Source organism: Camelina sativa, chromosome 5, assembly GCF_030686135.1.
Source record: "Camelina sativa cultivar CO46 ecotype springtype chromosome 5, ASM3068613v1".
In the NCBI taxonomy this organism is placed as follows: domain Eukaryota; kingdom Viridiplantae; phylum Streptophyta; class Magnoliopsida; order Brassicales; family Brassicaceae; genus Camelina; species Camelina sativa.
Window position 1 is genome coordinate 19,980,857 of NC_141884.1, and position 71,289 is coordinate 20,052,145.

The following is a 71,289-nucleotide window of genomic DNA, read 5'->3' on the forward strand; positions in this document are numbered from 1 at the left end:
ACCAAACTGTTACAATCATTACTCCCTCCAGGAATATTGTTCTCTGCTTGGTATTTAGCAATAGCAGCTGGACCATTACGATCAAACCTGACCTTATCTTTCCACCATTCCCTCAGATTATCAGAAGCACCCGTCACAGGCTTACCCTTCTCAGGGATGATGCCATAAACAAAGCCTTGAGCTTTACAAACTTCCATCATCTTCAACATATACTTCAAGATCCCATCTTGCGCTCTAGACATTTTCTTCCTCCTAGCTTGCTCTTGTGACTGCCTCTGCTTCGAACCGTCGACACCGTCTTTACACTTGCTTTGTTGCTCCTTGAGACGTTTCAAACGCATCTTGTCTCTCCACATCCTCTTCTCTAGCTCATCCACATCCATCTCATCATCGGTATAGTCTACATCTTCAACCATTGGCTCTTGTTCAGCTTGTGGCAATGGACAAACATCGAGAGGTGTGGATGAGGGAAAGAAATCCATGTTTCCATACATACCCATCTCGTTGAACATCATCATGTCTCTTCCAACACAATCAAGACCAGACCCAGTCAAGTTCTTTAACCTGAAAAAAAAAAAAAAACTTCATATTCAATCACCACAAGCTACACACAAAACAAACACACCAGATCATATCAAATTAGAAGATTAAGAGTCAAAGAAATAAAATAAAATAAAACTCTTAACTTTATGAAGAATCATCAAACCAAAGTGAAGAGACTAAAAAGTGATGTTCTCATCACAATACACAGATCATCAAACAACTTAAACCAAACGATCTAGAAAAAGAAGAAGACCAATCAAAGGGGAGCAAGAACTTGGTAAAAATACAAAAGCCATCTCATCAACACAACAAAATAAAATAGAAATAAAACAAGAAGAGAAGCAAAGAGACAAAGGAGTGTTGCCTGAAAGAGTTTGCAGATAAAGAACACCTCCAAAAAGTGGTATCTCTCTCTTGTTTCCAGAACGTTATAATAATAAACAGATAAGGAAGTCTTAATTTTGATCAATCCCCACAATTTCAAGGAAGATGAAGAAGAAGAAAAGTCAATTAAAGATCACATGGGGGGGAGAAAGAGACATTTATTACTGTGTGTGTTTTCTGGGTTTTTGTAGATGAAGAAGAAAGAGAGAGAAGATGCTTTGGTGGTGAACTGGTGATGGGAGGGAGTATAAATAATTATTTTAATTAAAGTCGCACCGTTTCATTTTTTTTGCTCCAAATATTTAATTTAATTTTTTTTTAAATGAGCATTGATTGACGCTGACGCTGAGGATCAAAGTGACTTCATCGTCGGTCCGGTGCACAACATTACACAACACAAGACGCGGTAGCCGGTAGGGTGATTTACAGTTTTTTTTTGGGAACCAAACCGGACCAGACCGGCCATGGAATTACTCATTTAGCCGAATCCAAATTAAAGTCAGGTCATTAGATTTAAGTTGAACCGTTTAAAAATTGGTCAAAAGCAGATAAAAATCTTTGATGACCTGGATTAATATCAAAACCCGGTTCATAAAATTCGAACGATAATTTAAAGAGTATTTTTCAAAATATCATTTTTTTTTCCAAAAATATCATACTTAAGTTTTTTTGTTTCTTAAAATACCACAAAACTTCAGGAGGATGGATATTGTGGAATCATTTGGGCGAAGCTATTGTGTGGAGAGCGACAGAACTATCTCTTTCTAATTCAGCTTTGGAGACAGAGACAAAAGCATTGTTATCAAGCATACAACTGCTATGGATCCGAAGATATGGTTCTAGTTCGATGGTCTTCGAAGGTGATTGTGAAAATCTGATAAACTTAGTCAATGGCTGTCTCCATAATGCTTCGCTCACAAATCTACTCCGAGATATACAACTATGGTTTTTGAAATTTCAACATGCTTCTTGTACTTTCACAAATAGGAAAAATAATGTAGCTGCTCATTCTCTTACAAAACTAGGCTGTCAAAATATGGATTATTATGTGGAGTCTGTAATAAAGCCAAATTGGCTAGTCGAATCTCTTTGTATTAACTCTGGTTAATTTAATATAATTTTCTTTGCGTAAAAAAAAAGATTTTCTCAAAATATCATATTTTAGTTTTTTTCCCCAAAAATAGCATACTTAAGTTTTGTTTCTTGAAATACCTCAAAAGTTTCTTTTTCCAAAAATACTACAAACACAAAAATATTAAATTTTAAAGATAAATTTATTTTTTTAGATTTGGGTTGATAATTTTAAATTTAGGGTATAGTTTTTAAGGGTAGAATTTAGTGTTAAGAATTTAGGGTTTAGTTTTTAATATCAAGACTTTAGTTTAATTTTGTGGTATTTTTAGAAAAACTCATTTTAATGGTATTTTTGAGAAAAAAAATATTTTAGTGTTATTTATGCGAATTTCCCTAATTTAATCAACTAAATATTTATGAGTCAAGATTTATAAATCAGTTGTCAACAAAAAAAGATTTAGATCACAATCCAAAGTCATTTAAAAAATATGAAAAATGGCTACAATAGAGCCTTAAGATTAGTTTAACATGAAATTTATATCAACAATATTTTTTCTATCAATACATTGTGAAAATATGAAAATTCTTATACTACAAAATTGAAATATTATTAATAAACATATTTTTTATTTATTTTAAAATAAAAAACGAATTTTAATATTTATTCATTTTTTAGTTCCATTTGTTCGTCATCAACTTTGAGGAGGAACAATTTTGTTCTATTGTTCTTTATTTTTTGGAGAATGTAGAGGAATGTGTAGGAAAAACTACTACTATCAAACGGTAAAAATTTTGTAGAATAGAGAGGAATATCACATTCCTCCTCATTCTTTTCCTAAATTTTGGTTACCATTTGAAGCCTAAGAATTTTAAATAATTTTTTAATTTTTTAAAAAATCTTTCAATAACCAAGAAATTTTTTTTGATCTAATTTGATTTGATATACTAGGAATTAACCCGCAGTATACCGCGGGACAATATTTTTAATTTTAAAAAATTAAAATTTATATTATATTTATTTATTATTTTATTATTTTATTATTAATTTTAAAAACAGAAAATTTTCAGGTATTTGATATAAGTATTCAAAGTTAGGATTTTTGTAGTGTTTTAAGGTTTTAACCCGTGTATTATATGTATAGTTTAGTAGTAAATTTATCTCTTGGTACACATCTAAAAGTGTTTAAAAAAATAATAATAACTCCTTATATGGGAATAATGCCAACCCGTCTCACCAAAATCAAAATAAGTTTTTGCGTAAAAAATAATAATCAAAATAAGTTTTTTATCAAGTTTAATTATGTTAATTGTTTTACCAAATTAGCATATTTTTATAGTTTATAATTTTTCCATGTCAATATATATAGTTTATGATAATTAATAGAATTTTTTTTTTTGGTACTTCCTCAAAAATAAAAAATAAACCAAATTACATGGAGGGTTTTCAACATATTTAATGTGATATTTTATAATTGGATTTCTGGTTTAGGAAATTTATTAATGTTAATATAATTATGGAGATTATAAACTTTTGTTATGGAAAATCTGTTGTATATCATTTAAATTTGAGAGATTCTAGCATCCATAAAAATAGTTTTGGAGATTTAATGGGTTAAAACTTTAATGGATAGAGTTATTTTTGGAAAAATCGGAATGTATAGATGTTGATAAGATTTTATGGCAATAAATGTAACTAATGTTGGTCAATTTAAGAAATTTTAGTATTTGAGTTTCTCTGCAATGTTATTTATGGAATTATTTTAGGGGTTAATGTTGTAAAAAAAAAATTAAATAAGTAAAAGTTAAAAGGCATAAACCAAAATGTGCTTAAAAAATGTTAATATAGATGTGTGGTTAAATACCATAGTTTTTGTTTCCATATTGATTTTGCTATCATTTTTTTAGTTGAAATAAAATATAAAATATTAAGGAAACAAAATCTGAAGTAATAGTATTTTTGGAAATTTTTTAGGGAACTTTGTAAATAAGTACAAATAAAAGGGTAGAACCCAAAATGTACTTAAAAAATGTATATATAGATTATCAAATAGTTTGAAAGTATAGGCTAACAGTAAAATTAAAATAATCTTAAAAAAAAAGAAAAATAAGTAGGGTTAAAGTTGATTATGGTTATGGTTATCTTGTTTTAGATGATCGTGGTTGTAAGGTTCTTGAAATAATAATGATACGCACTTGCTGCATTCTTTTTTACTATCTTGTTATTCCTTATATGGTATAGTTAGGCTTTCAATTATGGTCGTCCTCATCTGTGTTGGGGAGCAAATTTTATGTGTGCGTACATGGGGCTTAGTGTCGTACTTAGGCTAGTTGTACTTTTAGAAGATTTTGCTTATGGCTATGCATTTTTATGGCTACCCTTGGTCTTATTTTTTTAAAGTGATTTTTGGGTTTTGAGGTGGGGCAAAGGGATATGTCTCTTCTTTCAAGGGATGGAGAAGGTTGTTTTGAGTGGTGATATATTGTTAATTCTAACATTTGTTAAATGCAAGTATTGAGTTGGAATTGTCAAGGCTTTGATAACAAGGCTACCATTAACCATCTTAGGGATTTATGGAATAAAAATTAGCCAGATTTTTTGTACCTTATGGAAACGAAGCAATCTGTTACTTTTTTTTTTGGAAAAATTTATATGCCATTTTGGCTACAAAGATTTACACACAGTGAAACCTGTTGGTTGTAGTGGAGTGTTGGCCCTTTTCTATAATAAAGAGGATTTTAATGTTTTAATTTTATTTGAGTCAAACAGACGCATTAATGTTGAAGCGGTTTACAAAGATCGTATGATTCATTTGACATTCGTATACGGTGATCCGGTTCCTAAGAATCATGATCTGGTTTGGGAACGGTTATTAAGAATTGAGTCCTCTATGTCGACCCCTTGGTTTGTTATCGATGATTTTAATGAATTGATGGAAAACCATGAGAAACGAGGAGGAAAACTCCGCATGCATCCTCTTTTCTTTCCTTCAACATGATGATTCAGGATTGTGGTTTTTTGGAATTTTTCTATCTTGGGGACTGTTTGTCCTAGCGAGGCTGGCGTGATAAAAAGCCGATACGATGTCGGTTAGACAGGGCTCTAGGTTCAATATTTGGTTCATTATAAAACAAAAAATTTGTGTCAAAGAAGAAATAGTTTGGTAGTTATCTAAGAAAAGAGACGAATATATAGATTCAAAAAGACATCAAATAATATTATAAACAATATAATGTAAAAGACACATATTAGAACAAAAAAATTGTGATGAACAAATGCCACCAAAATATGGTGAAAAGACACAACTTTAAATTAATAGATGCAACTTTGTAAAAATACATAACTGTAGAAGATATTTTTCTAAATATTAAAAACTAAATAAAAATATTTTACGAAAATTTACGATGAAAAACCACAACTATAAAATGTACTTTTCAGATTGTTATTATTATATACTTTTAATTCTAATAGGATTTTTGATACTACTTTTTGTTTTAATATTGTTTTCATTTGCAAGAATAACTTGTTATAATTTGATTGTGCGTATAACATTTTAACGTTGGAGATTATAAAACTAACACAAAAAATAAATAAAAAACAAAAAAAAGTGTCAATAATTTTTTATAAAAAAAAAAAAACAAAAAAGAAAAGGATAAGATAGTTGGCTGGTCGACGCTGATATATTTTCATCTAGGAAGCACGAAGCTTTATGGGAGGTTCAGTTCCCTCAGGATCGGAAGCTCTCGGAATATTGCTTTCGTGGCGCTTCCAAAAAATCCACTTTGAAAACTCTTTGGAAGCTTACGATTCGGTTTTGGAAGCTTACGATCCTGGTTTGGAAGCTTGCGTTTCCATTTTAAAAATTATATATTTAAAATAGATAACTAACACAAAAAATAAAGAAAAGACAAAAAAAAGTGTCAAGAATTTTTTTATAAAAAAAAAACAAAAATGAAAAGGATAAGATAGTTGGTTGGTCGACGCCGATATGTTTTCATCTAGGAAGCACGAAGCTTTATGGGAGGTTCAGCTCCCTCGGAATCGGAAGCTCTCATAATCTTGCTTTCGTGGCGCTTCCAAAAAATCCACTTTGAAAACTCGTTGGAAACTTACGATTATGTTTTGGAAGCTTACGATCCTGTTTTGGAAGCTTGCGTTTCCATTTTTAAAATTATTTATTTAAAGTAAATAAATAACATAAATTATGTTTGATAGTTATTGTTATACATAAACTGAAACAAAATTTGCAACCACCCAATATTATTACAATTATGTTTTGTTTGCAAACGAGGTGGTTATATTTTTTTATTATATTTTTAACTAATTTTTTAATAATATTCATAATTATTATTCTCTACAGGAATTTATGAAAACAGAAAGATATTTTTTTGAAATGATTTCGTATTTGAATTTATTTTTATGTCGTTTTCTATAATAGCTTGTGTACTATTCAATCGCTTGTTACTAATCATAACTATTATTTAAATACTCACTTTAATTCAACCATGTTTTTCTTTCTATCTTTTTTAACCGTCTTCACTACAACAGCTAAAACAAAATTAACCGTCTTGTTTAATTGATGTTACCAATCAAAGCTGTTTATTATTTATAACATAAACCTCTACGTCATTATTTATAGCAAAAACATCATAGAAATTACTTGTGAAATTAGAAATCGTATCCTTAACGTTTTGATTTTCTTTGGTTTTGAACATAGGCAAATCTGTAAAATCAAGCACCTCCTGATCTTCTATGCTTCAAATGTCTCTTTAAATAAAGTATCATGTTAGTTATGGTTCCAAGTGCATCTATCCTTTAGCCATCTAGCTAGCTTGCCAATGTGTAGAATGGTCTCCTTTTTCAGTTTTCTTCTTTCCAGTTTAGTCTCGTCCTCCAGCTGGGTAGCTTATGTAAGTTCCAATTGTCAACTCTAACTATATATGTCAACACAAACGAACTAACAATATTATATAATTTCTCAAGGTGTAAGTAGTATAGTTTATACAATGTATAATCTCATCAAGAATAAAGAAACAACTCCTTTGTTATCCTTTTATATCCTTAATCACAAATTAACAAACATCTCCAAATATAGTTTTTATTTAATTGAATCCACCTAATCTCCATTCACCAGTTTAGATACATTTTTAATTGCGCCTGAAAGAGAATCTCAAAATTAAAATAGAAACCTTTCTAGGCCAATAATTAAAATAGAAACCTTTCTAGGCCAATAATTAAAATGGATTCCAGTGAGGATCAACCATAAAATAAGCAGTTACATGGTTTAGAGACTTTAGAATGATACGATTTTTATATCGTGCTTAATAGTATAGCAGTTACACAGTTGTTAAACCCACACTTATGTAAACAAGTACGTGTCAATTAATGCGCAATTCAATATTAGGATACAGAAGGTTTGTCTACCACTAAACACAATTCAATTAAAAATTCAAAATAACCTAGCGGGACACAAAATTGAGTCAATTAATAAAAGTCATACTAACGAACGGTCGAGATCGTAAGAGTAGGTCTAGTTACTATGGAACCGCGTAGTAGAGGAACGTAACTGAAGGCGAAGAATCCTCAATTTATGCTACTGTCACTGAACAATTTATTTTCCCTTTCAGCTCGGAGCAAAATTTTTAAAGAGTTAAAAAGCAAAAAAGAGAGAGAAATTGAAAGAAAAGGAAAAAAAAAGATCTTCTCTTGTTTCGGCTAGGGTTTCCGTCTTTGTTTCTTTCACCGATACACTCAAAGGTACTGATGATTTTAGGGTTTCTTTTTCTTGTTTGTTTTGGTTTGATTCTACTGTAGGGGTTTATGTTTTTGGGTTTCTTAGGAATGTGGCTTCTTTAATCTCTGGGTTTGTGCCTTTTTGTGTGGTTTCTGTGTTTTTTTAATCGAAAAAAACCTAACTTTGGGAGTTTTGTTTTACAAACCCACTAAAAAGTTGGGTTTTTTTTAACTCTCAGAGGTTGAATACTTCGCATGCAGTGTTCTTGTGGGGTTTTTCGTTGAATTTAGAGTTCTAAAGTCTTACAAAGTTTGGATTTTTCTTGCTTCTTCTCTTTGGTTCTCTGGGTTTTTTGTTCTAAAGTTGAGATTTTTGTTCTGAAGGTGAGATTTTTGTTGAGGTTTTGTTTCAAAGACGTCACCTTTAGGGGGTTTTTGTTCTAAATGTGAGATTTTTGTTGAGGTTTTGTTTCAAAGATTTCACCTTTTGGGGGTTTTGTTATGAGTAAAGCTATGAACTTTCACATGGCTGACGCTATCTTCGTTAGTATGTATGATAAAAGCTGACGTTTTTCGTGTTAGACATGTCTGCTTACACTTGCATGTGTCTTTTGACAACAAAAATTGGGGCTTTTTGGTTTTAGTCGAAGATTTTACTTCTCTTTGGGTTTTTATAGACTAAAGTTGCAAACTTTCACAAATCTAGCCACTTTTGCTTGTGTATTTGCTTGGTTTTTTGACAAGATAAGCTTGTGTGTTGAAATTTTTGCTTGGATTGTGTATTTTGCTCAAAAATGTTGAGATCTAAACCTTTTCTTTTGTGTTGTTTCTTTGTTCAGGAGATGGATTCAACAAATGGTAACGGAGCTGATCTTGAATCAGCAAATGGAGCAAACGGGAGTGGTGTTACTGATGCATTACCCCCTCCGCCACCAGTTATACCTCCTAATGTGGAACCAGTTCGTGTTAAAACCGAACTTGCTGAGAAGAAGAACTTGCGAGTACCTATGGCTCGTAAAGGCTTTGGAACAAGGGGCCAAAAGATTCCATTGTTGACTAACCATTTCAGAGTCGACGTGGCTAATCTTCAGGGCCATTTCTTCCACTACAGTGTAAGTTTTAAAACTGTTAAGTACATTTTTAGTTAATGGGATTATTTAGTATAAACATAAATAAGGGCAAAATAACAAGTAAATTGAACCTATTAAACTAGAAGGATAGATTGTTTCCATCACTACAGTGTGTATGTTCTTTATTACTGTTATGTTTGCTTATTCTGTTACTTGGTTCTGAATGATGTCAGACTAATGGGATTATTTGTGGGTTTGTACAGGTGGCTCTATTCTATGATGATGGTCGTCCTGTTGAAGCAAAGGGTGTTGGAAGAAAAATCCTTGACAAGGTGCATGAGACGTACCATTCTGATCTAGATGGTAAAGAGTTTGCTTATGACGGTGAGAAGACGCTGTTTACATATGGAGCTTTGCCTAGTAACAAGATGGATTTTTCTGTGGTCCTTGAGGAAGTATCTGTTGCAAGGTAAAACATCATCTGACTATAGTCATCACATTGGTTATGTGCTTTAGTTTTGGCTCTTATTGAGGATTTTATGAGCAGGACTAACGGAAATGGAAGCCCCAATGGGAATGAAAGTCCTAGTGATGGTGATAGGAAAAGACTGCGTAGGCCTAACCGGTCCAAAAACTTTAAAGTGGAAATCAGCTATGCGGCCAAAATTCCTCTACAAGCTCTTGCTAATGCAATGCGTGGGCAAGAATCAGAAAACTCCCAGGAGGCAATACGGGTTCTTGATATCATATTGAGGCAACATGCTGCTAGACAGTAAGTGACAAGTGTTTAGATTCTTTTTAATTTCATATATTTTTTGTCTTTCTAATTAGTAATAACTTTGGTATAATCTGCAGAGGTTGCTTGCTTGTTCGACAGTCTTTCTTCCATAATGATCCAAATAACTGTGAACCAGTTGGTGGTAACATCTTAGGATGTAGAGGATTTCACTCCAGCTTCAGAACAACTCAGGGTGGCATGTCACTCAACATGGGTACATAATTTCACTTGTACTTGATGTTGGTGTTTGATTCTGTCTTTTGTAGCAATGATTCAGTGTCTAATATTTATGTTTTGTTTTTATGCCAGATGTTACAACCACCATGATTATCAAGCCTGGCCCAGTGGTCGATTTCCTAATTGCTAATCAAAATGCGAGGGATCCATATTCGGTTGACTGGTCTAAGGTAATTGACTTATTATAATATGTGGCAACTTCATGGTCTAAACATATTGCTACCTTTTTGCTTAGCTTGAAACATTTTAACATGTTGTTTTCAACAGGCTAAAAGAACGCTTAAGAATCTAAGGATTAAGGTCAGCCCCTCAAACCAAGAATTCAGGATCACCGGCTTGAGTGAAAAAAACTGCAGTGAACAGACGTAAGATATTCACTAATTTGACTTTGTAGTAAGATGCATTTGTTTCTGTTTTTCATTCTGACATTGAGATCCCTTTCAAAGATAAATGGTTCTCTGAAGTTTGCTAGTTTACATTGTCTAGTTTTGAACTGAAGAAACGGAACCCAGATGGAAATGGAGAGTTTGAGACTACTGAAGTGACAGTTGCTGACTACTTCCGCGAGACAAGGCATATTGAGTTGCAATATTCTGCGGATCTGCCGTGCATCAATGTTGGGAAGCCAAAGCGACCGACTTACATTCCTCTTGAGGTTTGCCTCTTTTACTTATCAACCTTCTCATGATATTAATTGTTTTTGGAATTCATGCTAACTATAGTTATATGGTGGAATTTTTGCAGCTCTGCGCTTTGATTCCACTTCAGAGGTACACAAAAGCACTCAACACATTTCAAAGATCTGCCCTTGTTGAGAAGTCCAGACAGAAACCCCAAGAGAGGATGGCCGTTCTGTCCAAAGTAAAGTATCCTGACTGCTTCATATCTGTTTTGTTTTGTCAGTGAATTGGAACTTATATACTTTTGGTTTCATGATTTCAGGCTCTGAAAGTTAGCAACTATGATGCTGAACCTCTTCTGCGTTCCTGTGGCATTTCGATCAGCTCCAACTTTACTCAGGTGGAGGGTCGTGTTCTTCCAGCTCCCAAGGTATGGTACAATTGATTACTGTTGACTTGATAAATTGTTATCAATCTTTTTCATACAGTTAATTTTCTCTACTTTTCTTGGACTGACAGCTGAAAATGGGATGTGGATCTGAAACCTTTCCCAGGAATGGGCGGTGGAATTTTAATAACAAGGTGCTGTTTCTCTCTGCCTTTCTTTGTGTGTTTTTACCTGTTCAGATAGTCTGATTACCTATGTTGTGCAGCAATTTGTGGAGCCCACCAAAATTGAACGATGGGTTGTTGTCAATTTCTCTGCACGCTGTAATGTACGTCAAGTTGTTGACGATCTGATCAAAATTGGAGGATCAAAAGGCATTGTAAGTAGTAATTTCTCTTCTGTTTTATGTATTCTTGATCATCATCAACATTCAACATTATCGATGGTAACTGCTTCTTTCTGTATTTTGTTTTAGGATATTGCTCATCCCTTTCAAGTCTTTGAGGAGGGTAATCAATTTCGCCGTGCTCCTCCTCTTAATCGTGTTGAGAACATGTTTAAGGACATCCAGTCGAAACTCCCTGGTGTCCCACAATTCATACTATGTGTGCTCCCCGAGAAAAAGAACTGTGATCTCTATGGTTAGTATCTCTTAAATCCAGTCTTTAAATATCTTTTTTGTTTTGTATAATCTAAGTTTCCTTGGATAAAAACTTTGAATTCCTCATCAGGCCCATGGAAGAAGAAAAACTTAACTGAGTTTGGCATTGTTACTCAATGCATGGCTCCCACGCGGCAACCTAATGATCAGTATCTTACAAACTTACTTTTGAAGATTAATGCAAAGGTAATATGTCTCTTTTTGTTTTTTTCTCTTTCCGAAATGGTTTATTTGCTTCTTGTGTGCAATCTCTGATAACATATAACTACAGCTTGGAGGCCTAAACTCAATGTTAAGCGTAGAGCGAACACCTGCGTTCACTGTGATTTCCAAGGTTCCAACCATTATCCTTGGGATGGATGTTTCACATGGATCTCCTGGACAGTCTGATGTCCCGTCCATTGCTGCTGTAATATTTTTACTCTCAACTGTGTTTTATTTATCGTTTGCTTTTGTATTCGCCTATTTTTTCAAGACTGATCTTTAATTCTTTTTTGTAATGGTTTACTTAGGTGGTGAGTTCGAGGGAGTGGCCACTAGTCTCGAAGTATAGAGCATCTGTTCGGACTCAGCCTTCTAAGGCTGAGATGATTGAGTCCCTTGTCAAGATAAACGGAACTGCAGACGATGGCATTATCAAGTGCGCACTTATACTGATGTGGCTTATGTTGAGTCTTGCATGAATTCTTATTCAAGTATTTATGTAACTTTGTTTGTTGATTGCAGGGAGTTGCTGGTCGATTTCTACACCAGCTCGAATAAGAGAAAGCCAGAGCATATCATAATATTCAGGTAATTTCTTTGTTACATATGAGCTTTTGTCTCTTCATTTTCCCCGTTCTTTATTTTCTCATAGCGGTTCTTTTGATGCTTCTAGGGATGGTGTGAGTGAATCTCAGTTCAGTCAGGTTCTCAATATCGAACTTGATCAGATCATTCAGGTAGTTGAAATAGTCAAAAGATAAAAGTTTCGTACTGTAATTTTCTTGCAATCTTTTAGTACTTAATTGCATCTCTGTTGGTACTTCATTTCATCTCTCTTTCCTCAGGCTTGCAAGTTCCTGGAGGAGAATTGGAACCCTAAATTCCTCTTGATGGTGGCTCAAAAGAATCATCATACCAAATTCTTCCAGTCTTCGAATCCTGACAATGTTCCTCCAGGTGATCGATAAAACTTTAATTATAACCTTTTTTTTGACTCGTTGATGATCTCAATCTCATGGTGATTTTGGTTGTTCCTGACTCGTTGTTGATCTCAATCTCATGGTGATTTTGGTTATTCCGCAGGAACAATCATTGACAACAAAATATGCCACCCAAAGAACAATGATTTCTACCTCTGTGCACACGCTGGAATGATTGTAAGTATCATATATATATCAACTCTCAAAGCTTCATTTGTTGATTGCTACTAGTGTTGGTCGATTTAACACTCTTTATGTTTTGAATTAGGGAACTACTCGTCCAACGCACTACCATGTCCTGTATGATGAGATTGGATTTTCACCTGATGAACTTCAGGAACTTGTCCACTCGCTCTCCTATGTGTATGTAGTCTCACTCAATCTTCATTTCTTATTTTGTGGTAACTTTGATAGTGATAATCACAGAAATGATCTGATTTCTTTCTTTGGCAAAATTCCAGGTACCAAAGAAGCACCACTGCCATTTCTGTTGGTAAATTACCATATACAACTTGTTTCTTTAGTCCATTGCTTTAATGTCTCCATTTGTTCTTTGAAAAACTGACATTTTACATTTTTGTGCAGTTGCTCCGATCTGCTATGCTCACTTGGCAGCTGCTCAGCTTGGGACGTTCATGAAGTTTGAGGATCAGTCTGAGACATCATCAAGCCATGGTGGCATCACAGCTCCAGGACCAATTTCTGTTGCACAGCTCCCAAAACTCAAAGACAATGTCGCCAACTCCATGTTCTTCTGTTAAATGACCAGGCCTACTTGGCTCAGTAAGTAAGTAGTAGTTAATCGACTTTTATCGTAGGATCTTTCGGTTTAAGCGTTAAAGGCATCAAAAAGGCATCAAACGCTAAGGCTTGGTATGTTTTTTGTTACTATTATCGCCAGCCTTGTTTGCCTGCTGGGGTTTGAATGTTTTTACCCCTTTTAACTATTCGGTGGTTGTCTGAAAAAAACTTAATTGTAGTGAATATCTAAGTTCAGGAAGTGACCCTTTTGTCTAGATAGCTCTTGCAAAACAAACGACGTAACCTAGTTAAAAGCAAAGCCTTTTGTAGTGATCTTACAATAAAAATGAAACCTGAAGGTCCAAAAACAAACAACAAAACCTACTCATAGCTGAGTTTTGGCAAGTTTTTGTAGTGAATCTTATAGATGTGAAATGGACCCTTGTTATTAGTTCCAAACACTGAGTATATAAAGTTGTGGCTTATTGAAGTGAAAAGTTTTGAAGTGTCGGGAAAACGACACATTTGTTTCAATTGTTCATATATTAAACCAAACCCAACAAAGAAACGACATATGCATATTCAAAGTAAAGCTTTGAAGACGAAAATGAGAATGACTGCGGTGAAAGCGTGTAAAGGTATGAGAGTCAAGGCGGTTGAGGTGCGAGTGAGAGTAGCTGATGGTGGTGGCTGAGGGAGTACGTTGATGGCAAGCTTCATACCTTTAAGGCAATAACCTCTACCACAAATGAAATAGTAAGGCTTTGGTTCTAAGAGTTGAAAGACATCTCTTCCTCCACGGGTAATATTGAATATAAAATCTGTGTCGACACATTGATCGTAGCTGCTCTTGTTAACTTGGAGAATGCTATGACGCGTTCGATTGAATCCGAAATCTAACAGTTTTAGAAAACATGTTTTAGTTGAAAGGGATGAACAATAAACAAGAAAGTGACAAAGAAAGAATAGATAAAGAAATTTTACTGACAAAGCCAATCGCCGGAGTAGAAACGTTGGTGGTTGGCCCAATCAGAGTAGTTAACGTCGGAGTTCCAACTGTATCTTCCACCGCCTACTCTGTGAAGACTTGATTCCACTTCTACTATGATAAATATCACCACTGTAACATATATTAATGCCCATAATTGTTTCCCCATCTTCTTTTTTTTTTTTTTTTTTTTTTTTATTTATTGTTTTTTGTTATTCAATCTATTGTTTACTTTGTTTTCTTGAAGATATATTTATAGCGGCTGAGCATAAAATTTTGCATGAACAATAATGCTTCAACTTCATTGTATATGCATGAGATTTTTTCGAACCACTTTTTTGCTTCTTATTTTTCTATCTTTCTATAACGCTTATTTATTTTTATTTTTTAAATCCTTTAACTTACTGGCCCGTTTAAAGAAACTATTCCATTCTGTCCCTCAAAACTGGAGCTTTTTCTAATAATGAACTATGGAATGATAAATATTGTAGAGAAAGTAAAGGATTACTTGCATAGAAGGGAAATTATCAAAAAGCAATGGATTCTATTCCTATCTTTGGATAGTAATGCCATGTTAAATTAAAATATACCGCTAGATGTATTTTATGTTAATAAGGGAATTTACTAATTAAATATGTATATGGAACAAAATGTAGTTGTGAAGTGTTTTGCATGAACTCTAAACCTTCACTTCATGTATATATGCATGATGAACCTTTTTCACACATCTCTTTTTCCTTTTCTATTGTGTCTTACCTATGATTTCTATTTTGTCCTATATAAATTCGAGTGAAAATATTATTGAGAAAAGGGAATCATTTAGTTGCATTATATTTGACGAGAATACTTAATTAGCAACCGATATAATAATATACACGATGGAAAAAAAAAATCTTTTCGATTTTGGTTGTTGCCATGTTAAATTCAAATTGGTAAAAGTGTTAAATGTTTTTTTTGAAAAAGTTAATTACTACGAAGTAACACAAAGTGTTTCAATTCAGTTAGTATTGTATTTGTAATCAAAGTTAACTTGATTAAATAATCCTAAGATATATTATGCAGACTTTGCATTGATTAACTTGATAATGCAAACAAAAATGTTCATGCAAAGTGAAAAGACACGGATGAGAGAGTCAACGAGAAGAATGACCAATGAGTACGTATTTTTGATCTTTGAACAGAACATTGATAGACAAAGAACATTAATACAAGCTTTAGAAGTGGTGCATGGACCGAATTCTCCTAGATCGCCTACGTACTGTCTATTCCCTCATGCTTGCGAGGTACTCATTGCCCAAGGCCCCAAGCTCAAGCTCGCTCCGAAAACTCTACTACAATTTTACTTTGGATATGCTTTGTTTCTATAATGATTACAATATTGTTATATTGCCTTACTCTCCATCAAGGGGAAACGTCACGTATAATAAGGCTAGCACATTTTTTTTGTTCTTAATAATAAGTAATATAAAACGAAAAAAAAAGCTTTAAAAAGACTTTTAAGCTTAGGATAATTCATTTAAATGTATTTTTAGTTCATTTAATTATATTTATCATCTCACAAAAATTTGATCATATATATATGCCCACATTGTGATGGATAGGAACTGCCTACGCCTAAATCAACTTAGAAATTAGGATCCAAAAAGTATTAATGAATGGGAAAAATGCCAAAAAAATCAACTTAGTTTTGGATTGGAATAAAAATATACCAAATAATAAAAATGTGTCATTTAAAACCTAAAAAAATTAGTGTTGTTATTTTCATACCCACGATTTTTCAACAAAATCAAAATTTCAATTTTACCCCGGTTATCTAATTAATTATTAATTTTTAATATATTTTTTTTGATTTTCTGTTAACCATATTTTCTGCTTGTGGAAATTAACCCTGGTTATCTTCTTTCTCTCTTCTTCCTCCTCCGCTTTCTAATATCCTCGTCGCAAACTAAAGTATCACAAACTAAAGTATGAAACTTTTTATTATTATTAAACTACCATAAAGATTGGTAATGGCGTTAGAAATAGCCAAAGCAGGACAAACTCCTTCACCAGAACCAGACATGTCTTCACCAAGCAACAACTTCGCCATTCTCTCTTTCAACAACTCAATTTCTACACAAACCAAAACAAAAACATGTTCAGATTTCAATTCTTTACCGAGAGAGATTAAGTCAAGATTTTCACAAACCTGAAGTCTCTGTTCCAACTCTCTTAAACCCAAAATCATCGATTTTAGTCGGAGTCTTCTTCTTCATTTTACCAGAACTCTTCCTCCAAGAACCTTGCCCTAACGGCCATCCAAGGATCTGTGATTTCGTCGGAGGAGATGACGGAGATGAAACAGATCTCCCGGAGCTCGATCCAGCACCGCAACTTGAGCTGCTAAGACTTGAATCAGTAGCAATGGACAATCAAACCAACGATTCGTTTACTCTCACCAAATCTTCTCGACCCGCCTTCAAACCCAATACAGCTATTATTATTCTCCATTTTCGCCACACACTCGCAAAGAAAAAGATTGATTTTTTTTAGATACCCAGAAAAGAGGAAGCAGAGGAGATCATAGAGAAGAAGAAGAAGAAGAATTAGTAGTTATTGTGGTCCATGAATTCGAGAAAAATTCTTATTGTTTGTGGTTCGAGCATTAACCAGCTCCTCGGTATCACAGGAGCATCTCAAGAAACTGTCATTTTCCTCTTCTTCTCGCCATCTTTTTAAAATTTGGGTTTTGAAATTGATGTTATTGATAATTAATTTATCATATTATGCATAATGATGTGTAATTTGGCATAGTTTAGGTCTTTGGAGAAAAAAGCTTAAAAATATCCCATCTATCTTTTATTTGGAAGTTTAATACCTCGTCTTTTTTGGTTGGAAGAAAAATACTTCATTTAATTAAAATGTGTGATTTAATACTCAAATTAATCAATTTTGTTAGTTTCATACTTACGATTTTTTGACAAAAATAAAATTCCGTTTTTACCCTTACTATATCAATTAATAATTAATTTTAAATGACTTGGTATTAATTTATGGACAATTCTTGGATTCATCCCCACTTAATTAGGGAAACAAATTATTAATTAAAGAAACAAAATCTGTATATCATTCAATTTTAAAGTTATTAATTCTAAACATTATATTATAGTTTTTAATTATAATATGTAAATCTAAATTACTTTTTTATAAATCCAAACCGACATATAATTTTGTTTAATTATGTAATTTAAACCCTAATCATTTTTTATAAACCCAAATTAAAATACAATTTTGTTTAATTGTAAAATCTAAACCCTAACCACTCTTTTATAAACCCAAACCGACATATATTTTTTTTTATATTTTAAAATCTAAACCCTAACCACTCTTTTATAAACCCAAACCGACATATAAATTTGTTTTATTGTAAAATCTAAACCCTACCACTATTTGTATACCCAAACCGACATATAATTTTGTTTAATTATAAAATCTAAACCCTAACCACTATTTTGTAAACCCAAACCGATATATAATTTCGTTTAATTGTAAAATCTAAACCCTAATCACTCTTTTGTAAACCCAAGAATTTTTCTTAATTTATAGGTTTATTTGAATTAAAATTAAGTTTATTTAATATTTCTTTTATTAATTTTAATTCAAATAAAATTATAAATTAATACCAAATCATTTAAAATTAATTATTAATTGATATAGTAAGGGTAAAAACGGAATTTTATTTTTGTCAAAAAATCGTAAATATGAAACTAACAAAATTTATTAGTTTGAGTATTAAATCACACGTTTTAATTAAATGAGGTATTTCTCGTCCAACCAAAAAAGACGAGGTATTAAACTTCCAAATAAAAAATAGATTAGGTATTTTTAAGCTTTTTTCCCCTTTTCCTATTAAAAGTAATCTCTCTCTTAACATAACCTTTGTATATATATTAACGTTTAGCTACCAAATTATGTGAAATGAAGGAGGAGGCCGATGATATTTGAGAGCGGAGGAGGAAGAAGAGAAACCAAAAAAATATGGTTAACAGAAAACCAAAAAAATTATATTAAAAATTAATAATTAATTAGATAACCGGGGTAAAATTGGAATTTTGATTTTGTTGAAAAATCGTGGGTATGAAAATAACAATACTAATTCTTTTAGGTTTTAAATGACACATTTTTATTATTTGGTATATTTTTATTCCAATCCAAAACCATTGGGTATTAAACTTCCAATTAAAAATAACTTCAGGTTTTTTTTGGCATTTTTCCCATTAATGAATTACAATAATCTCATAATAAAACAAACAATTTTTTTTTTTTTTGAAATCATAACAAATGTAGTAAATATTTAATATAGTCAAATTAGAGATTACATTTAAAATCCGTTTTATAGATGTGTGAGGTACAAATCTCTTATTTTTTACACACAAAAGCACAAGCGTATAATACTAATAATACATAATGAGAAGAAATGGTCGGAGCCTCAGAGAATACAGCAGTGGCTTTTCCGGCGACCGTTCTTTTCTTTGGAGTCAGCAGAATTGCTACTACGCTTCGTTGTCATAACCCTCTTCCCTCTTCTCCTGATTAAAATTAGGACACACATTTAAAGAAAATAATTAGGTATTAAGAGATTCAATGATATTTAAATAACCAAAAAGGAAGAAAATAAATGTTTCAGTCATGATTAAAGGTTTAATCTTTAAAGATTCTCATTTCATATATCTGGCCTTTTGCTGCTTACCATCCATCTTTGATTTTATTCCCCTAAACATATCTACCTTTATAATTTATACAATAACGTCCAACTACTTTTTTTTTTTATTCGGATAAAATGTTAAAATTGATTGAATCAAGAAAAAGGAAAAAAAATTCATTTATAAACCTGAAAACTGAAGTGGAAAAGATAATTAAAGCTGGAAATTTGAAAGAAAAAAATGAAATGGAAGTTCTGTATAATAATTCGTTTAATCCGACAATTTTCACAAATTTAAACCACACAATAAGTTTTGACCAAAAAGTAAAAAGTAATAATATCAAGAGACAGCTTTCCAAATGACCATCACAACAATGGTACTTCACAAAAATAAATTACATTTTTAAATCTTTTCCAAACAAATAAATAAGCCAAAGTCACGAAACAGATCAATAACATGAAATAGTGAAACGAATGCATAATAAATGAAGAGTCAAATTCAAAAGAAAGCGAAAAAAAAAAATCAGATTGAGAAGATAGATAAGTTTTCCTCACTTTGCCATCATAACTTTGACAAACTCTTCATAATTGATCTGACCATCTCCATCAACATCAGCTTCTTTGATCATCTCATCGACTTCCTCATCAGTTAGCTTCTCACCAAGGTTAGTCATAACATGTCTCAACTCAGCAGCGGAGATGAAACCGTTCTGGTCTTTATCGAAAACCCTGAAAGCTTCTTTGAGCTCTTCCTCAGAGTCAGTGTCTTTCATCTTCCTAGCCATAAGGTTGAGAAACTCAGGGAAGTCTATGGTTCCGTTACCATCAGCATCAACTTCGTTAATCATATCTTGTAGCTCTGCTTCTGTTGGGTTTTGTCCTAGTGATCTCATCACTGTTCCTAGCTCTTTCGTCGTGATACAACCTAATCAAACACAAACACAAACACACACACACACACACGTTTCTCTCAAAAATCAGGCTACAAATTACACTGTCATATACTCTTAACACCAAAATCTTCAATTTACATTGTAATCTACTTTAATAACTGAATCAATTCAACACAAAAATCTTCAAATTTACATTGTAATCTACTCCAATTACTGAATTAGCGGCTGTAAACATCGGTTGATTCTAAAGATTTGATTCAATTCTCATCACAATAAGCAAAATCTGGAAAACTAAAACTCGAATTCAGGATGAGATTATCATCGAGATAGATCCAATTGCAATAGTAATTCAAAACACCGAAGCCAAATCGAAGCATAATGTGATATCCACATAGTCTAATGATGAACAACGAAAAGTATCAAATTCGTTAAGCCATGACTAAGTAAATTCAAAACACCAGAAAAAAAAAAGAAAAAACAAGTGAAGCTTATAGATCAAAATTATCCAAAAGAGGAAAGATCTGAGAGAGAGAAAGAGAAGGAACCATCTCCGTCTTTGTCGAATAGGCTAAAAGCTTCCTTGAACTCAGAGATCTGATCATCGGTGAGCTGATCTGCCATTTTTGGTTTTGTTTAGGCCAACGATGAGAAAGAGAGAAGAAGAAGAAGAAGAATCAACGTTGGTGTGTGTGTGTGAAATTAGAGATGAAGGTGTTGTGTGAATTATAAAGCTGATGAAAAGGGAAAGAGAAAAGCCCATTGAGCCCAATTAGAGCAATTTCGAATCTGATTCTTTTTGTTATATTCTTCCACTGGGCCTTTCTATGCTTTTTTTTGTCATCCACCTTTGTTTAAGATGGAAGGTGATGTATTTATTCCAATGTACGAAAAAATAGAGTATGTATCGATTTGTTTTGCCGACAACAAATTCGTATTATCCACTACGAAATACAAGTAAAGTAGGATCTGCGATCATTATTTAGTAATATAATAAATGTATATTAGTGAATTTTAATCTTCGGTTTGAATTTTTGAACCATTAGTATATGTTTGTAAAAGAAAATTTAATTTAGCAGTAGAAGTGATAAAGGAATAACATAATTGCTAAAGAAAAGTAAGAAAAAGTAGTAAAAATAGGCATTAGATTAGTGGGCACTATTTTTTTATATCGATAAGTTTTATTGTTTTTTTTTGTGAATTTGGGATTAGTAACCATATTTGTAAGTCATCTCTTGTCATAATAATATTGGTTATACTAATAACACATGTAAATGTAATCAATAATTACAATATATTAATGAAAAAAAACAAAACAAAAAGCTTGTTAGCATCTATCTATACGATTGTTTGTTTGGAGATAAGACATGAAATTCTAGTCTGCTGAAAACATATATTGCGAACTTATCACACATGCATGACCGTGAAGAAAAAAATGCACATGCAAGTGAAATATTTTGTATATGAAAAAAAAATCAAAGCTTCCAGCTAGATGCAAAATGTTATATTTTTAGTTTGTTTAGTAAACTTTATGCAGTACAAAGTGCATAATTTATCTATATACTAATTTAAGCAACCCTTTAAACAAATAATCATACTTCATGTAAAATATTACACAAAATGCCACTGTATTTTAATACAAAAATAATAACAGAATCTTAATATTAATTTGTTGTAACCCGAAAATAATTATCCAAAAAAATAGTAATTATTAATTTATTAGATTACAAGATATCATTAATAAAAAAAAATTCGAAATTATTTAATAAAATAATAATAAAATTATTTCAAAATTATGTAATAAAATAACTAAACAGATTCTATTTATTGTTTTAGAAATCTTATGAAACAATAACAAACTATTTAGAAAAATTATAAAAATTAAATTTATTTATAAGACTAAGATTAAACATTTACATATCAAAATCATTTAATAATAACAAATATATATTAAAATTAGGATACAACATTGTTTATATTTTTAAAATATATCTATATACTTATTTAAACTATGTTGTTAAAAATTTAATCAGTTCTGATGTGATATATTATGAAAATGCTATAATATTTTAATTATTCTAATAACTAACAAAAAAAAAGTTTAGATTTGTTTACAAAATAAAAAAACTTTATTTATTGTTTCATAAATCTTCGTAAATAATAACAAACTATTTAATTGGCTAAAACTTAATTGTTTATACACAATATTCACTATATAAACAATACTAAGTATATAATGTTGATAATATACATAACCTAATTGTAATTTTCACCTATAAAATTAATATATAACATCTTATACCAATAACTTCAATTTGTAAATTTGGTATATTAAGATCTCTAAACACGATCACATCAATTTGTAATACCAAATCACAGGTCAATACATATTTTGTTGGGTTTTTTAGCTATACCGAATGTATAATTAACGAATTTGATATTGCACCAGACCAAAATAGTAGTACCAACTACGGGTCAAAATCAGAGTATGACCTTAAGTAATTAAATATATGATTTTATAAAATGTATAGAATTAATAAATTTTCTACTATTATTTTGTAACAAACAAATCCAAATTTACATAGATATTTCGTCACACTGGTAACATTATTCTACAAAATATTAACGTGTATTTATGAGTCTGGTAATAAAACGGGTAATGAGACGGGTAACGGGACGCTCAAAAATTAAATTAATATCCGATACTCGATCATTATTCATGGATAATATAATTATTACCAGAGTACAGATAATACTATACGGGACGTGTACGGGACGGATACAAACCGAAAAACGGGTCGAATAATACTATACGGGACGGATACAAACCGAAAAACGGGTCGAATACGGGTATTGGTAGTAGTTCCAGGCCTACCTATTAGTAGGTTAATATGAATCAAAACTCACCATATAGTACTATATTATATAACATATAAATAAATGATACAATATAAATATAATATTAACAAATAACAAAATAAAATAAAAATTATCCCGCACTACCAGCGCGGACCATTATCTAGTCTTATGTTAAAATGCTGTACACATGTAGAAAATAATCGAGACTTTATAAGAACTATTTAGCTTATTCATACTCGAGTCGAGAAGATAAAGTATGATAAAAATATATATATTTTTCATCGCGTTGTTACTTGTGTATTACTAGATAATAGATGACCAAAACAAAAACAAGTATTCGCTTATAGTAAACAATCTCTATTTTATTAGGATGTGGTTTGGAAGATCCTGATGGATTAAAGAATTTTAACAAGTTTATGCTTTTTTAACATGACGATTGTTAAACTTGTTAAGGAAATTAAGATTGAAATTGTGAAATAAAATTGTTTAATTTATGCAAGTATATTCTTTATAAGTTTACAAAGTTTGCGAGTAAATTGTTAAAATTCATAACTGTTTAAAATTTAGGTAGAGAATTAGAGGGTATAAAATAAATGGTTGTTGTTGGTATTGGGTTTCCACGAGTTAAAGGTTCGAAGTAAAGCCCGTTAAAGAACAGATGCCAAACCAGTTAATGGGCCTAACGCGGGCCCAAGAAGAGAATTCGATTAAGATGCTGAGTCAAACCAGAGATAAGGTCGAGGGATCGTAGGCGAGATCGTAGGAGGAGATTCAGAAGAAGCTCGAGTTCGTTTAGTTTAATTATTCAAAGTTTGTAAAGAGAAAAGGACATGTAACTTTCACAATGCATAAAAGATATAATTAATAGAAGTCCAGTTCGTCATTATTCATTGTTTTTGTCGATTTCAACCAAAAGTCTGCCCATATCTTATTTCTTATTCGAATTCATTTAGTTGTTGTTTCTGATATCAACAATTGTATATGTAGAATTGTAAATGAATGATTGAGAAATATTATATTGAAACAAAAAAAAGGATTAAATGATATTTTAACACATTCGTAGATGAATGCGTTGAACCATTTTCTTTTATGATTCGTTTATTTTTTTAATAGGTTTTATTGTTTTCCAACTTGTTACTTCAGGTTCAATTGATAAAAAATTAGATGAATGCTATTCAACTCTTTCAATTTAATTCTTAAATTAAGGAAACCATTTGCAACCATATTGTCCATACTCCATAGTTTGCTATAATAACAATTTGTTAAACTAAAATCAAGCCTTAAATACACTAATTATCACAAATTTTGTAGAGAATATATTATTTTTAATTATGTTTCTTTTTATTTAGAAATATAAAAGTTAAAAACTAAAATAAAATTAAACGTGGACACCAAATATTCGACCCTACAAAATAAAATAAATATGAGAATCTGTTTTGAAGGGGTATGAGAATATTACTGAGAGTTAGAACGGTGATGGAGACAAAATTAAAACTTACAAGCCCTTGGATAATCAATTAAAAAAAAAAAAAAATATCTCATATCTAGATCTTCTCATACAAAACATCAAGTTGGATATATGTGAAATTCAAATTTACTTATAGAATAGACAATAGAGTGACCGAATAACAAAATAATTTCTTTCACTTCTGAATTAGGATCATAAGTTGTATTGTATAGTATCAAATTGGGTAAAATCTTATGTGGATTTAGATAATATGTAAAAGCTAAATCAGTTAATGAAAAGTAGTTGTTGAGCAATAAAAAAAGATATTCAAAAAACATATGTTTATTCAAAAATTCATAAGCAACGAATCCAATATCAATGCATAATTTTGAATGGGATGATCAATTATGGCATATAAACTTTAGGTTGTTAAAGAATTCACTATAACGGAATGGATAGTTCTTTTGCCTTAAACACTTTATTTGTTATAGTATTACTTGCACCTCAAAACAAATCACATCAAAAACATCGTAGGCTTTGCAATATGTGATATGTTTTGTTGTATTAATTATTCATATTAAATGTACAGTCGACTGCATAAACGTTAATGATGCTAGTTTTAAACAAAATATTCATTTTCTTACGTCCAAAAAAGATATACATACACTTTAATTAATAAACTAAAATACAAAAGTATGGATTTCATGACAGTCAATACTCGAATCTTTTATAGCAACGAATCTTTGTGTGAGTTTTTAGTAGATATTTACCTAAAAGTTTGTGTTTACTACTGTAGTAGTTTAATTGAGTAAATAGAAAATAAATGGGAAAAAAGCTTAAAAATATCTCATCTATTTTTTATTTGGAAGTTTAATACCTCGTCTTTTTTGGTTGGAAGAAAAATACCTCATTTAATTAAAACGTGTGATTTAATACTCAAACTAATAAATTTTGTTAGTTTCATACTTACGATTTTTTGACAAAAATAAAATTCCGTTTTTACCCTTACTATATCAATTAATAATTAATTTTAAATGATTTGGTATTAATTTATAATTTTATTTGAATTAAAATTAATAAAAGAAATATTAAATAAACATAATTTTAATTCAAATAAACCTATAAATTAAGAAAAATTCTTGGGTTTACAAAAGAGTGATTAGGGTTTAGATTTTACAATTGAACGAAATTATATATCGGTTTGGGTTTACAAAATAGTGGTTAGGGTTTAGATTTTATAATTAAACAAAATTATATATCGGTTTGGGTATACAAATAGTGGTAGGGTTTAGATTTTACAATCAAACAAATTTATATGTCGGTTTGGGTTTATAAAAGAGTGGTTAGGGTTTAGATTTTAAAATTAAAAAAAAAAATATGTCGGTTTGGGTTTATAAAAGAGTGGTTAGGGTTTAGATTTTACAATTAAACAAAATTGTATTTTTATTTGGGTTTATAAAAAATGATTAGGGTTTAAATTACATAATTAAACAAAATTATATGTCGGTTTGGATTTATAAAAAAGTAATTTAGATTTACATATTATAATTAAAAACTATAATATAATGTTTAGAATTAATAACTTTAAAATTGAATGATATACAGATTTTGTTTCTTTAATTAATAATTTGTTTCCCTAATTAAGTGGGGATGAATCCAAGAATTGTCCATAAATTAATACCAAGTCATTTAAAATTAATTATTAATTGATATAGTAAGGGTAAAAACGGAATTTTATTTTTGTCAAAAAATCGTAAATATGAAACTCACAAAATTTATTAGTTTGAGTATTAAATCACACGTTTTAATTAAATGAGGTATTTTTCTTCTAACCAAAAAAGACGAGGTATTAAACTTCCAAATAAAAAATAGATGGGATATTTTTAAGCTTTTTCCCCGCAAATAAATCAATCAATATTAGTAGATTTTTGTGCACTGAAAATGTGGTTGAAGAGTTTTTAAATGGATTTAAAGGAGGTTTTTCATTAAAATAAGTAAAGCCCGTAAGATGGTACTCTTAAAAAAGATACTGGGCCAAATCATAAATATAAGTAAAGCCCGTTAGTAGCTGAATCGACCCACCCGAGTATCCGACCCAAATCGTTATAATATCCAAAAAGCCAGAATCGGAGCTCGAAAAAGCTTCGGGTCCGCTGGCTTGAGAACAAAGAAAACCCCATTCTCCGATCTCTGCTTAAATCACTCGAAGAAGAAGAAGGAGAAAATCAGAAAGACTCAGAGCAAAAAAAGATCGAGAAAGATGAGTAGCATTGGAACTGGATACGATCTCTCCGTCACCACTTTCTCTCCCGATGGCCGTGTTTTCCAGATCGAGTACGCCGCTAAAGCTGTTGACAACAGTGGGTTAGTTACTAGTTTACTTCTCCATCCTCTTCTTCGATTTCTCCGTTGACTAGATCGGATTTAGCTTTTGAAATTTTTAAGATTTGATCCCCTTCATCACGAAATTAGGGTTTTGTTAAATGTGTTCTTTCCCTTTTTTTCTTCGCAGGACTGTTGTTGGAATCAAGTGCAAAGACGGGATTGTAATGGTTTGTTTCTTCTCTCTTTTTGTTACTTTCTTCAGTGAATCGTTATAGTGGTTTTGGTCTCTCTTGCTCGTATTCTGTAATTCAATTTCGATGTATGTTATCAGATTCTGTAGCTTTAATTTGACATAAAATCCTTGGAACTATTGACTGAAGATGACACACTTGACAGTCCATTTTGAGAATCTGTTGTTAGTTTTGGTAAATGAATGGTCTTGCTAAGTGTTTATCTTTTGGGGTTTTTGGTTTTAGGGTGTGGAGAAACTTATTGCATCAAAGATGATGCTACCAGGTTCAAACAGGAGAATCCATTCTGTTCATCGTCATGCTGGCATGGTATGTTTTGTTTTGAAATTAGTTTCCGCTATGGACATGTATTTGTCAAGTTTTCCAGTTACCACTCTGTTTAGTCTGTTAGTATATTGTTTTTTCTTTCCTTCATTATTATGAGGAATTCTACTTCTGTCATGTCAGGCTGTTGCTGGGCTTGCAGCTGATGGTAGGCAAATTGTTGCCCGGGCCAAATCTGAAGCAAGAAGCTATGAGAGGTACCAATGAAAACATCTTAGATTTATTACTATGAAAGAACTGTTTTACTCCTATAGCTCAGCTTTTCTCAAGGGGATGTTTCTCTTAGTTAAAGTTCAAAATATATGGGGATAAGATGTCAATGTGTATGTTCGCCTTTCTTCCTGCATAGCTTTGCATAACTGTTCCCCAACTGTGTAACCAACTCTGCTTTCACTTGTGATAATTTAGTGTTTATGGCGATGCTGTACCTGTGAAGGAACTTTCTGAGCGTGTTGCAAGTTATGTACATTTGTGTACTCTCTATTGGTGGCTCAGGTTTGTCCAGTTCATCTACTTGAATGAATTATATGAAAATGATTTTTGTGTACTCTCTAGTCTCTATTAGTTGTCTAAGCATTTCTCCTACTTGAATGAATTATAAGAGGATGATTTTTTTTTGTTTTTAAGGCCTTTTGGCTGTGGAGTCATTCTTGGAGGTTATGATAGAGATGGACCTCAACTGTACATGATTGAACCATCAGGCATATCATATGTAAGTTTCTGCTCGTAGATATCTGTCTTCATGTTTTAATGTTTACGTCATTTTTCTCTGTCATCATATGGATTCTTTTCCTGCAGAGATATTTTGGTGCGGCAATTGGCAAAGGAAAGCAAGCTGCCAAAACGTAAGCTACAGTGTGAAATTTTTGGTTTTATCCTAGTATTTTCTAGGAAGGGTATATGTAGTACCACTAGGATTGATCAATTTAACTTTTCCAAAGGAAATACTAATTAACTTAATAATTATTAGACGAAGTGATAATTTTAACTTGAAGCATAAGGTGAGCTTTCATGCTCGATAAAATGTATGATTCTCCATGAATGTATGAAGTATAAGAACCTTATGACAGTTGTTTCTGGATTGTATAGCTTTTGGCCGCCTTTGACCTGTGTGAAATTTGTTTCAACTAAAGGGTTATAGATATAGTTATCAAAACGGCAAGGATATACAATTGTTCTGATGGATCAGAGGATTCCTTGCAGGGAAATTGAGAAATTGAATTTATCTGAGATGACATGCAAAGAAGGCGTTATCGAGGTGGCGAAAATGTGAGTAGTGCTTTGCTTCTCTCATGTACACGTTTACATTTGTAAACTCTTGTGGTTCTCATGTGCTTTTATAACCAGGTTCATTTTATAGCAAGACTAATGTGACTTTTCATGTGCAGCATCTACAAGCTACACGATGAAGCCAAGGACAAGGCCTTTGAACTGGAGATGAGTTGGATATGCGAGGAGTCAAAACGAGAGCATCAGAAGGTAAAAAAAAAAACTTATAAATGCTTCCTTATCGATGTGTGATTTTAAAAAATGTTCATAAACCACATAAAATGGACTCATCGTAGGTCCCTGATGATCTTCTGGAAGAAGCGAAGACGGCAGCTAAAACTGCGCTCGAGGAGATGGATGCTGACTAAAACTGAGGAAAAACTGAGGATTCGTCGTGAATTTAGATCTGTCTTAATGCTGGTGTTTCGTATGTACTCTGAATTGAATTTTGTCTGGAAGGACAGTTGTTGCAGTTTCTCATGAACCATCGGAGTCTTTAATCTTATTGCTGTCAACAGTTGCTACGATAACTCCTTCAGTAGGTTCATTTGATAATTGTGTTCTTGAACTAACATTCATTGGAGTTGGCATCATAGGAAGGAAGCAAGCCAGAACAAGAATAAAGGGAATAAAAGTTATGCTTGCTTCATTTAATCTAAAACAAAAGCAATGCAAAACCTGCATATCTTGCGGGAAATCATCTGAGTAGCCACAGCCCATAGTTAACTGTTTGCCGCCAGCAACACAATGGAATGACCATAACACAAAACTCTTAATTTTAATTTTAACCCCAATAGTAAACGACATAGAGCCTGTTCGTTTCATCGCTGCAAGTACCTGCGGCTGCGGCAGCCGCATGTGTTGTTGTTCGTTTGGTTGTCGCAGGTGCTTGCGGCAAGACGCTACGGCGAACGCTGATTCTAATTTTGGACGTCGATTAGTTGCGGCGATCAAAAAGGTTGCATTTGCCGCCATAGTCTGCGATATAAGAGTCGGAAAGCATCCAAGCAAAACGATGTTGTTTTTACTCTGTCCAGTTACCATGTTATATCCACACATCTGACTCAGCACGTTAAATGGTTAATCAACACCGTTTTAAAAATACATAGAAATTGGCAATTCCTGAAAATTTACATTTGGAATTTGAATTTTTAATTGGTTCAGATTGATAAATGCGTGGTAGTATACGGTAAATAGTCTATTGATTTTGACTGTTTTTCCACCACGAAGATTTGCTCAATTTAGCTTGTCCGAAGCAAATTCTAATTAACTTCACAATGAAACTTAAAAGGATCAAGTAAGTTTTCATGGTTGATGGAATTGATGATTCTGATTTAATGACTGATGGAGTAATCCGTTGGAACAGTAAGAACTTTACAACAAATGTTTCTAGATTTCATAGCTTTTGGCTGATTTTGACCTGCGTATAATCAGAATTTGTAGACAAATGTTCCCAAAAGAACAAAGTGCTACAAAAGCAAATGCAAAAATCTATATTGCAAGATATTCATATGTATTTCATTCACAACCAGGGCCGTCTCAAAATTATGCTGGACCTTGTGCTCAAATTTTTAAAAATTTCAAATTTTAGATAGAAATGCAAATTAAATATGGACCCTTTTTATATATATTTTTTTCACAATTAGGACCCTTTTTTCTAAAGAAATTTTTAAACAAAACAAATGACCATGTGCCCTTGCACCTTGAGCACATGACTTAAGACGACGTATGTTTATGAAATTAGGTAAAAGAGACCAAAAAAACAAGTGAAGCCTTCACTTTCCAGTTAATCAATGTTAACAGAAACACAATCTAAATATTATCATTATTCAAAGCAATATCCACTTAGCTACGTTTCTAAAATCAAACAATGACAATTCTGTTTGTGATGTCCATGTTTTTTTTAATATATTTCAGACAGTCCTTAACTCCTATGAATGAACTCAAACATTTCCGACCAAGAAGCGAAGGTGCAACTTGTTTTTTAAACCTATAAGATTTACGTGTATTGAATGCAACTTTTAATTTGCCCTCTCATCTAGATGTGTCGGGCTGTCGGCGGATGAAGTTGTCATTTTGGACGATGGACACGTATTGTAAATTAGTAAATATATTGTGGCATTACTCATTATAGTGGTTGCGACCTTCGTTAACATGCAATACTCCACGTCTCCACCCATAGTTTTAATTCATCGATGAGTTTTCTTCTCACGATATCCATTTGTCGTCATGTTGGATTACTCAATATCCAGATGACCAAATCATATTCAAATACTAATATACTTATTTAGTGCTGTCTTGTGCTTCACTTTTGTTGGTTCGTTGTCCTTAGCGTTTGTGGTACTCGGAGCCATCATATCCTTTTTTCGCATTACCTTCACTTTGCTTTAGTTCATATATTGTTGTTCTCATTTCAATAGAAAACATTTTATCAAAAAAAGAAAGAGAAAAAACGTATTTAGAGGTTATTTTTAGATATGCTCATTTCAGAACAAGAAACCGGTTATGTGTATACATCCGTCCTGAGTTTTTTTTTTCAGTTCTGTTTTAATTATAATAGATATGATTCATATGAGAGAAAGTTTATGTATTTCTTTTCGGAACAAAAATTGTTTAACTTAAAAGGAAAACTAAAAAATCCAAAATTCTTTTAATAATTTCAGAATTTTTCAAAAACACCTGAATTGGATATTTTTTACTTAACTCCCACTCAAAAGTTTATGTCCTAATATATTTCGAAATAAAATTTTTCGACCGACCCGGCCCACAGGGAAGTCACTGACACAGCCACTGAAACTAAAAATTCAGACCTCTAATTTTGAAGGTCTTTTTACATATAAATCTTTTAAATAATAAGATCTTTTTTTGGATGAGATATGTATAAGAACTAAATACTTATATGTAAAAGGCTTTTTGTTTTTGTTAGATATGTGAAAAGCCTTTGAAATTGTGAGCTTCTATAGAAAACTTAAAATTTTAAAGCAACTAAAGCACAAAAAAGAGCATTTTTTTTTTTCATAGGGCACTTGTTAATGTCGGGCCGGCAGGGCGCTACTCCCCCGTTTTCGTTATGAACACGTCTTTTCATTTTGGAAGATATATAGACAAGTTGTTTATCTCATTCAGAAGAAAAGATTAACATCTGTCTGTTATTACACGTTCTTTCAGAAAAAAGGCATTGTTTTCCTTTATAAAACATAATCATATTATCATATTCATTGATTCTTGATAACGAGTTCTCTATATCATTATATTTGCTTCGTTGCTTTAATTTTGAGCAATAATGTGTAGAGAATTGGGAAAAGATATCTTTTGTTATAAAACATAACGCAAAAATATATAAAAATATTATATTATATATGTATATATGTATGTAATATATACTACTATAATAAAGAGAGAGACGAGAGGTAAGTAAAGAATTCTTCTCTTCTTCTTGTGTTATTATTTCTTGTCTTCATCGACCACATATATATAGTACGGTAACTTGGTGATTAAGCTAAAGTACATACATTATATATATATAAATAACTTGCGGACTAAGGTAAATATAGATAAGATTAAAATTACTTAAAGTAGAAGTAATGTGATGGATAATCACATGTGTTATTATCCAGTTTATAACACTCCCCTTGATTATCCATTATCAATTACTTATTGTGTACTGCCTCATTAAAAATTTTATCATAGAAAAATACATAGGATAAATACCATAATAAGGGAAAAAGAATACAGTGACACAATCTCCCCCTTGGAAAAGATGAGTCTTTTTCTCTTCATAGGTTTCGTAGATGACTCATATCGATCATTCTTTGCTTCAAACAAACGAGTCTATTTTTCTTCATATCTTCCGTAAATGATCCATATCGATCATTTTCTTCATTCTTCAGAAGAGAGATAGACCTTCACCATTTACCTTCTTCTTTGAGATCGATATTTTGCGTGTTATTTGCTGCCTCGTTAAAAACCTTGTCATGGAAAAACCCAGTGGGATAAAAACCATGATAAAGGAAAAAGAGTGCAGCCACGCGAATCATCATATTCTCCCCATTTGTAATTACATCTGCTACATTGTTACTTGAGCTGATGTACTGGCTATCAACTTCCTTATTCTACTCAAATTCTTGACCGTAAGAGAGGAATATAATTTGTTTTGTCGCTCTTGGTGTAGCTTCCTTTGAATTGGGCGACATATGCAACATAGTCTTCAAACAGTGTTGTTGCCTTTGGTGACTACTTTAGTTGCGTCTTGCTAATGGGTCTCAACAAGCATTAACTAGTTGATGTTGATCAAACCCTCAGTTTGAAGTTCTTCGCCAACATGTTACGAGACTCCAATCTTAGGTAGATAAACTATTTGTTGACGGTTGGGCATCATCGGAGCCATTAGGGATCCTCGATATGGCATATGAAGCACAATTATTTTGGCATGACTTGAACGAGCAACGGCCAAAGTCTATTACTGAAATGTCTCGAAGTCGTTGGTTTGCGATATATCTTTATATCGATCCGATATAAATCTTCCATCTGCAAAACCAACTAAACCAAACTTGGGGGTTCCAAAATATATTAAACCCGAGTTGATTATACCTTAATAGAAGATATGTTTTAACTCATACTCAAAATCTACTGATAGAGAATAAGTTATATGTTGCAAAGATATTAGTAGAAAATGCTATGCACAATTCATAAGATATATAAATGCTCGTCAGCATTTATATATGATCTTATATGACTATATATATATATGACTTCCTTTTGAAGTGATTAGTATAACATCTATTGAAATAGATGTTTAGTTTAGAATATCTGGAGACATTTTTGTCTTTCCAAGATCTTTGATTCCAAATAACTCTTCAAGAGTTTTTGATGATGTTCAAAATCATCACTGTTATGAATTTTTGAGAACATAATTATGATATCATATATCTTTCGGGATAAGCTCTTCAAGCATCCCATGAGGCATATTTTAAGTCATCATATAATATCAATTTTGATTGATATAGGGTACTTTAACAAAACATGGTGCGACACACCATTTTGTTATATATCATTATACCCTTTTGATGCTTAGACCACTAGTCCAAAAATTACTCGTCTTTCATACGATTTTAATATAGACTTGATTACCTCTTTATTGGCCAATATATATCTCTATACGCTCACAAAGCAGAGATTTATGATCCTCATTAATCACATTGCGCGATTTAACATTTTTATTGTCGACATTATGTCTTTGGTTCCATATTTTCCGTAATGACATGGTTAATCGAGATCTCTTTAATCATTATATAAATGATTTTATACAGGTACCTGATTTCGTTATTAACCATATCAATCGGTTTCTCTACTCCTCTTTAGAAGTATCTTGCTCCTTTTTAGGAGTCTATTTGCTTCTCTCTGGGAGTCTATTAGCTCTTTTTATCTTTAGGAGTTCATTTTCTCCTCTTTTGAGAGTATAATCCTCTTTTTAATTTGCTCCTTTTTTTTTTCGAGGATTTCATTTATCTTATATAGGAACCAAAGTAGCCTATCACGTTTCTTATGTGTCATATACTTAGTATGTCATCCGCCAGAGACATATTTTATTAGAGCATTTCTAACTGGGATGTGAGATTTCTCAGAACTACAAGTTCATATTCATTTATGTGAGGATCAATAGTTGTATGAAATCTCATCCATCAGCTTTTTGCATTTGATTTGCAATATATGTTTTGAATAGTGATCTGTTGAAGTTTTGAACTTTCAAGTTTATATTCATTAGATTCATTTGTTCAAAGATCCAAAACTATTCGATGATTCTCCCATAATGATGGAGAACTTTATCATCTAATATGATGATATACAAATTTTGTAATAGGCACATCTCTCATAAGATGGTTTTAAAGCGGAGACTCATCTCCCTCATCTATATATTTCATCCTCTGTAGATGATATTTTTATGTAGTGTGGATGAGCATTTTAAATACGTATCACACACCCATAAGATTTGAAATAAGAAATATTTAATCTCCAACTATGAATATATAACATGCGAGAAATATTTCTTTATAAATTGTTGGTCTCATATATAATATTGACTATATGCAAAACTGCATGTTCCATGTTTTGACATGGAGATTAAATCACCAAGAACCGTTTTGCAATCTCTTGGAGTTGCACTGTGAACGATTCATCATAGCTCATTTCAAGAGTGAACATCATGGATGTTCCACTTTATCCCATGCGACATATATATGTGATAAACGATAGGATATGACTTCACCATAGTTATATCGCTATGGGGTGTCAAATTCACCAAAGTTTATCGACTTATTGTCGATGTGGGATTCCTTAATTTCTCCCCCTCGAGATGATAACTCTTGGAGTTCATTCATCTCGTACTGAATCCAACTTTGAGATTGTGACAACCCGTCCCGCGGACCCCACTAGCCCAATTGATCAATTGGTGACAGCTTGTCCTGTGGGAAGGTTGTTAAAGGGTGAGGACCAGGGTTCGAGGAACGCCTGGCGCACCAATAACCTACTGGTGGATTGGGATATCCACAGTGATGGGTTAGGATCGATGCCCTGCAGGGCCAGCTTGGAGTCTGTTGGACGGCTAGCAGTGGGCTAGCAGGGTCCACAGACGGTCTGTTAGGGCAGCTAGCGGTGGGCTAGTGGGGTCCGCGGGACGAGTTGTCACATAAAAATTGATTTTTATTGTAACAACCCGTCCCGTGGACCCTGCTAGCCTCACTGCTAGCCCGCTAGCCTCACTGCTAGTCGCCCAAACGGACCCCAAGCTGGCCCTGCAGGGCATCGATCCTAACCCCTCACTGGACAAATGGAACTATTAATCCAAATCCACAGTAGGTTATTGGTGCACCAGGCGTTCCTCGAACCCTGGTCCCCACCCTTTAACAACCTTCCCACAGGACAAGTTGCCACCAATTGATCTGCAGCTCAATTGGTGGCAACTTGTCCTGTGGGAAGGTTGTTAAAGGGTGGGGACCAGGATTCGAGGAACGCCTGGTGCACCAATAACCTACTGTGGATTTGGATGAATAGTTCCATTTGCCCAGTGAGGGGTTAGGATCAATGCCCTACAGGGCCAGCTTAGGGTCCGTTTGGGCGGCTAGCAGTGAGGCTAGCGGGCTAGCAGTGAGGCTAGCAGGGTCCACGGGACGGGTTGTTACAGAGATCAACAACATACCAATTTCGTTTATGTATATTATCTTAGATCCTTATAAGATGTGAGATTAGTATTACCCCCTCTCAAGATGATGACTTTGATGTCCATTCACCTTTGACCGAATCTTATATTTGAGGTTTAATTTGGGGATTTATTAAGGAAATCAAACCATCATATATATACAATGAGCTTGTTAATCCAAAGGGATGGTGAATGGGCCAACACTATATGATTCTGGAGGCATAGCCTACTACAGAATTAAAGAGGAGGTATATAACCATCAACTCCATAAACAATAAATAGAAATTTAAATGAATTTAAATAAACTTAAATAAATTCAACATAAATTAGATGTTACCTGAAATATGAATGATGTGCAATGCTTACAACCTCATGAAATGTGAACGGGGACATGCAATACTTTTGAAAGAACTTTTGTTCCTCAAAACAAATTCTCAATATTATTGATTGACCGGGATGGCTTGACCGGTAATGTTATACTTGAAGCATAAAAGAATTTCATATTTACTATTATTTTGCCATCTTTCTTTTTGCATGATATAATCATATACATGTGTGTCTCCAATATGGCCGATCTTGCGATATCATATTTATTTATAGCCTCAACATAATAATTTTATTAAGACAAAATGTCATTAAAACTCCATGAGTTTCTTTGAGACTTTGGAGAACAATAGACATCAATAATTATGAATCTGATGTCTTTGGAAGTCGAGAGACTAGCTCATCTAGACCTTCCAATTATTTTTTGCACTGTATAAAATATATGTACACGTGCTTTATATATTCTCATAAGAGAAATATATTTTTGACTATAAAGACATTTCATTGTCTTTAAATTTTATATGACACATATAATTATTCTTTACGAATAAATAAAATTAAATAAACAAACATAGAAATTCAGAAAATAAAATAAGAGTTATTAATAGACATAACTTTTCTTTGATCGTAGAGTAGGCAGAGCCTATCATATATAACGATCAATCCGGAAAAGACATAGCTTTTTTATTTGATCATAAATGAGGCAGAATCTCTACATATATAAGGATCAATCCGAAAATGACATAGTCTTATATTTGATCGTATAGAAGGCAAAGTCGATCTTCCCGGAAAGGACATAGCCTTTTGTATTTGATCATATAGGAGGCATAGCCTGCCTTTTTTAACGATCTTTCTGGAAAAGACATAGTCTTTTGTTAGATCTGGAAGGAGGCAAAGTCTACCATATAAAACGATTCATCCAAAAATTGTATAGCTTTATATATGATCGTAAAGGAGGCAGAACCTACTATATATAACGATCTATCTATCCGGAAAAAACATAGCTTTTATTTGATCGTGAAGGAGGCAGAGCCTTCCATATATCTTACGATCTATCCAGATATGATTTACCTATAGATTTGATCGTAAATGAGGCAACACCTTCAACTTATGAGGATCAATCCAGAAAAAAAAACATAATTTTACGGTGTCTATAATATATATGATCTATAAACATAAATCGAAACAATATAAATTTACTTACCTCGTAAAAGCTCTACCAGTAAAGACATCGTGCTGATAACGTGTTATAAAACATAACGCAAATATATAAAAATATTATATTATATATGTATATATATATATATGTATGTAATATACACTACTATAATAAAGAGAGAAACAAGAGGTAAGTAAAGAATTCTTCTCTTCTTCTTGTGTTATTATTTCTTGTCTTCATCGACCACATATATATAGTACAGTAACTTGGTGACTAAGCTAAAGTACATACATTATATATATACAAGTAACTTGGGGACTAAGGTAAATATAGATAAGATTAAAATTACTTAAAGTAGAAGTAATGTGATGGATAATCACATGTGTTATTATCCAGTTTATAACATCTTTGTATTATTCACATGACCAACATATTTATACAAGAGGTTGTACTTCTCACATTTTTAAGATAAGACTACAACTTTATATGATAAGGACTATATAGATTGAAGCATATCATATCTACACTAATATGCTCCCGCAAGATAGACGACGTTTGCAGAGACCAATCTTGTGACAAAGAGTGTCGAAACGCTGACGAGGCAGAGGTTTAGTGAGTGCATCCGCCAACTTGTCTTCTTAACTAATGTGAGCGACATGAAATTGTTTGGCCTGAATTTGCTCTCGAACGAAATGATAGTCAAGAGCTAAATGCTTCATACGAGAGTGAAACACTGGATTTGCAGAGAGTTAAGTTGCTCCAATGTTATCGTAGAACAGAACCGGTGTAGTAGTGGACTGAATACCAAGCTCAAACATTAGGGAAACAACCCATTTCACCTCAGAAGCTGCCGCAATAAGAGCTCGATACTCCACCTCAGTCGAAGAGCGAGCAACACCACTCTGTTTCTTGGACGACCAAGACACCGGCTGGCGACCAATATACACCAAGCAACCACCGGTAGACAAGTATCATCACGACAGCCAGTCCAGTCAGCATCGGAATACGCATGAAGAGTAATAGGTGTCAAAGCAGAGAAGAAAATGCCCTTATCCAGAGTTCCAACCATGTAACGTAATAACCGCTTAACAGCCTCCCAATGCACAGTCGTAGGTTTGTGCATGAATTGAGAAAGACGATTGACTGCAAACACAATGTCAGGTCGAGTTAAAAGAAGGTACTGCATACTCTCAACCTTGGCACGATATTGAGTCCCATCAGACAAAGGAATACCAGACAACAGAGAGAGAACCTTCGAGGACACCATTGGCGTAGGAACAGGTTTTGCTTCCGCCATGTGAGTTTTGCAGAGCAAGTCAGTGATGTACTTGGTCTGTGTGAGGTGAAGACCAGAAGCAGTGCGATAAGCCTCCATACCAAGGAAGTAGGACAGCTGACCAAGGTCTTTGAGAGAGAAATTAACACCAAGTAAATCAGTGACCCGCTTTAGTTCTGTCATGGAGGAGCCAGTGATGACTATGTCGTCAACATAGACAAGGATATAGATGTAGGAGCTGCCTATGCGGAGAACAAAGAGTGAAGCATCGGCATGTGAGTTTTTAAACCCAAGACTAACCAAAAAATCTTGAAGTGCATTATACCATGCACGAGGCCCTGCTTGAGGCCATAAACCGCCTTCTTAAGTCGACAAACATGATGAGGTTTGTCTTTATCAACAAGATCCGGAGGCTGGAGCATGTACACTTCTTCGTTGAGAGGACCTTGGAGGAAGGCATTGTTTACATCTAAAAGGACCAACCTTTTTTTTTTAATAAATAATAAATAATATATATATAAATAAATTACAACTAGTGGTCCCATATCCACTAGCCACCTAACCACATATCCAATAATGATTCAATAACAATCTAATATCATAGCATAAACAATATCTAAATACCAAACAACAAGAAACATGAAACCAACAACCTAGCAATGTTTCTAATGACTCAACTCTAGCAACCTAGCAATGCCAGACAACATCCAATCGAGTCCCTAGAACATCCTCCTCTTCATTGCCTTGATTCCATGATCACACTTTGCCTTTACCTGCACCACAAACACATATTGAGATGCATGAGTATTTGATAAACACTCAGTAAGGCAATCCTCCCATCTACTGGGATATACACACAAGCAACAATGATTCCAATGTTCTAAACAAACAACAAACAAAACAAACAAACCAGGAAATCAAACATCGTATCGCTGGAAGGGAGGTGTCGACCGACACCAGCCAAGTGTCGACCGACACTGGCCTTGGTGTTGACCGACACTACCCCACAGTGTCGATCGATGCCCAATTTGCTGGTGTTGACCGACACCAAGTGGTGTCGATCGACACTCCCTCTGCAATCGCGATCCGCTCGAAGCCGAGAGTCGAATCTCGCTCCCAATCTCCTCCAAATCGCCCAATACTCATAACCCAAGCCAAATACGTCCATAGGAACCTGTAGCAACCAATCCCAGCAAGAAAAACACACAAAACAACAACAAACAAGCAAGAACAAGGAAATCAAAGGTATAGATTAGCCATGGTCATGCACTCACCTCTTTGCAAGAAGTTTCTGACAAACAGTGGACGAATCCACACTCCCAGCAAGCTTCCCACACGTTCCAAGCCTTGAATTCTCACTCCCACAGCAAGATCTCCCACAAACTCAAGAACAATATTTTCTCCTCTTTCTCTTTGTTTTCAGCGGCTAGACAACAACAATACACGACCTAGGTCGTTCTCCCACTTAAATATCACAGTTTAATCGTTCTCCTCAAACCAAACCGACCAAAAATCGATAATTAAATCGAACCGGTCGAACCAGAAAACAATCAGTGTCGATCGACACCTCCTGTGGTGTCGATCGATACCCTCACCAAATTACCAAAAAATGGTTTGCGGGTGTTACAATTCTCCCCCACCAATCTAGATTCGTCATCGAATCTCGAACGACCATCAGCCAAGGACTCCCGTGCAACCGTCTCCACGGCCCGCACTCCTCCGACCGATCTATAGAAGGTCACCTCTAGGCGATAGACTCACGCTCCAGGCATCATTTGCTCTCGACTTTTAGACTTTCCTTTACTCATAGGCATAAACCTTGAGTTTTTAATGGCTCCTCATCAGACCTAAGTCTGCATGCCATAATGTTAGCTTCTCATCGGGCCTAAACCCGCATGCCATAATATATAAGGAAAATCCAAACTCGTATCTCGGGTTGCCACCCTACAGCGCGCCCCCAGATCGTCATCCGAAGTCGATATACCAACCATATTCCCAAGCCACAAAGTCTCTGAATATGGAAGTACTAGGAGAACCTAAGTCCTCCAAGAGTCGCGAGCAAACAATTCTGAACACGTCTGAGTCCTATCCCTATCCAGGTTTCCTTCCCGTGGCTCGCGTAAAACATCCCAATGTCCTACCAACCACATATCCCCTCACTGGAATACCTCATGACCACACAAGGATCATATACATGCCACAAGGGCCGCCACAAAGGCCAAACAAAATATCCTAAAGAGGACCGCCACCGAGGCCAAGCAAAATGTCCTAAAGAGGACTGCCACCAAGGCCAAACAAAATGTCCTAAAGAGGACCGCCACCAAGGCCAAACAAATGTCATAAACAGGACCGCCACCAAGGCCAAACAAATGTCCTAAACAGGACTGCCACCAAGGCCACTCGTCCTGAAGGACCGTCACAAAGACCATCTGTCCCGAAGGACCGCCTAAACAGGCACTTTGGCTAAACAGCCCGCCACAAAGGCCACACAATTGGCTAAACAGCCTGCCACAAAGGCCACACACGGCTAAACAGCCCGCTACAAAGGCCACACAATGTCTAAAAAGACTGCCACACATAAGCACACTGAATCGAAAGTCCGCCACTAAGGCCACACAAGCCCCTCTAAGGCTCTCCACCGCTAAAATGGACAAATTCCAACTCCTGTAAAACTTTCCATATTTAGCACTTTCCATTTTTGGAAACCCCTATTTCAGGAAACTTTCCTCCAAAACTCCGCCTCACAGAGACTTTTTACCCCGAGCACCACCTCATCTTGTTACTGAGTCGCACAACCAACCACCCCAAGGGATTGAGTAAACAAGAGAGATGGGCTGGAATACTCCATTCCCGCTCCAGCCACGGATTACAGATGGGACCAGGCTAAACAAGCTCAAGCCACGGCTTGCTTCTCATACCACTTCTTGAACCTTGCCTTCATCTTCGCCTCAGGCTCCCAAGTCTGCTCCTCAACACCATCACAGTCCCAAAGGACTCTCATCAAAGGAATCTTCTTCTTCCGAAGTTCCTTGATCCTCCTCCCGAGAACCCTCACTGGTCTCGCCTCCACAATCATGTTAGGCTGAAGATCCTCAGGAATCTTATGCAACACCTGCTCCCCCTCACGGAGACACTTGCACAACATAGACACATGGAAAATCTTATGGAACGCACGCATAACCTCAGGTAACTCCAGTTTATATGCCACTGGTCCAACTCTCTCAATCACTCTGAACGGACCCATATACCTCGGACTCAACTTAGTCTCAGTCAATGACCTGTTCGAACCCCGCAACATGGCCATCTTGAGGTAAACTCTATCTCCTACCTAAAACTCAAGATCTCTCCTCCTCCTATCAGCATAACTCCTCTGCCTATCCTAAGCCTCCTTCATGTTCAGCTTGAGAACCCGAATCCATGGTGATCATATCCCACTTCCACTCAGGAATGGGTAAACTCTTCAGTAAACCGCCAAGAACCTGATGCTCAGCCTTCATTAGCTGACACACACCGCACCTCGTGACCCAACTAGCTACATCCTTCTTCATCCCGACCCAGTGATAATACCTTTCGAGATCACGGTACATCTTAGTCGCTTCTGGATGAATAGAAAACCTGCTCGCATGAGCCTCTCTGAGGATCTCCTGTCTCAACTCCTCATCCTTGGGCACACAAACCCGACCGTGCACCACGATAGTACCATTATCTGAGACCTGATACTCTGAATCCACATCCTTTGAGGCATTCACCAGCCCCAAATCCTTCTCCTGAGCCAACCGCATCCTATTCAGAAGATCTGCTCTATCCACTGCTTCCAAACCCAAAGGTTCCTGTGAAACAGCACACAAGCTCAAAGCACTGATCTCTCCCACCAGAGACTCCATCTCCTGCTCCTGAGCCGAAGCTACCCTCTTCTGACTCAGAGCATCTGCAACCGTGTTAGCCTTACCAGGGTGATAGGCTATCTCCAAATCATAATCTGCCACAAGCTCCATCCACCACCTCTGTCTCAAATTCAGCTCAGGCTGAGTGAATATATACTTCCGGCTCTTATGATCTGTAAACACCTGTACCTTTGCACCATAATGATAAGATCTCCAAATCTTCAGGGCAAAAACTACAGCAGCCATCTCCAAATCATGAGTAGGATAGTTGCCCTCATGCTTCCGCAACTGCCGCGAAGCGTAGGCAATCACCTTCCCATGCTGCATCAGCACACACCCCAAACCAACTCTAGATGTATCAGTATAAACCACATAGGGTTCTCCCTGCTCAGGCAAAACCAACACTAGCGTAGTAGTTAACATCTCCTTAGGGCTTTCAAAGCCCTTCTCACACTCCTGTGACCAAACAAAAAAAACATCCTTCCCTATCAACTTAGTCATAGGGCGTGCTCTACTTGCAAAATCCTGCACAAACCTCCTGTAGTAACCTGCCAGACCAAGGACACTCCTGATCTCTGTGGCATTCTGCGGTCTAGGCCAATCTCTGATAGCATGAATCTTTTCCGGATCTATAGAAACCCCCTCTGCAGAAACAATGTGACCTAGAAAACCCATCTCACGCTGCCAGAAGCTACACTTGCTCAACTTTGCAAACAACTTCTGCTCCCGTAACTTCTCCAGAACTGCCCTCAAATGCACTACATGCTCCTTAGGACTCTTAGAATATACCAGGATATCGTCGATGAAAATGATGACAGACACATCAAGAAACTCCTGAAACACGCTGTTCATCAATCTCATAAACGCTGCTGGTGCGTTGGTCAACCCGAAAGGCATCACCACAAACTCATAATGCCCATACGTCGTCCTGAAAGCCGTCTTCCTCACATCTGCCTCTTTAATCGGTACCTGATGATAACCCGACGCCAGATCTACCTTGGAGAACGAAGTAGCACCCCTCAATTGATCCAACAACTCATCGATCCTAGGAAGAGGATACTTGTTCTTCACAGTGACCCGGTTCAAGCCCCGATAATCAATGCACAACCTGAAACTCCCATCCATCTTCTTGACAAACAACACCGGCGCTCCCCACGGTGATACACTAGGACGAATGAATCCCTTACTCAACAAATCCTCTAGCTGCTTCTTCAGCTCTGCCATCTCTGCTGGAGCCATTCTGTAAGGAGCCTTGGATAACGGTGTCGTCCCCGGTTCCAGTTCAATGGTAAATGGATCTGACCAAGATGGTGGTAATCCCTGCAAAGACTGAAACACATCCTCAAACTCCTCCACTACCGGAATACCGCTAACCGTAGACTTCCCCACTGACTCTTGCATAGATATAGTAACCAAATAAGCCTCACGGCCTTTCTCGATCATCTTCCCAGCCTGAATGGCTGAGATCACGAGACTCCCCAAAGCCGGTCTAATACCCTGAAAAACCAACTTCCCTCCTGGACGCTCAAACTCCACTCTACCCCGATGGCAATCCAAATGCACCATATGCCGATGCAACCAATCCATCCCGAGAATAATATCATACAACTCCACTGGACTGATAAGCAAATCCGCTGGCCATGACTCTCCTGCGATCTGAATATCAACTCCTCTAGCTCGTCCAATAACTCCTGTACGCTCTCCGGGATCCAATAACAATCCAATATCATATCCAATAATAATCCAATGATGATCCAATAACAATCCAATATCATAGCATAAACAATATCCAATAATCAATATCCAATAATAATCCAATAATGATCTAATAATAATCCAATAACAATCCAATATCATAGCATAAACAATATCCAAATACAAAACAACAAGAAACATGAAACCCGCAACCTAGCAATGTTTCTAATGACTCAACTCTAACAACCTAGCAATGCCAAACAACATCCAATCGAGTCCCTAGAACATCCTCCTCTTCATTGCCTTGATTCCACGATCACACTTTGCCTTTACCTGCACCAGAAACACATATTGAGATGCATGAGTATTTGATAAACACTTAGTGAGGCAATCCTCTCATCTACTGGGCTATACACACAAGCAACAGTGATTCCAATGTTCCAAACAAACAAAAAACAAAACAAACAAACCAGAAAATCAAACATCGTCTCGCTGGAAGGGAGGTGTCGACCGACACTGGCCTTGGTGTCGACCGACAGTACCCCACAGTGTCGATCGATGCCCAATTTGCTGGTGTCGACCGACACCAAGTGGTGTCGATCGACACTCCCTCTGCAATCGCGATTCGCTCGAAGCCGAGAGTCGAATCTCGCTTCCAATCTCCTCCAAATCGCCCAATACTCATAACCCAAGCCAAATACGTCCATAGGAACCTGTAGCAACTAATTCAGCAAGAAAAACACACAAAACAACAACAAACAAGCAAGAACAAGGAAATCAAAGGCTTAGATTAGCCATGGTCATGCACTCACCTCTTTGCAGGAAGTTTCTGACCAACAATGGACGAATCCACACTCCCAGCAAGCTTCCCACACGTTCCTAGCCTTGAATCCTAACTCCCACAGCAAGATCTCACCCACAAAGCCTTGAAATCTCACAAAGACTCCCAAAAACTCAAGAACAATATTTTCTCCTCTTTCTCTTTGTTTTCAGCGGCTAGACAACAACAAAACACGACCTAGATCGTTCTTCCACTTAAATATCACGGGTTTAATGGTTCTCCTCAAACCAAACCGACCTAAAATCGATAATTAAATTGAACCGGTCGAACCAGAAAACAATCAGTGTCGATCGACACCTCGTGTGGTGTCGATCGATACCCTCACCAAATTACCAAAAAATGGTTTGCGGGTGTTACAACATCTAACTGGAGCAGAGGCCAATTGCGACCAACAACAATACCAAGAATGGCACGGATGGTAGCATGCTTAACAACCGGACTAAACATGTCATGGTAGTTGTAACACCCGCAAACCAAATTTGGTGTTTTGGGGGTGGGTGTCGATCGACACCATGGGAGTGTCGATCGACACCAGCTTCTATGGTTCGACCAGATTGATTCAAATTGTTGTTTTTGGTTTGGTTTGGTTCAATTGAAGTGCCTAACCGATGTATATAAGTGAAAACTCGACCTAGGTCGTGAAAAGAGATTGTCTTGGCCATTTTATCAGAAAAGAGAGAAGAGAGAGTGTTCTTGAGGGGATTAAGAGATTCTAAGCTGTTTTGGTGAGATCTGTTCCTGTGGAGTGGAGATCTTGTGCTAGGAACAAAGGAGAAGGTTTCTAAGGGTTGGATACATCGTTGTTGAGTCATAATCTTCCTGCAAAAGAGGTGAGTGCATGACCATGGCTTATCTAAGCCTGAGAATCCTTTGTTTGCTTGATTTGTTGTGTTATGTGGTGTTTTTCTTGTTTGTGGTGGTTGTGTTATGGTTATTATAGGTTCCTGAAGCTTTTGGGTGAGTTTGGGACGGATTGGAGATGATTGGTAATGGAGATTCAACGATCGGCTTCGAGCAGAACGTGTCTGCGAAGGGAGTGTCGATCGACACCAGTTAGGTGTCGGTCAACACCATGTTTGGCCTGTGTCGATCGACACCAAGTTGCTTGATTCGTGATTTTCCTGCTTTGTTTGTGTTTGGTTGTTATTTGTTAAGCATTGGTTTCTCAGTTGCTTGTGTGTATAGCCTAGTAGATGGGAGGATTGCCTCACTAAGTATTTGTGAAAATACTTACGCATCTCAATTGTTGTTTGTGGTGTGCAGATATGTGACGTGGAATCATGGCGATGTGGAGGAGGATGATCTAGGGTCTCGTTTGTGTGTTACTGGTTATATTCTTTATGTTGGAACCTTGGATAGAGATATGATAGGTTGTGGATAGGATGGTTAGGAGTGTTACTGTATTGATGATGTATTAATTTTGTATTATTGGTATGTTTCCGCTGTGCTTAATGGTTATTGCTGGTTTAATGATGAGTTGTGGTTTGGGTTGGTTAATTAAGTAGTATGGGATGCTTAATTATGTATTGTATTTATTATAAAAAAAACGGGTCGGGTCGTTTCAATTTGGTATCAGAGCCCTTACGGTTCTAGGGCGGTTATGTGGATGGTTTAGAGCGGTTTAGGAATTTAATTGGTGGAATTATTTTCCTGTTGCTTGATGCATGATGTTGTGTGATGGAATTGATTATGAGTAGTTAGTCAATTTTCATGTGGTATGGAGTCCTTGTATCATCCTCTTCGAGCCTTCAATGAGATTCCACGGTAAGTGATTTTGTGTGTTGTTAGTTGTGTAGTGTTTTTAGCTTCTGTGCGGGAGGTGCAGTTAGCTATTGAAAGTTGTTGGAAAGTGGTGGATCACGCCGGTATCGGGAAATATCGTTGGCGGTGATTGGTGGGAGTGGATGTTTTGCAAACGAAGTTCTTTTGATATTTTGACTTGTATGTCATGTGGAAAGGAATTTGCGCGGGATTTCTAAAAGTGGAAAGTTTCTTAAAATGGAAAATTTTTCGGGAGGTAGAACTTGTCCATTTTTGGAAAGGTTTATGCTGGTCAGGTGGGGGCCTGAGGGTGTGGCTGGTGTTGCTGGAGGTCCAGCAGGTGTTGTGAGTGTGGCAACATGTTTTGCTTAGACCGAGATGACCGTATTGCGGATTTACTGGCAGTGTTGTTGGAGAGGATTTAATAAGATGATTAGTTCTTATTGAATCTTGATGTGGAATGGATTAAGGGATTATGCAATTCTGAAAATAGAAAGTTCCAGAAAAGAAAGTTTCCATAAATGGAAAGTTCCAGAAAATGAAAGTTTCTAAAAAGGGAAAGTTCTATGAATAGTTAGGACTTATCTATTTTTGGGAAACGGGATGTGAAATGCCGGAGTGGCGGGAATATTTAGAGGTTGACCGGATGAATGGTCATAGATGAGATGATTAGTTCTCAAAGATTTTTGATTGGTAGTGTTACGGTGCTACGAGATGTGCGGGTTCTAAAAAAATGGGAAGTTGTATGAATAGTTAAAGCTTGTCTAATTATGGAAGGTGCGGTTGCAAATAAATAGAAAGTTCTATGAATAGTTAGAACTTGTCTATTTATGGAAATGGCGTGTGTAAACACCCAAATGGTTGAGATGTTTTTGAGTTGGCCTGAAGAGTGGTCATGGTGGTGGTGATATTCTGGTGAGAGAATATGGTGATTGGTAGAGCATTGCAATGTTATACACGAACCACATGAGGTAGTTCCGGTCGGGAGATGCTTATTGACGTTAGGACTTGTTTGCTCATGCGGAGATGATTAGTTCTCCGGAGGAGATGATTAGTTCTCTTGGGGAGATGATTAGTTCTCCTGAGGGGATGATTAGTTCCCCTGGTGCACCGCGGGCTTGACGGGTTGCGACCCTGAGGGCGGCAGAGGAGATGCTTAGTTCTCCTAGGGGATGATTAGTTCCCCGGAGGGGATGAGTAGTTCCCCTGGTACCGAGATCTCGAGGGTGACGATCCAAGAGTGAGACGGTATGGCTCAAGGACGACGGTCTGAGAGTGCAGGCGGTGCAGTTCGAAGGTTGCGACCTGAGAACGTGTGAGTGTGAGAGCAAACAATAGTGACTGGATGTAGACCTCGGAGGTCGGGGTTGATCTCGTGTTTTTGTGTTGTGCTGACTAGTGGGGTCAGGGTTGTGTGGCCGTTTGGTCACGTGGATGTGCGGGCCGTGGTGACGGTTGCACGAAAGTCCTTGGTGGAGGGACGATGTTGCAGGATTCGAGGACGAATCCATATTGGTGGGGGAGAATTGTAACACCCGCAAACCAAATTTGGTGTTTTGGGGGTGGGTGTCGATCGACACCAGCTTCAATGGTTCGACCAGATTGATTTAAATTGTTGTTTTTGGTTTGGTTTGGTTCAATTGAAGTGCCTAACCGATGTATATAAGTGAAAAATCGACCTAGGTCGTGAAAAGAGATTGTCTTGGCCGTTTTATGAGAAAAGAAAGAAGAGAGAGTGTTCTTGTGGGGATTAAGAGATTCTAAGCTGTTTTGATGAGATCTGTTCCTGTGGAGTGCAGATATTGTGCTAGGAACAAAGGAGAAGGCTTCTAAGGGTTGGATACATCGTTGTTGAGTCATAATCTTCCTGCAAAAGAGGTGAGTGCATGACCATGGCTTATCTAAGCCTGAGAATCCTTTGTTTGCTTGATTTGTTGTGTTTTGTGGTGTTGTTATTGTTTGTGGTGGTTGTCTTATGGTTATTATAGGTTCCTGAAGCTTTTGGGTGAGTTTGGGACGGATTGGAGATGATTGGAAACGGAGATTTGACGATCGGCTTCGAGCAGAACGTGTCTGCGAAGGAAGTGTCGATCGACACCAGTTAGGTGTTGGTCGACACCATGTTTGGCCTGTGTCGATCGACACCTCTCTGGTGTCGGTCGACACCAAGTTGCTTGATTCGTGATTTTCCTGGTTTGTTTGTGTTTGGTTGTTATTTGTTAAGCATTGGTTTCTCAGTTGCTTGTGTGTATAGCCCAGTAGATGGGAGGATTGCCTCACTAAGTATTTGTGATAATACTTACGCATCTCAATTGTTGTTTGTGGTGTGCAGATATGTGACGTGGAATCATGGCGATGAGGAGGAGGATGATCTAGGGTCTTGTTTGTGTGTTTCTGGTTATATTGTTTATGTTGGAACCTTGGATAGAGATATGCTAGGTTGTGGATAGGATGGTTAGGAGTGTTATTGTATTGATGATGTATTAGTTTTGTATTATTGTATGTTTCCGCTGTACTTAATGGTTATTGCTGGTTTAATGATGATTTGTGGTTTGGGTTGGTTAATTAAGTAGTATGGGATGCTTAATTATATATTGTATTTATTATAAAAAAAAACGGGTCGAGTCGTTTCAGTAGTCGAGACCAGGGCGTTGGTGAAAGCCTTTGGCAACTAGACGGGCCTTGTACTTGTCCATGGAGCCATCGGGGTTGCGCTTAATACGAAAAACCCATTTAGAGCCAACAATGTTCTTTGCTTGTGAGCGATCAACAAGATCAAAAGTGTCATTTCGCTTAAAAGCATCAGTTTCAGCATGAATGGCCTGTGTCCACTTCTCGTCCTTAAGAGCTTGAACATGACTAACCGGTTCAATCTCTTTGAGAACAGCAGTGAGACCATAGCAAGGATTTGGTTTCCTAATGTTGTCCTTGGCTCGAGTCTGCATGATGTGTTCGTTTTGAGGAGGAGGCGGTGCGAGTGGAGGACCAGAGGAAGCCGAAACAGAGTGCTCTGCAACCGAAGATGCTGAGGAGGAAGCAGGCGATGACTCCAGCGATGGTGTGTCAATACTCGGAGGTGAAGAATCAGACGATGGGGCGTCAGGGAGCATGAGTGACCGATCAAAGGTAGGGATGATAGAGGCAGAAAATGAGTCGGAGGTCGATGGTTCAGGAAAGGAGAAGAGATGAGAGTTTGTTGGTGAGTAAAAGGGGAAAACTGACTCGACGAACTGAACGTGGCAAGAGACATAAGCACGAGAGGTTGACACATCTAAGTAGAGATAGGCACTTTGGGTGAGAGAGTAGCCTAGAAAAACATAGGGAGTGGATCTTGGACTGAACTTGTTGTGACCATACGGTCGAATCCAAGGGTAACACAAACAGCCAAAGGTACGGAGTTTGGTGTAATTGGGTACGATTCCGAAAAGTAAGTGATAATGAGAAGAATGAGAGAGATTTGGGGTTGTAAGTCGGTTTATAAGGTAGACAGCAGTGGAGAAAGAGTAAGTCCAATAGGTGTTTGGTACGGATGCATGGGTGAGAAGCGAGAGACCGGTTTCAACAATATGGCGATGTTTTGTTTCAGCCATGCCATTGTGCTCAGGAGTGTGAGGAGGAGAAGTGAAATGTGAAATTCCATTTGTTGCCAAGAACTCTTTAAGAGCAAGGAACTCCCCCCCCCCCCCCCCCCCCCCAATGTCCGAGAAGAGCCTTGAAGATTGGAAATATTTGAGCAACCTGAGATTTTTGTTTGAGAGGGTACAACCAGGTGTATCTTGTGTAATGATCCACATATATAACATAATATTTGTACCCATCTACAGAGACAACATGTGATGTCCAAACATCAGAATAAAGTATGTCAAGAGGAGCTTTTGATTGTAAAAAGGAAGTAGAGAAAGGTAACTTATGGCTTTTATTGCTAGAACAAGAGTAGTTGCAAATAAATGAGAAGACAAAGAAGCAGAAATAGGTAAAGAAAACTTGGAAACCATATGATGATAAGTCTGAGAATTTGGGTGTCTTAATCTAGAGTGCCAAGAGGATGGTGTCGTCTTGGAGCAGCTGAACGTAGAAACAGAGGTTAGAACAGTGTTTGGGACGGTGATCGGCCACTCATATACACCTTCATTGGCCTCCCCGTGCATAGATCCTTCACCTGAAAAGTAAAAGGACACAGTTGAATCATTACATTGTTACTTTGACAAAGTTTGTTGGCAGAGATCAAATTTTTCTTCATTGCAGGAACACATAAAACATTAGTGAGCTTAAGGTTCCGTGAATTAGAGGGAAGGGAGATGAAACCAGAGTGAGTTATGGGGAGATTCGATCCATTCCCAACCATAACGTTTTCTCCACCAGTGTACGGAGCATGGAGAGAGAGATTGGAGAGATAACTCGCAATGTGGTGTGACGCAGCACTATCAAGAAGCCACGGAGAGAGGTCGGGGTGAGGTGAGCTTGTTGTGTGATGAGCCTGAGGTTGTTGTTGCCATTGAGGCGTGGGAGGCGGCAAGTGAGGTGCATACCAAGGCACAAGACCACGATATGGAGCAGAATAGTGTGGTGAGTAAGAAGGAGTCGGTGATGGTGCTCTGTATTGTGGACATCTGCGAGCACCATGTCCTTTAACTCCACAGATTTGACACTTCCCAAGATATAGGCGAGATGGACGGAAACCACCACGTGAAGGGTTGTAGCCACCACGCGAAGATGAATTAGACTGTCGAGAAGAGAACTGAGTGGCATTCGCAGTCACTGGAATAGAGAAATCTGTTTTTCCAAAGACCTTGAGTGCGTTCTCCTGGTTGACAAGTTTTTCATGAAGTTCAGGGATTGAGATTGGCGTGTCACGACCTTGAACCATCTCGGTAACTGCTCTGTATTCTTCTCCAAGACCATATGTGATGTAGTCAAGGAGATCTTCATGGGGAAGGGGAGCATCAAGGAAGCAAGTTTGTCAGACTTGTCGATGATGTCTCGCATATAGTCATGAATTGTTTTGTTTCCTTTAGAAACATCCTTGAGTTGGTCCTTGATTTGACGGATGTGACCACGAGAGGATTTCCCATAAGTGCTAGAGAGGGTTTGCCAGAGATCCTGTGTTGTTGTAGTACGAGCAACAATCGGTTGGATGGAGAGGGAGAGAGAACCTAGTACAACGCTGAAGAGGAGCTTGTCTTGACGTTTCCAGGCTGTAAGATTTGGATTTGGTTGGTTTTCAGCGGTAGCAGTGGTGATTGTTGCAGCAGGCGTGTTGTCTTCATCGGTGATGAAGACATGATGGTCATGAGCCTCAAGAAGAGATTGAACTTGCAGATGCCAAGTGATGAAGTTGTTTGGCGTGAGTTTGGTGATGTTGGCCATGTTGAGAGAGATCAGGGTTTTTGCAGGTTCGGAGATGTTGAAGACAGGGGAGGGTTCAACAGAGGTAGAGGAGGCGTCAGATGCCATTGCAGAAGAAGAAGAGAGATTGCAGAGAAAGAAAAAGAAATAGAAATAAGATCGACAGAGAGGTTTAAGGTTTTCGGATCAAATAAGCTCCTTGGGACTCAAGCACTCGAGAGGTCACAAAGCGTCCGTGCAAAGGAGTTAGAGCGGTTTTACTTAAACCTGTTAGATAAGGCAATGAAGAAAGAGAGCGTTGAGATTGCTGAGGAAGCTATGAAGTTAGTTAACAACACCATCTGCAAGATGATTATGGGGAGGAGTTGTTCTGAGGAGAATGGTGAAGCTGAGAGAGTCATAAGCTTGGTGGCCAAGTCAGATGCCTTAGCAAAGAAGTTCTTCTTGGCAGCCATCCTGCGCAAACCCCTTCCGAAATTTGGGATCTCACTGTTCAAAAAGGAGTTATTGGATGTTTTGAGCAAGTTTGACGAAGTGTTAGAGAAGATTCTTGTGGAAAACAAAGAGAAATTGGAATCAGGAGCATCAACAAGATACTGTCATGATGGATAAGCTATTGGAAGCTTATGGAGACGAAAACGCAGACTGTAAAATCAGTAGAGACCATATCAAGTCCTTGTTTGTGGTAAATGTTCCTTTTATTGACAAGTTAAGCGAACACCACTGTTTTGACTAAGAAATGTTTGCTACTGCAGGATTTGTTCGTAGCAGGCACCGACACCTCGACGCACACTATACAATGGATCATGGCCGAGATCATACACAATTCCTACATTCTTGAGATACTGAGAGAAGAAATTGATTCCGTTGTAGGGAAAACAAGGTTGATTCAAGAAACTGATCTACCGAACCTCCCTTACTTACAAGCGATTGTCAAAGAAGGGCTAAGATTGCATCCGCCGGTCCCCCTTGTGGTAAGGACGTTACAAGAAAGGTGTATGATCGGAGGGTTTTATGTACTGGAGAAGACAACACTTCTTGTTAATGGTTATGCTATGATGAGAGATCCCGAGTACTGGGAATATCCTCTAGAGTTTAAGCCAGAGAGGTTTCTAACTTCTTCAATGAAAAAAGATGAGATAAGAGATGAAGTCCTAAAATACATTCCTTTCGGGAGCGGCAGAAGAGGCTGTGCTGGAGCAAATCTAGCTTATGTCTCTGTAGGAACCGCGATTGGAGTGATGTGCCAATGCTTTGATTGGAAGACCAAAGAAGATAAGGTCAACATGGATGAGGCTGCTGGGAAAATAACGTTGACCATGGCTCATCCCCCTAAGTGCACTCTTGTTCCTCGAACCCTAATCCCTTTAACTTTATGTATGCAGATTCCCATTTCCTGACTTGGTCTCATAGTTAAAAAATTTCCTCGGTTTATCGAGAGATGAAAAAAAGACCAACGAGAATTGATCATTAGACCAACGAGAGTTGATCATAAGATCATCGAGAGATGATAAAAAGACCATCGAGAGATGATCATAAGACCAAAGAGAGTTGATCAGATGTGTTTTTGTCCCTGTGCCTCTATATGTATACGTAATACCTACAAGACAGAATACGAAACAGAACGAATCAACAGACTGTCACCCAAATCTAACCAGAAGATTGAAAAACACTAGGAATATACAATAATGTACCTCGATGGACATGCCTTAACAAGAAGATCATTCGTTAGATAATAAGGAGATATAAAGGATAGTCATATAAAGAAAAGCAACAAAACTTACATGAAATTAACACAGACATCTACACGATCCTTCCTTCTTTCACTAGAAGAAATACACAGACTTTTGCTTGTAGATCAACGAGCGTTGATTAGATATATCAACGAGGTTGATGATTGGATCAACGTGAACTGATTAGGACATGTTTATCCTATGATCTCTACAAGAATACCAAAACAAAACAGAGTTAGAACTTAAGACTTCATACGATCTTGAATCTTGATAATTAACCTTACGGAGGAGGAGGAAAACTCAGCTCTTCTGCTTGATGTTGAGTAACGCCAACATTTTCTTCCTCTAGCGTCGTCATCGTCATGAGAAACTGTTGTTGCAGATACGCAAAATCAAAATAAGGCTGCAGTTGGTGACCTTGAGGAGGAGGAGGAGGAGGAGGAGGAGGGAGAATCGGTGCACTTTGCTCTTGCTGTTGCTTCTCGGTAACGACACCATGTTGTTATTCCTCATGGTTTAATAATTCATTGATGGTGTTAAAGAACCCGTCATCCAACACGTCTTCTTGGGTCATCACCATCCCAGATCTTGAACCGTACCTTGACCTTGCGGAGGAGGAGGAGCAAGACTCGGCTGCTGTTGTTGAACGCCAACATTTTCTTCATCTAGCGTTCTTATAAATTGCTGATACGCAGAATCATAATGAGGCTGCAGTTGGTGTGAATCTGGCCGGGCTGCACTAAACTGCCATCGATGCGGTCGGTAAGAATCTAGCGGGCCTGGCCAAAACTGCTGCTGCTGTTGATACGCCAAATCACTAGGCTGCGGTTGATAGGAATCTAGCTGGGCTGGCTGAAACAGAAGTTGTTGTTGATACGCAATATCATGATGAGGCTGCGGCTACGGTTGGTAAGAATCTAGCGGCTGCTGTTGATGATACTTGACAGTAGGAGGCTGCTGCTGCTCATTCTCTTCTTCCTCTGCTTTCTTCTTCATCTTTATTGCTTGTGTAATCCGATAGATCTTGCACAAAGAATAGTCCTACACGCATATGCACCAACCAAAATAAAACTCACAATAAAATCCAAAAAGAAAAACTTAATAACTTGGGAACCAAGAAACGCATACATACCTTTACGTCATCATCAGCAGAAGCAGAAGGCGGACACTGATCAACCCAGTATTCATGCATCAACCAACTAGTTTTTACGCCATTAGGTTGTTTCCCCACGTAGTATGATAGTGCGGTTTTGGAACCAACGAGGCCTTGTCCCATCATCAATCTCCTCGGAAGCAACTGTTGCGTGCCAATATCCGCCTTTGTCGCAACGTTTCTGCTTTTTCCCACCTTTACCCATCTTGTTCTTCTTTGATATAAAGAACCATTCTACCCTTCTTGAATTTCACTACATATTTCCAAAACATATTCAAGTAAGCGATTGCACAAAGAGAAAGCAGAGATAAAGTTGATAAAAATAAAACCTAAATGATTAAGAAGTAATGTTTTTGTTCTACAAGCTAAGGAGACAAACCTGTTAGTTGTTCTGGATTGGACTCGTAGATGTTCACGAGATGAACAGGAAGGTCGACCAAGAAGTCTCTGTTTCCGCCCAAGTAGTCTCGTTTCTGGCAAAGTAACAAGAGGACCTCCAAGTCGTTTGGTCTATAGTTAAAACCTGGCGGAAGGCAAGGTCTTGTCGAAGGAGGCCGAGAAGACAAACTATGATCAGCTGAAGAAGAAGAAGAAGACAAGTGATGATCATCAGCTGAAGAAGAAGGAATCCCTGACGGTTCCGGTTCCGGTTCTGGCAAGGATCTTTCTTTACGCTTGTTTCTTCCAGGCATCGGCATCGAGTAGCTTTAGACTATCAGATAGAAAGTATCAAAGTACGTAATATGATTTGTAAGATATTCAACGTAGGTTTATGATATATGCATGTATCGTTTATTTATATGGATTGTAATAAGTCGGTGGCCATGTATATATATATGAATTAGGAGAGTTACCCGCACGCTTGTGCGGGCAAGAATTAAATAACAACAAATATCAAATTAATATTCTATTTTCAAATTAGATTTTTGTTCTTTTAAAAAATGTTCAAAATTGTAATTATTTTTGTATTTTAAACTTTTAATCTCACATTTTGAAATGGAAAATGAAAAGAGTATTTAATAAAATGTTTATTAAAGTCTTCTATATATGTAAATTTCTTAAAAATATTTTGAAGCCCATTTGCAAATTTTCAATTATTTAATGAGCCCAACACATATTACATGGTTAATTAAAATTAGGTAAAATTTGGGTCAAAATAATTTATAATTTCGTTTAGACCATTAAGAAAAATTAGAAAGCAACCCATAAAAGGGTTTCTAGTACTTGATCATACAAACTTTCAAAATAATTATAAAGTTTGCATATACAAAAAGTTTGTTAACTAATGTGCCTTCAGCTTAAACTCCTCCAGTTTACCCTTAATGCTGCATTATGTGCTTTATGTAATAACGTCCAGCAAATTCCAAGCTAAAAAAATTAGAAAACACATTCATAAGTTAAACCCTAACATTATACACCACTTGACATTTATGAACATTAAAAACTTACATAGCCTTGTGATTCTCAAGTCCTTCAAACTCCGGTTTTATAATGATCTTGGAGGAGGCCAATATGTTTACAATACACGGTTCACCTAGGGATGTTTAAAGTGTTAAAAAAGTCTGCTAAATGAGTATACAACCTAGTCTTTAGCATTTGTTCAATCTAGCAAGTTCTATTAATAGTACATACCTTCATACTCTCCAACCCTCCAGAAACGCAGTACACAAAACACCGGCTCAGTTTGATATGTGAGATGGCATCCAGATGACTCCCATGAAGTCATGAAAAGGTTAGCATAGTAATTCATTGCACGACACTTTACAGTTTCATTCCTACAGATGAATATACTTGTTACACTCTATAATAAAGACAAACTTATAAATCTTAAAATCAGTAAAGATGGAATAAATGTGACTTACCTGCCATTTAATAGTGTCAAAACAACTTCATTACCACCATTTCCATTTCTTTGATTTCTTCTGTCCTCCACAGCTACTACACATCCGCAAACATCTATGTTTGAAAAAAGGCAGGAATTTTCTTTACAATGTATGTCTCCAAAGCTTTTTAACATTCACATGAAACTATTTTGGTAAAAGTTCAATTTATACTTTTCTATTGGAGGGACCAATACACAAAGTTCCAAAATTCTTTTAAAGTTTCTAGATAACTCAACACAAAGATAGTAAAAAATTCAATCAAATTTAGTTATCCTATGATAACTTAAATAAACTACAAACAAATTTAGAAAAACGTACCGAAAGAGATGTGATGATTGATCCTTCCACGATATATATCATCCAAATCTTCGAATCAGAAGTAATTTTTGGAGTTGATTGATTCGAGCAGGAACATGGTTGAATCATCCGTAAACTTGATCTGAAAAGGATGATGAGTATTCCTCTCCCTGAGGGTTGGATTGATGATTTGGAAATCCCAAATTTCATACCATTCGCCCTCGTCAATATACTTCTGGAGCTTTTTAAGTATAGTTGGGCCTCAATCGTGTCACCCTTCAAAGTTTGTTAATAATTGAGTAAGTAATCTAGTATATAAACACTACTAAAATAAAAATATATGTAAAATTGATTTTCGATTAACTTCTCTAACCTTTGTATCCACAAGAAGAAGAACACGTTTTGTGAAGAATTCGGTGATATGCCAAGAATTCAAAACTTTAGCGTGAATACACCAGTTCGTTCTTCCTCGATGAAGATCAGAAATGTAATCGATTCTCATGATTTTACCAAATTAGGGCTTCTTACTCTTTCTTCTCTGTTATCGAAGACGAAAACGGGATTTCGGATTTGTAAGAATACAAACAGTCACGATTAAACGTAGTATTGCGTCTTAATCGTTTTAGTGTCTAATAATTTTTTTTTGAATATTTAAAATTTTAATATTTATAATTATGATTATAATTACAGATTAAAAGTATTTTTTTAGTCAGTATATTTGATGTTAATTTATTATTACATTGTTCTAAGTGTTTATAATTAAAAAATACATTTTATGATACAGCAAAACTATTTATTTGCAAAAAACATTATTGTAACTAATTTATCTTATCAATATCGTCATTTCTTGGTCTTAGAATAACTCTTTCACTAAAGAATTTTGGATCAGTTCTCCTGGTAGTTAATATATAGACATTATGATACATATAACAATTATTTAATTTCATACAACATTGTTGATAACAATAACAAAATGATTTTCTTCAATATGAATTTCTATATCCTAATTTCATAGCAATCTTATCATTTGTGATATGTTACATGCAGAAAAAAAATAATATTGAGGATTATTGCAAATTTGTAATGTTAAATCTATTCTTTTGTTATATTTTGAAAACATCTATGATCTTTCTAATTTTTTATAGTAGTTAATATGCTAAGTCATTTTTTTGTTTGTCTTTTATTTTTTAGGCAATGTTTCATCATTATTTTATTTTCGACAATTTTAATATCTGACTTTTTAAAGAAGTAATGTTCTTACCAAAATAGATAAAATGTTTTAAACCTATTAAACTTTTGTATTTTAGAGAGAGAAAAGTCAAATTCTAATCAATAATTAAATTATTAAATTGAATTGTTGTTATTTTTAGAAATATACAAAATTTGCAGTTAATTTGTATTTTAAGTATTTAATTTCACCTTTTAAAATGGACATAGTTAATAAGATTTTTATTATTTTCCTATATATGTAAACTTTTATATAATTTTTTGAAGCCCAATTAAAATTTTCATGAATTTGATGAGCCAAATACATTCGTTATGGTTAATTAAATTATGTTGGATAAGGATTTGCGTCACAATAATTTACTTCGTTTAAGCAATAGAAATTATATTAGAAAAGTAACATAAATTCGAGGTCATACAAACATTACAAATAGTTATAAAGTTTACATATCCAAAAAAGTTTTTTTTATAACTAATTTGCCTTCACCTTAAGCCCCTTAAGATTATTCTTCATGCTCCATTATATGATTTATGTAATAGCGTCCAACAGATTCGGAGCTAATATATAGAAGCACATTCATAAGTTAAACCCTAGCATGATATAATACTTGGTATTAATAAACATTTAAACTTACATAGCCTTGTGATGCTCAAGTCCTTCAAAATCTGGTTTTATAAAGATCTTGAAGGAAGCCAATGTGTTTTCAATACACGGTTTACCTAGAGATGTTTAAAGTGTTATAAAAGTTTAGTAAGTGAGTATACAAAATAGCTAGTCTTTAGCATTTATTAAAACTTGTAACTGTTATTAACAGTCATACCTTCATACTCTCCAACCCTCCAGAAACGCAGTACACAAAACACCGGTTCGTTTCGATATGTGAGATTGCATCCTGACGACTCCCATGAATACATGAAAAGGGTAGCATAGTTGTTGACTGCACGACACTTTATAGATTCATTCCTACAGATGAAGATAGTAGAAATATTTTATAAAGAGTGAGATTTAAAACTCTTAGCAACATGATATGTGGAATAAATGTGTCTTACCTGCCATTTAATAGCGTGAAAACAACTTCATTATCATGTTTTCTGTTGTCCGTTTACAGCTACTACACATCCGCAAACATCTATTTTTTTTGCCAAAAAGTCAAATTTTTATTCCAAAAAGATGAATAATTGTTTCCAAATCTATCATATACATAAAACTATTTAGTTTAAAAGTTCTATTTGTACTTTTATATGAGAGGAACCAATTCACAAAGTTCCAACTGAAAAGTCTAAAGATTTACCAACACAAAGATAGAAATAACTATGAATAAATGTTTCCAAATCTATCATCCACATAAAACTACTTAGGTAAAAGTTCTATTTGTACTTTATATGGGAGGGACCAATTCACAAAGTTCCAAAATTCTTAAAAGTCTAAAGATTTTCAAACACAAAGATAACAAAAATCTATATCCACAGGGTATAATTGAAATTATTATAAACTGTATTTTAAAAACGTACCAAAAGAGATGGGAGGATGGATTCTTGAACGATATATATCACCCAAATCTTCAAATCGGAAGTAATTTTTTGAATTTGCTGATTCCAACTGAGTCATGGTTGAATCATCCGTAAACTTGATTTGGAAAGGATGATGAGTATTCCTCTCCCTTAGTGTTGGATTGATGATTTTGAAAGTCCTAATCTCATACCATTCACCCTCATAAATATACTTCCGGAGCTTTTTTAGTGTTGTTGGAACAAAGGCCACCTTAATTGTGTCACCCTTCAAAATTTGATAAAATTGTGTTAGTAATCTAATATATAAGACTTTTAAAATAACAAATTTAAGTAGAATTGTCATTTGGCAAATTCTCTAACCTTTTCGTCCACAAGTAGAAGAACACGTTTGCTGAAGAATTCGTAGACATACCAAGAATTCAAGATCTTGGCTTGGATACACCAGTTGGTTCTTCCGCGATGAAGATCAAAAATATAATCGATACTCATGATTCTATCATATTAGGGTTTTTTCTCTTTTCTCTCAGTTGTCGGAGACGAAAAGGGGATTTCGGAATTCTAAGAAAACAAACAGTCACGATTAAATGTTTCGTCTTAACGTTTTAGCGTTTCACCTTTTTTTTCACTATTAGATATTATTATTTAAATTATGATAACAGATGAAAGACATATTTTGTTTTTAATAGATATGATGCAAGATTCTAAGTTAAATGTGTTTGAGATTTAATTGTTAATATTTAGACTTTATGATACAATCAACAATTATATTTACCATTACATAAATATATATTCTATCTAATTACATAGCAATATTACCATTTTAGATATATTACAACTAATTGTAATGAGTATTATGAGACACATTGTATTTTAAAGATCATAAAAATTGTTTATTTAATTATAGAAAATAAATTTAGATTTAAAAATCCAAAACAATTTTCAATTACAAACATAATAATTAAACAATCTCAAAAACTTCTTTGAAAACAACATTAAGTGTTTTATTCTGGCATTTCCCATCTTTATCTGTAATTAACACCTTCAATCCTTTTCTGGTTGTGACTCGAGAGAAGGCAACATAAAGCTGTCCATGTGTGAAAACCGGTTTCGGAAGAAACAATCCAACATGTTCTAGCGTCTGACCATGGTATTGTATTCCATCCAAGTTTGAAATCGAGATTTCTTTTTCGTTGATTTCAATATACTATCTTCACAGTCAACAATGGATTTTTGAACGTTAAGATGCGCCAATGAGTTATCTTCAGAAGAACTTGATTCTTGACTGCTTTTTCTGTATTTTTTTAACTGGTTCCGGAATGCTATCCTCACTAAAGAAAAGAAATTGTTCTGGTTGAAGTTGCGAACAGAGTGCATCTTCATCAACTTCTGGACTTTTCTTGGTGGATCGACGAACTCCAGATGAACGTTTCATTATGATTATGCATATATACATTTGTAAAAAGTGAATGTAAATTTACAATAATACAAATTAATGTAAAGCTTGATTTTGCTTTACCTTTTACGTCAAACAACAAGAACTCAAGAATTGGTTCAGTTTTTTTTTTCTTTTTCTAGTTGTCATTGTAAAATATGAAGACTTACATATATATAACATGTAGTAGATAAGTTTTCACATTTGATAATATTATATTTCCTAAAATTTCGTATTGAATAAGCACAATATTCTGGATTACCAATAAGTTTTTAATATAGTAAAATTTGTTAACATATTCGAGAATGATCATTTTCCTAATTTCTCATATTGAATATTCAGATTATTAAATTTGGCATTTTATTTTTAACGTATTATCATTATTTCTGGAATTTTGATTTATTTCAAAAAAGTTTTACTTTGGGGTTTAGAGATATTCTAACTATCATTATTTCCCAAACGATTATATAGTATGTTTTTTATTTTATGTCACATTATATATATAATTATAATATTCGTTTATTTTTAACATAATTATAGTAAATGACTGAAATTTTTTTTTACCAATACCAAAACGTTTAGATGTTTTGAAGCGTTAGAAATTGTCTACATAAATTAAAATTTTATTTCAAAAATTAAACCAAAAAAAAGTCCAAAATAAAATTAAACCAATATCATGTTTTGAAGTGATGTAACTTGTTCAATCTCGGGGTTCAGTTTTGATTTTTTTCCTTGTCTTCATGCTATTACCCTCACTCGACCCAACATTGCTTTCTGTATGTTCTCTCTTAGATAAAGTCAAACTCATTTCAGCTGGTGCGATTTGTAACTTATGATCGTCGATATCCGAAGAATTATTTGAAAGTTCATTCCTTCCATAGAGTTCCTACATTGAAATTATATACATTGAGATTTAAAAGATATAGAATTCATAATGGTATTATGGGTATTTGTTTTTTTTTTTTTGACTTTAGTACCTTGCCAAATTGCACAACCATATCATCCTTTTCCCAAAACTTTTCGACAAAATAAGCAGACTTGTCGCTTTTTAAATTCTTGATTGTAACCGAAATTTTAAACAGCATAGTCTTCCTTACTAAGACAGAGAGACTTTCAGGAATAGATGCAGTATCATCCTGACCAAGGGTGAACGATTGATTCAATACTTGTTTATATATTTTAAAACCAAAAGGACTTCAAATGATACTATACTTACTTTTGTTTTTTCCAAAGCCAGTTCTTCTGCCTTTTTTCCAATAAATAGTTGGGCAAGACCGTCAAATAAGAGCAGCTTAATCTTTTGCGAACTTCCGTACCCAACATGAAGTATGAGTTTATACCTTTTAAACAGTTTGGAATCACTTAAAATGTGCGTATAGTTCCAAATCACAATTCTTAAAAACATTTAAACAGACTAAGTGAAACTTACTTGTAATCAACATCCGTAACATCAGCATCACAAACTCCACAACTATAAAGTAAATCTGTTCCAGTTTGAGATTCTGGTGGATACGGCTGCACCTTCTTATTGCAAACTTTACAGGCAATATAATACCATTTAGGCAACAATTCAATAGAATGAATTGTCGTGATTGTCACACATGTTCGCGCCTGTAAAGAATAAATCAAACATTCATTCCCCCATAGATAATTCAGAAACAATTTAAGTTTCACGATATCAAAGTTTCTTTAGAAACATTACCTCAAGTGAATAAACGATTTGGTCTATAGTAATTTTTTCGTTCGTGATGAAAAACTCCTCATATAATGTCACTTTTGGTTTCTGAGGGCTTGGATCATCATCAAGTTGTATTAAATCAACAGCATCAGTGGGCAACCTGTAAAGTTATGATAATAATAAGAATATGTATACGAATATAGCATGTCTCGTGGAATAATTTAAAAGGGATATATATATATATATACTTACTTCTTTCGAAACGCGTCTACTTCAGACATAACTGGATTTATCAGAATGTCGGTAGAGTTGAACGCATTGGAAATACTATAATTCCCTATAACATGGATTTAATTGGAAACCTTTAGATTTGACAATCATAAGCTCTAAGATTTCATCCGAAAATCAGATATTACCTTTCCATTCCTTCAAGCATGCAAATCGTATTACACAAACGACAACAGTATCTTGATGTTCTTTTATTTGTGTATCAAAGTCCTTTGCAAGATCACCCCACACTGTGCAATTTAACCGGGTTCCACTATATTACGAATGCATGAAATAAGAATATAAAATTAGATATGATATCTCAAATTAATTTTAATTTTCAAAAATATTTACTAAGGTTTCATACGTTAAATCTTGCAAATCGAAGCTTAATTTGACATTATCCTTCCCTTTCGTTTTGACGCTATCAAGATTTCCGACACCAACGATCTGGCCGATTACATCTACAAAACAACATTTGAATTAACATTTTTTTTCTCGTAAATTTGACTTTTAAAAACAAAGTTAACAATTCACCAAACAATACATTTTTGTCTAATTCTCCAGCTAAGATAGAAGTAAACGCCTGAAAATATTTTTCTGGAACACGAACTGGGAATTCATCACATGGTTTCACAACAGTGGTTTTATAAAAGACGATTTTAAATCCCAAAGAACTTGTCTTATAACTACTATCATAATCCACTAAGCTGAATGTATCAACTATTTTAGACTCGCTGACAGCAAGTTGGTTTTGAAATCTGCTGACCAAACCATCTTCAATAGATGCATGTATCCTTGTACCCTATATATAACGATTTGAAGTTAATAAACTAATATCGAGATTCACTAAAAAATTCATAGATAATTCAAATAAACATGACGTTTCAATTTTTTATTAGAACTTACATCACTATCAACGAAGACCATCTGAAGGGACTTGAATGACTTCCAAAGTCTTATGATACGGACTCTAATCTTTTGGTGGTCTAACGCAGGGTTGAGATTGCCTAACTGAACAAAAGTACGAACGTTCATCTTTTTAGAAGTCATATTGAGTTGTGCGTACGACTCTTAAACACATTAGCGGATCAATATTTATAGAGATGTTATACAACCGACTTGATTTTATTTTTTTTAGAATATTTTCTTACTTTCTTTTTTTTAAGACGATAATGATGAGGAATGTAAACATATCATTTATGAATATTCTCGATATGCTTAATATCATTATTCAAAAAGTAAATTTAACATTTTTTTACTCCTACAGATTTAATGAAAATCATCAAGCAGTTGTAAATTACCATATGTCGATCTTTAACATAATCATTATTTTGTAAATTATAATAATGAACTTAAAATTTTAAAATTACACAAAACTCTATATGTTATCATTTGCAATTAACGATTTTATAAATAACTAGATGAGGACCCGCCCGATGTGCGAATTTAAAGTTTTATAAATTAAATTAAATTAAACAAAAATATATTAACATTTGTTGTATGTTATTTCTAAATTTTATTTTGCTATAATACACTGATTTATATCCATTTACAAATATTTTATGTATATAACTTTTAAAAGTGTGTTTTTTACACCTAAATATACTCTATGTCACAAATATATTCTTTATCACCACCTAGAAAATGTCTATATGAACATATTAAGCCAACTATTTTACTTTCACTTCTGCATAGTTTTTTAATTACTAAAATTGTTGGCTCAAACAAAATTTTGAATAAAAAATATATTACATATTATACTAATCAATGATGTATCATCACAATAATATATGACCACCATGGAGAAAAACTCGGCTCCGCTTTCATCCTTTATGGAGAGAACCTTTCGTCCAACCTCCTCCACCTTCCTCCTTTGGGGAGATAACATTGTGTCCAACCTTCTCCACCATAGAGAAAACCTCGGACCTGCTATCCTCCTGTTTGGAGAGAATATGTTCACGTCTTTTTGTTATCTCAAAATGGTTTGCTCCGACAACCAATGAAAGTAAAAACCTTTTTTTTACGTCACAAAATCTTTTGATTGTAACTGATGTTAAATTTCCTAATGTATTCGTAGAAGTGTCTTTGACACACCATGATGTAACCTCTGTCTCTGTAACGCCTCAACCGCCATCTTTCTTAGTGAGCCCATGTCCACTCTCAGTCTATCAGCCCACCTTTCTAAATGGGCCTTACATCTATTCCCGGCCCGTGGACCCATCCATATTTAATGGCCGGTTTGTTACGTTTGAGAGGCTTTAAAAACTTGTTTACCGATCCTACAAATCAACAAATGATTTTTGCCTGTGTTTGGTCCTCACTCTCACAGTTCCGACAATCACTTCTAGGAATGTCACCCATCATGAATTTCTCTCATGAATCTTGACCAAAAAAATAAGTGCATTTTGGTGACATATGTGGCCAAATCAATTATTTTAAACATTTCCGCAAACGTAAGTGTTATAGTCTTTGAGCTCCTATGGATCTATCAACAACGATTTATATTTTTCCAATCTATTTTTATGTGTTTGTTCTAAGATTGTGTTTGATTAACCTATTTTATCCATCCATTAGGTTGATGAGATTCTACTCGTTATCTCCTTTTGTGATTGAATGAATAATGGTAACAATTATGTTTGCAAAAAAAGAAAAAGGAATTTATGACCAACCAATCAATGTTGAGAAATTAATTTGGCATAATTAAAGAAACAATAGAAAATTATAAGCAAGATAATATATGAATCTCAAATAATTCAAAGATGAAAATATAAATTAAATAAAACAATGTAAAAATACCACAATAAATTTTAAAATATAGTATTAGGAAAAGAAGACGCATATATTAACTTTTTTATGGGTCAATATATTAATTTTACCTATTCCCAACTGAAAAAGGAGAAAGTAGGAGAAAATTTTTGGTTTAAAAAAATAAGAAAGTTATATCTTCCCATTAAAAAAAGTTCCAATTAAACAAAATTGAAAACAATATTTTTGAATAAATTATTTAAATATGAGACGGTCTATGTTTATATAGAAGTGAGTATTTACAAAGTTTTGAATAAATAATTAACTGTATATTTTCCTAAATCCATTTTTTATATTTTTTTGTAGAATTAATAACTTAAAAGATAAAAATAATAAAATAATATTAAAGTTTCGAATTTTATGAAATATATATATATATATATATATATAATCTCTTTACAATTATTTAAAAACTTTGTATTATTTTATAAATTCTGTAGTTTTTGATAATTCTATTTTAGATTATTAATACTCTCTCTGTCCCACAAAGATTGATGTTTTGGAATATTTTTTTGTCCCAAAGATTGATGTTTTGTAAACTTCAAGAAGTAATCATTGAAAATATTTAAATTTTTGAATTGTTATTGGTTTATAATTTCTCTCTCTACCAAAAAGTAATTACAAATTAATTTACAAATAAAAACTAAAATTTTTCTTAATATGTGTGAAAGTATCAAAACATCAATCTATGTGAGACAGAGGGAGTATTTTTTAAAACATTTTTTTTTGTAAGCAAATTCCTTCTATTAAATATTAACTTTTATACATGTCAAAATCTGAGATTGATAACTTGACACGTGTCATGATCCTGTTAATGGCTAACTTTGAAAACCCAACTTTATATAATAAGATCCGGAAAATTGTTATTTTAATTAACTTATAAAATCTCAACAAATATTAAAATTCAATTTAACAAATTTGTTTATAAATAAACACTAAAAATACAGAATATCGAAGATCGGATTTGAACATAGTTCTCAATAAGGATTTCGATACTTCTCAAAGGAGTCCTCAACAGCAAGATGAATATAGGAGTCAAGTGCATCACTGTATTTTACAGAAGGATAAATTTAAATCAGTATTGTTCATATCATTTAATCATTAAACAAATAAAGTTAGATTTGTTTATTACCTTAGGTCCATATCGAACCTATAGTCGGTATCATCCAAATCTTTGATTCTTGACTCACCATGATCAACGTAATTGTACCTACATATTTGAAGATAGTCAGATATATCCAGATAGTTTAAAAATATAATCGAAAGATGATCCAAAGTAAGTCTCTGACTTACATGTACATGTACTCTGCAAATTCTTCACTCTTTGGGTCCTCAATAATCTCCGAGCATCCATCACTATTGGTTAGGAGAACATTATCATCTAGCATCACCGATTATAAATTTAATAAATTATTCATTATCATAATTAATTGCATTGAATTTTTAAAATAATATTTTATAAACAAATGTAATCACCTCCAAATCTTAGTGCTTTCCACATATTGAATAGACAGACCCTCTTCCTGTTACGCAGTTTGAAAGTTTTGAACATATGATTGGCATAGACTCCTGTTGCGAAGCAGTCAAGTACATATCCTCTTTGGAAAAAAGTTTATTGATATAAAAATGGTTAACCAACGTATTTTATCAAGTACTTTAAACAGTTTCAAAAGATATTTCCATTCATATATAAACTTACTCAATCGATTTGATAGTGAATTTTATGTAGCGATCAATCAAGCTCCAACGATCGGCACTATCTTCTTTTTTGAAACTCTTGATTTCACCCATATTGGTGATGCATCCAATCAAATTAACTACCATAATAAACGATTAATATGTATTATAAATAACAAATAAAAGTTTACTAAAACAATCCATTATAAAGTATGACTTACCGTAAGGCCATCTTCCATGAAACGCATTATCATAAACACGTTTAAAATCTAGATTATTAAAAGATTTGCAAATGATAGGATCCATTGCAAAACTGATAATAGTTTTTTTCTGTGAAGAAGATCCGATAACCGATTTTAGTTTTCTGGATCTGTTCTCTGTCATCCTTGACTTCGAACTTCTCTATCATATAAGTTCGATCCTCCAAGAAATTAAATTCCAGAATACTATTGAGTGATGCCGGGATAGTAGCATGTCCAAATGTACCCTAATTTAGGGTATGATTATCCAAGATATTTAGATACACGAATAAATATGAAGAAACAACGAAATAAATCTGTATAATATACCTCTTCGTCTACCAAGATTAGCTCTGTCGACACATCATTCGAACGATCTCTCACTCTCCATAAACGGAAAATCTTGACACAAATCATCCATCCCATTGTCCAAGGATACAATTTGTCGAGCATCACAAATCTCGCCATTTTTTTTCTTAAAAAAACAAAAGTATTTGAGTTAGAGTGAAGTTTCGAAAGAGAGTGAAATGTAGAAGTTGAAAAGACAATAGTTTAGTTTTAAGTTTTAAAACTTGACTATAAGAATTTATAAGGTGTTAATGGTTGCATAAAAAGTATCGACTCGAAGGGATGTTACAACTCACACCTTTTAACTAAATAATTGAAAGGTTCATGAATATGTAAATATCAGAGGGTACGACTATTTAGAATACAAAAGGGAATTAATATAATAAATATTTCGATTTATGTATTATATAATAATTGAAATAATATTATAATTCAATTTTTAAATCCAATCACATTATCATAGGGGTTTAAAGTATCATTTTTTGTATATATGAAATATAAATGTCATACACTTTAAAATTAAATTCAAATTTTCATATCAGCAAAGGCATCCAACATCTGTATGACTTGAGGACATGGAGGATTGATCATGACACTGGTACAATTGTGCACCGTGGTAGCCATCAATGTATCTACATTAATAAATTTTTATAATTAGTTATCTTTTTTATAAAGGAAGCAATTATAAATATATCAGCAAGAAATGATCCGAACCTTTATTACTTTTGAGTTTGGAAAAATGTAATACACATATGATAATATCATTGTCACGATGTATCCAATGATCATAGAAGCCGTTCGGGTAGTCCTTTGGTAAACGACATGAGAAACGATCACCCCTGCAAATTATCATCATTGAGTACCTTTGAAATCTTTGGAAAAATTAAATATAAAGCTTAATAATTTAGAACAACTTACTCAATATTTTCAAGAACAATAAATAACTCTGAAAGGATCGACTTTTTTTTTATAAATAATAAGTAATATATATATAAATAAACTACAACTAGTGATCCCATAGCCACTAGCCACCTAACCACATTCACAATCAACAGCGGAATAACCAAACCAATATACAATAATAATCCAATAATAATCCAATAACAATCCAATATCATAGCATAAGCAATATCCAAATACCAAACAACAAGAAACATGAAACCAGCAACCTAACAATGTTTCTAATGACTCAACTCTAGCAACCTAGCAATGCCAGACAACATCCAATCAAGTCCCTTGAACATCCTCCTCTTCATTGCCTTGATTCCACGATCACACTTTGCCTTTACATGCACCACAAACACATATTGAGATGCATGAGTATTTGATAAACACTCAGTGAGGCAATCCTCCCATCTACTGGGCTATACACACAAGCAACAATGATTCCAATGTTCCAAACAAGCAACAAACAAAACAAACAAAACAAACAAACCAGGAAATCAAACATCGTCTCGCTGGAAGGGAGGTGTCGACCGACACCAGCCAAGTGTCGATCGACACTGGCCTTGGTGTCGACCGACACTACCCCACAGTGTCGATCGACACTCCCTCTGCAACTGCGATCCACACGAAGTTGAGAGTCGAATCTCGCTCCTAAATCTCCTCCAAATCATCCAATACTCGAAACCCAAGCCTTATACATCCGTAGGAACCTGTAGCAACCAATTCTAGCAAGAAAAACACACAAAACGACAACAAACAAGCAAGAACAAGGAAATCAAAGGCTTAGATTAGCCATGGTCATGCACTCACCTCTTTGCAGGAAGTTTATGACCAAAAGCAACGAATCCAACACTCTCAGCAACCTTCTAACACGTTCCTAGCCCTGGATCTTCACTCCCATAGCAAGATCTCACCAAAAACACCTTGAAATCTCACAACTCTCTCAAGAATTTTTAGGAACTGTTTTTCTCCTTTTCTCTTTCTCTCAAGCGGCGTAAAACAACAAAAACACGACCCTAGGTCATTTTCCCCCTTTTAAACCTCGGTTCAATGGTTTCCTTAAACCAAACCGGCTAGAAATCGATAATTAAATTGAACCGTTCGAACCCAAAAACAAACAGTGTCGATCGACACCTCCTGTGGTGTCGATCGACACCCCCACCAAATTACCAAAAAAATGGTTTGCGGGTGTTACAATTCTCCCCCACCAATCTAGATTCGTCATCGAATCTCGTACGACCATCAGCCAAGGACTCCCGTGCCACCGTCTCCACGGCCCGCACTCCTCCGACCGATCTACAGAAGGTCACCTTTAGGCGATAGACTCACGCTCCAGGCATCATTTGCTCTCGACTTTTGGATTTTCCTTTACTCATAGGCCTAAACCTTGAGTTTTTATTGGCTCCTCATCAGACCTAAGTCTGCATGCCATAATGTTGGCTCCTCATCGGGCCTAATCCCGCATGCCATAATATATAAGGAAAATCTAAACTCGTCTCTCGGGTTGCCACCCTACAGCGCACCCCCGGATCGTCATCCGAAGTCGATATACCAACCATATTCCCAAGCCACAAAATCTCTGAATATGGCAGTATTAGGAGAATCAAGTCCCCCAAGAGCCGCGAGCAAACAATTCTGAACACGTCTGAGTCCTATCCCTATCCAGGTTTCCTTCCCGTGGCTCGCATAAAACATCTCAATGTCCTACCAACCACATATCCCCTCACTGGAATACCTCATGACCACACAAGGATCATATACTTGCTACAAGGGCCACCACAAAGACCAAAAAAAATGTCCTAAAGAGGACCGCCACCAAGGCCAAACAAAATGTCCTAAAGAGGACCGCCACCAAGGCCAAACAAATATCCTAAATAGGACCGCCACCAAGGCCAAACAATTGTCCTAAACAGGACCACCACCAAGGCCACTCGTCCCGAAGGACCGTCACAAAGACCATCTGTCCCGAAGAACTGTCACAAAGACACTCTGGCTAAACAGCCCGCCACAAAAGCCACGCAATTGGCTAAACAGCCCACCACAAAGGCGAAACAATGGCTAAACTGCCCGCCACAAAGGCCACAAACGGCTAAACAGCCCGCCACAAAGGCCACACACGGCTAAACAGTCCGCCACAAAGGCCACACAATGTCTAAAAAGACCGCCA

At 35.1% G+C, this 71,289-nt stretch overlaps 6 protein-coding genes, 1 long non-coding RNA gene and 1 pseudogene across 8 annotated transcripts in view; 3 read left to right on the top strand and 5 right to left on the bottom strand.

The window, feature by feature from the left end:
* The window catches only part of LOC104787027 (ETHYLENE INSENSITIVE 3-like 1 protein), a 2,742-nt gene extending 1,422 nt beyond the window's left edge, over window positions 1-1,320 (bottom strand). The window contains exons 1-2 of the mRNA XM_010512519.3: window positions 908-1,320; window positions 1-564 (exon numbers count right to left, since the gene is read on the bottom strand). The exon at window positions 1-564 is cut by the window's left edge and continues 1,422 nt beyond it. Coding sequence (XP_010510821.2) covers window positions 1-518 — 518 coding nt within the window. The 5' untranslated portion in view covers window positions 519-564; window positions 908-1,320. The remainder of the gene's footprint in view (window positions 565-907) is intronic.
* Window positions 1,321-7,500: 6,180 nt separating this feature from the next.
* On the top strand, window positions 7,501-13,686 carry LOC104787029 (protein argonaute 4). Of its 2 annotated transcripts, none has more exons than XM_087450456.1 (23): window positions 7,501-7,756; window positions 8,572-8,844; window positions 9,066-9,271; window positions 9,350-9,574; window positions 9,658-9,794; window positions 9,890-9,987; window positions 10,085-10,182; window positions 10,304-10,472; window positions 10,562-10,678; window positions 10,760-10,867; window positions 10,957-11,019; window positions 11,091-11,204; window positions 11,301-11,466; window positions 11,557-11,672; window positions 11,758-11,895; window positions 11,999-12,126; window positions 12,213-12,278; window positions 12,364-12,427; window positions 12,536-12,647; window positions 12,774-12,847; window positions 12,939-13,033; window positions 13,132-13,163; window positions 13,256-13,686. In XM_087450456.1, exons 2-23 carry the CDS (start codon window positions 8,575-8,577, stop codon window positions 13,429-13,431), a joined length of 2,772 nt encoding a protein of 923 aa, XP_087306582.1. In that variant the 5' UTR covers window positions 7,501-7,756; window positions 8,572-8,574; the 3' UTR covers window positions 13,432-13,686. The 2 variants fall into 2 exon arrangements, with proteins under 2 accessions (XP_087306582.1, XP_087306583.1); XM_087450457.1 differs by lacking the exon at window positions 7,501-7,756 and adding an exon at window positions 7,759-7,887 and having other exon boundaries at window positions 7,950-8,844.
* Window positions 13,687-13,839: 153 nt separating this feature from the next.
* On the bottom strand, window positions 13,840-14,637 carry LOC104787030 (early nodulin-like protein 20). Its single transcript, XM_010512522.2, has 2 exons — window positions 14,400-14,637; window positions 13,840-14,307 (listed from the first exon to the last, which is right to left on the bottom strand). The coding sequence occupies exons 1-2, from the start codon at window positions 14,566-14,568 to the stop codon at window positions 13,994-13,996; spliced, it is 483 nt and encodes a 160-aa protein (XP_010510824.2). The 5' UTR covers window positions 14,569-14,637; the 3' UTR covers window positions 13,840-13,993.
* Window positions 14,638-16,345: 1,708 nt separating this feature from the next.
* LOC147944059 (uncharacterized) lies at window positions 16,346-17,151 on the bottom strand. The gene is made up of 2 exons (XR_015557221.1): window positions 16,588-17,151; window positions 16,346-16,511 (listed from the first exon to the last, which is right to left on the bottom strand). It is a non-coding gene; the product is annotated as an uncharacterized LOC147944059 (long non-coding RNA).
* Window positions 17,152-18,606: 1,455 nt separating this feature from the next.
* LOC104787031 (calmodulin-2) lies at window positions 18,607-20,704 on the bottom strand. Its single transcript, XM_010512523.3, has 3 exons — window positions 20,519-20,704; window positions 19,636-20,005; window positions 18,607-18,967 (listed from the first exon to the last, which is right to left on the bottom strand). The coding sequence occupies exons 1-3, from the start codon at window positions 20,592-20,594 to the stop codon at window positions 18,868-18,870; spliced, it is 546 nt and encodes a 181-aa protein (XP_010510825.1). The 5' UTR covers window positions 20,595-20,704; the 3' UTR covers window positions 18,607-18,867.
* A 5,621-nt stretch (window positions 20,705-26,325) lies between these two features.
* On the top strand, window positions 26,326-29,019 carry LOC104787032 (proteasome subunit alpha type-3). Its single transcript, XM_010512524.3, has 10 exons — window positions 26,326-26,640; window positions 26,789-26,828; window positions 27,078-27,161; window positions 27,300-27,373; window positions 27,585-27,671; window positions 27,804-27,888; window positions 27,975-28,021; window positions 28,380-28,445; window positions 28,565-28,655; window positions 28,742-29,019. Exons 1-10 carry the CDS (start codon window positions 26,537-26,539, stop codon window positions 28,811-28,813), a joined length of 750 nt encoding a protein of 249 aa, XP_010510826.3. The 5' UTR covers window positions 26,326-26,536; the 3' UTR covers window positions 28,814-29,019.
* A 23,698-nt stretch (window positions 29,020-52,717) lies between these two features.
* Window positions 52,718-53,326, top strand: LOC104789295 (cytochrome P450 705A1 pseudogene; annotated as a pseudogene).
* An 8,534-nt stretch (window positions 53,327-61,860) lies between these two features.
* On the bottom strand, window positions 61,861-64,143 carry LOC147944060 (uncharacterized). Its single transcript, XM_087512441.1, has 8 exons — window positions 64,015-64,143; window positions 63,799-63,910; window positions 63,492-63,569; window positions 62,863-62,990; window positions 62,590-62,771; window positions 62,377-62,500; window positions 62,138-62,296; window positions 61,861-62,046 (listed from the first exon to the last, which is right to left on the bottom strand). The coding sequence occupies exons 1-8, from the start codon at window positions 64,141-64,143 to the stop codon at window positions 61,861-61,863; spliced, it is 1,098 nt and encodes a 365-aa protein (XP_087368567.1).
* Window positions 64,144-71,289: the final 7,146 nt, after the last annotated feature.

Bases quoted from the DNA above. Each gene is read 5' to 3' on its own strand.
- LOC104787029 (XM_087450457.1), top strand. From the start codon at position 8,527: ATGTTGAGATCTAAACCTTTTCTTTTGTGTTGTTTCTTTGTTCAGGAG. The intron at 9,988-10,084 runs GTAATTGACTTA...TGTTTTCAACAG, and splicing joins ATTCGGTTGACTGGTCTAAG to GCTAAAAGAACGCTTAAGAA. The intron at 10,868-10,956 runs GTATGGTACAAT...TTGGACTGACAG, and splicing joins GTGTTCTTCCAGCTCCCAAG to CTGAAAATGGGATGTGGATC.
- LOC104787030 (XM_010512522.2), bottom strand. From the start codon at position 14,568: ATGGGGAAACAATTATGGGCATTAATATATGTTACAGTGGTGATATTT. The intron at 14,308-14,399 runs GTCAGTAAAATT...TAAAACTGTTAG, and splicing joins CTACTCCGGCGATTGGCTTT to ATTTCGGATTCAATCGAACG.
- LOC104787031 (XM_010512523.3), bottom strand. From the start codon at position 20,594: ATGGCAGATCAGCTCACCGATGATCAGATCTCTGAGTTCAAGGAAGCT. The intron at 20,006-20,518 runs GTTCCTTCTCTT...GTGTTTGATTAG, and splicing joins ATTCGACAAAGACGGAGATG to GTTGTATCACGACGAAAGAG. The intron at 18,968-19,635 runs GTGAGGAAAACT...AATTTTAATCAG, and splicing joins GTCAAAGTTATGATGGCAAA to GAGAAGAGGGAAGAGGGTTA.
- LOC104787032 (XM_010512524.3), top strand. From the start codon at position 26,537: ATGAGTAGCATTGGAACTGGATACGATCTCTCCGTCACCACTTTCTCT. The intron at 28,022-28,379 runs GTAAGCTACAGT...GATTCCTTGCAG, and splicing joins GGAAAGCAAGCTGCCAAAAC to GGAAATTGAGAAATTGAATT. The intron at 28,656-28,741 runs GTAAAAAAAAAA...GACTCATCGTAG, and splicing joins CAAAACGAGAGCATCAGAAG to GTCCCTGATGATCTTCTGGA.
- LOC147944060 (XM_087512441.1), bottom strand. From the start codon at position 64,143: ATGAACGTTCGTACTTTTGTTCAGTTAGGCAATCTCAACCCTGCGTTA. The intron at 63,911-64,014 runs GTAAGTTCTAAT...CGTTATATATAG, and splicing joins TGGTCTTCGTTGATAGTGAT to GGTACAAGGATACATGCATC. The intron at 62,772-62,862 runs GTAATGTTTCTA...TATTCTTTACAG, and splicing joins AAATCGTTTATTCACTTGAG to GCGCGAACATGTGTGACAAT.